This window comes from Zingiber officinale, chromosome 9A (assembly GCF_018446385.1).
Source record: "Zingiber officinale cultivar Zhangliang chromosome 9A, Zo_v1.1, whole genome shotgun sequence".
In the NCBI taxonomy this organism is placed as follows: Eukaryota; Viridiplantae; Streptophyta; class Magnoliopsida; order Zingiberales; family Zingiberaceae; genus Zingiber; species Zingiber officinale.
Genome location: NC_056002.1, coordinates 113,485,669 through 113,557,034, shown reverse-complemented (window position 1 = coordinate 113,557,034; position 71,366 = coordinate 113,485,669). Strand labels below are relative to the sequence as shown.

At 40.9% G+C, this 71,366-nt stretch overlaps 4 protein-coding genes across 9 annotated transcripts; 2 read left to right on the top strand and 2 right to left on the bottom strand.

Annotated features, from left to right (window-relative positions):
- Positions 1-25,646: 25,646 nt before the first annotated feature.
- On the bottom strand, positions 25,647-34,069 carry LOC122021880. Of its 3 annotated transcripts, XM_042580053.1 has the most exons (9): positions 33,612-34,069; positions 31,694-31,723; positions 31,561-31,609; positions 31,055-31,255; positions 30,348-30,590; positions 29,931-30,081; positions 29,693-29,761; positions 26,146-26,314; positions 25,647-26,071 (listed from the first exon to the last, which is right to left on the bottom strand). In XM_042580053.1, the coding sequence occupies exons 1-9, from the start codon at positions 33,976-33,978 to the stop codon at positions 25,731-25,733; spliced, it is 1,620 nt and encodes a 539-aa protein (XP_042435987.1). In that variant the 5' UTR covers positions 33,979-34,069; the 3' UTR covers positions 25,647-25,730. The 3 variants fall into 3 exon arrangements, with proteins under 3 accessions (XP_042435987.1, XP_042435985.1, XP_042435988.1); XM_042580051.1 differs by having other exon boundaries at positions 31,561-31,723; positions 33,612-34,067; XM_042580054.1 differs by having other exon boundaries at positions 25,802-25,997; positions 31,561-31,723; positions 33,612-34,067.
- Positions 34,070-34,188: 119 nt separating this feature from the next.
- Positions 34,189-38,003, top strand: LOC122021882 (pentatricopeptide repeat-containing protein At1g80550, mitochondrial-like). Its single transcript, XM_042580055.1, has 2 exons — positions 34,189-35,784; positions 37,760-38,003. Exon 1 carries the CDS (start codon positions 34,232-34,234, stop codon positions 35,561-35,563), a length of 1,332 nt encoding a protein of 443 aa, XP_042435989.1. The 5' UTR covers positions 34,189-34,231; the 3' UTR covers positions 35,564-35,784; positions 37,760-38,003.
- A 1,579-nt stretch (positions 38,004-39,582) lies between these two features.
- Positions 39,583-54,748, top strand: LOC122020585 (ABC transporter G family member 42-like). 3 transcript variants are annotated; one of them, XM_042578565.1, is made up of 23 exons: positions 39,585-40,204; positions 41,514-41,723; positions 41,850-41,934; positions 42,022-42,181; positions 42,250-42,326; positions 42,416-42,469; positions 42,890-42,980; positions 44,113-44,414; positions 44,503-44,784; positions 44,866-45,182; positions 45,627-45,787; positions 45,910-46,019; positions 46,098-46,248; positions 46,429-46,524; positions 46,655-46,821; positions 48,940-49,272; positions 50,661-50,951; positions 51,044-51,127; positions 51,340-51,473; positions 51,570-51,797; positions 53,598-53,769; positions 53,920-54,174; positions 54,275-54,748. In XM_042578565.1, the coding sequence occupies exons 1-23, from the start codon at positions 39,912-39,914 to the stop codon at positions 54,542-54,544; spliced, it is 4,323 nt and encodes a 1,440-aa protein (XP_042434499.1). In that variant the 5' UTR covers positions 39,585-39,911; the 3' UTR covers positions 54,545-54,748. The 3 variants fall into 3 exon arrangements, with proteins under 3 accessions (XP_042434500.1, XP_042434499.1, XP_042434501.1); XM_042578566.1 differs by lacking the exon at positions 48,940-49,272 and having other exon boundaries at positions 39,583-40,204; XM_042578567.1 differs by lacking the exon at positions 39,585-40,204 and having other exon boundaries at positions 41,588-41,723; positions 41,867-41,934.
- A 185-nt stretch (positions 54,749-54,933) lies between these two features.
- Positions 54,934-61,220, bottom strand: LOC122019853 (zinc finger BED domain-containing protein RICESLEEPER 2-like). 2 transcript variants are annotated; one of them, XM_042577426.1, is made up of 4 exons: positions 60,999-61,220; positions 60,687-60,750; positions 55,712-57,206; positions 55,472-55,638 (listed from the first exon to the last, which is right to left on the bottom strand). In XM_042577426.1, exons 2-4 carry the CDS (start codon positions 60,689-60,691, stop codon positions 55,615-55,617), a joined length of 1,524 nt encoding a protein of 507 aa, XP_042433360.1. In that variant the 5' UTR covers positions 60,692-60,750; positions 60,999-61,220; the 3' UTR covers positions 55,472-55,614. The 2 variants fall into 2 exon arrangements, with proteins under 2 accessions (XP_042433359.1, XP_042433360.1); XM_042577425.1 differs by having other exon boundaries at positions 54,934-57,206.
- Positions 61,221-71,366: the final 10,146 nt, after the last annotated feature.

Below are 71,366 nucleotides of genomic sequence, written 5' to 3'. Positions count from 1 at the left end.
TGGCAAGTTTCATCTATATCTACGCAGAGGTCGGCAGCTCGGAGAGGCTTAATGAGTATATCATCAACATATACTTCCATGTTTCGTTCGATCTGCTGCCGGAACACCTTATTCATGAGCCTTTGGTAAGTAGCCCAGCATTCTTTAGTTCGAACGACATTACGTTGTAGCAATAGGTGTCATCCGCCGTGATGAAGCTCACCTTATCCTGATCTTCTCGGGCGAGCGACACCTGATGGTATCCCTGGTATGCATCCAGCATGCTTATTAGCTCGCACCCAGCGGTCGAGTCCACCATCTGATCGATTCTGGGTAGGGGATAGAAGTCCTTCGAGCATGCTTTGTTCAGGTCCCGAAAGTCGATGCAGACCCTCCACTTGTTGTTCGGCTTGGAGATGAGTACTACGTTTGCTAGCCAGCTCGAGAACTAGACCTCCCGTATGTGGCCGGCTTCCAACAGCTTCTTGACCTCCACCCGGATAATTTGATTCTGCTCGGCGTTGAAATCTCTCTTTCTTTTCTTTACTAGCCGGGCATTTGATCGGACATGAAGCTCATGCTGTGCGACGCTAAGGGAGATGTCGGGTAGCTTGTGTGTTGACCACACGAAGACATCATGGTTCTGCTGGAGGTAGCTGATCAACTCGACTTTTTGATCGGCTCCCAGATCAGATGCTATGAAAGTCGTCGCCTCTGGTCGGCAAGGATGTATCTGCACTTCCTCCTTTTCTTCATAAACTAAGGTAGGAGGTTTCTCGGTGATCCTGTCCGAATCAAGAGTCAGTGGACGCTGGGCACGCGACGCTCTCTGCTGGATCCTCAAGTGCTCCGGCGAACCTGCAACAAAACCGAGCCGGGAGGGGTGTCCCGGCGACGGTCCTCCGACGCTCAAGTCAGGTAAGTGGTGGAGAAAGTGGCTGCCAAATTCGTATTCTGCGTACCTTCGGCGAAGTAATAGCCTCTTTATATAAGACGGAGAAGGAACCGAGGCGCGTACGTGTCGGCAACCCATACCATGGTATGCACTTGTCGAGAGCTTACGGACACCATGCTGCACAGTCCGAGCATGTTCTTTGATGGGACGGCGAGACCACCCGTTGTCGAGACTAAGTATGGCACCCATACGACTTGTGTCGAGAAGATGTCCCGTCTTTTACCCACCGTTTGGTAGGGTGCAGGCCCGGCGGGCGATGAACGTCGTCCGGGACGGCCTTGATTCTTCGCCGTCAGGCGGCACCTCCTTCGCTCGGTTATTACGCCTTGCTTTATTTGAGCGTCGGACCCGGTCCCTACCAGGGTGCCTTTTACTACCAGATTTCCCTTTCTTCTGAGTCCGGTCGGCTCGCCCTTTTCCGGCGAGCCACTGGACCCTTTGACCTCCCCTCAGCGTTGACTCCTTATGGGGTTCCGGATTTTTACCGCCGGATCACTTGCCTTCCTCTCGAGTCTAGTCGAAGGAGGCAAAGTCCGACTAACTGAACTGCCGATCTGTCGAACAATGATCATTGCCTTAGGCCGCTCGGCCAGGCATAAAGATGCTCCTCCGTGCGGCGATATCTGTCTGTCCGGCGACACTTTGTCCATGCCTTGTATTTTCTGGGAATCGATGTCCGTTGTTCTCCCACACTACCCATCACGTGCTCTGCGCACGGTAAGGGGAGCTCATTAAATGCGGCTAGTAACCGGCAAACACGTGGCGACCGTGCATTTGTCAGAGTATGGCGGTTACGTCACTTCCGATGGGACAGCCGCCGTTTGAAACGGACGATCCGATGACAACCTCGATATCGACGACTTGGATCGGACGGTGGAGGTTGCTTCCGGGCGGCAATATAAAGCCTGCGGCTCCGCTTCCGCCGCCGCCTCGCTGCTTCATTCTCCTCCGGCACTCTCGCCCCTCAACTCTTCGGCAAACCTCGGCCCTTCGTCGATCATCTTCTTTGTTTGTAAGGCCTTTTCTCTTGTTCCCAGCGCTTTCTTCTTTTTGTTACCTGTTTCCTTCAATCGGCTTCTGCACCATTCTTTGCTCACCCCTTCCCTCGGCATCCTATATTCTCGTCCCTTGACCATGACTAGCACTTCTCAGTCGACTGGCGACGCTCCAGGTCTGTGGTACACGACCATGGAGAGCCGTTTTGATGAGGAAGACGCCTTGCGCCTCGTCCGGACTTATGACCTGCCGACCGACCACCAAATAGTGTTAGCCACACCAGCCGCTCGGCCTCATGAACCGCCGTCCGGCACAGTGCTTTTCTTCCGAGACCAATTTCTGGCCGGACTGCGTTTTCCACCTCACAAATTTTTCTTAGAAGTCTGCAACTATTTCCGCATTCCGCTCGGCCAAGTAGTTCCCAACTCTATTAGGCTGCTGAGCGGAGTGATAGTTTTGTTTAAGCTGAACAACATCCCCTTGGACCCAAAAATATTCCACTACTTTTACTATCCCAAGCAAGCCGAGTGGGGTACCTTTGTTTTCCAGTCTAGGATAGGCTTCGTGCTTTTTGATCATATGCCGAGCTCCAACAAACATTGGAAGGAGCATTTTTTCTATATACGTTTTCCCGAGCGACCGACTTTTCGCACCAAGTCGCGGTGCCGACCCAGCCGGAGCTCGGCAAGTTTAGAGGTGACGCGACTATCTCCATGCAGTCGAGCGGCTAGTCGGTCAGTGCTATCATATTGACGAGATGCTCCTTCCGGGAGTAATGCATATATTCGGCTTGTCTTCTATCCCCGCCGATCTGCCCTACAACATGAGTAAGTTTCCTTGTCTTCTCATTTGTTTTGTTCTAACTGATTTATTTTTTGTTTCTGCAGCGGAAGTCATGTGGCGTGCCAAGGCTACCGAGAAGCTCAAACTGAAAGCTGCTCAGATTGAGGAGGTGACGAACAAGGAGGCCGCCGAGCGGGGCCTTGCTCCATCCGATCCGACCGGTGGAGAAAGTGAGGGGGCACCAACTGTCCCCGAAGCCTCAGATGTCCCTGCCTTTCACAATGAGGCCGCGGGTGACCTGGAACCTCCTCCCGAGGCTGAGGTAGGGGGCCGTTCGGCCGATGATGTGCCGCTACGCACTCGGAAGCGCCGAAGACCAGAATCTGCCCCTGCCTCTAACCTTGATGAGCCACTGCCCGGCGGAGCGCTAACCTTGATGAGCCACTGCCCGAGCGGAGCGCGGGCGCAGTGCTATCGGGATTTCGCTCGAGTACCCCAACTCCTCGGGGCTCTCAGGGCCGGCTCGGAGGTGCCGCCGTCGACCCTTCGAACTTTCGCCGTGTCGGTATGGGTGACTTCCTCCTCTTACGCGGTGGGCGTCCGATAAGGTCGCTGCTTCTCGGAGCGAGCCGGGCCAAAACTTGATAAAGACCGTTCTGCGCCTCCTCGAGGCGTACATGGCTGCCGCTGATCCGTGGTCCCCGAGCAGCAGATTACTTGGCGGGCCCTCTTGCCCAAGCTTGGATAGATGCTCGGCGTCGCATAGCCTGACCCGATGGCGCAGCTCGGCGATAGCAACCTTCAACAGCCACAGGGGTATGCTCTCCTTTTCTTTATTTGCATATTGAATTAGGTTTCGACTGTGGACATTTGTTGGTAGGCGGGTGGGCGGATCGCTATTAGCAATCGATTGGCGGTGGAGGCGAGTTGAAAAACAAAAACCGTTGGGGGTAGCAGGCGATCGGTGCAGCTCTGGCTGAGCCAAAAATCGTTGGGCCCGAGCGGAAAAGGGCTAACGATTTGGCGAGCAAAGTCGTTCGGCTCGAAACGATGATCAAGCAACGAGAGAAGGAGCTCAAAACGGCGACCACTCGGAAGCAACAGGCCATCAATGATATGGACCGTATGAAGGTGGAGATCAGGGGGTTGGAACAACGCATCAAAGACTTGGACGCCCTGTTGGCCGCCGAGAAGGAGGGCCGCTCGGCGGATCTCCAAAGATTCGACGGGGATTTGGCCGTGCTCCAAGCCACCAGCGATGCCGCCCATGCCGCGCTCAAGGAGTACCAGGAGGGGGAGTCGGCCCGCTCTGACGAGGTGAGGAAAGCGTTCCTTTGTTCGGAGGACTTCGGAGAGAAGTTCACTGACAAGATATCCCTCACGTTCGAGGAGGCGATCAAGGCGGCGGTGGGATATCTGAAGAACAAAGGTCACCTGTCTGCCGAGTTGACCATCCCCCCCGAAGATATAGCGAGCGTGATGGACACCATCCCCGACGCTCTCTTTGATTTTGATGTCTGAGGAGCGTTTTTATAAACTTTTTTGTATTCCAGCCGTTCGGCCCGGACTATCTCTGTAATGACTTTTTTAGCTTGTGTAGTAGATGATCTTCTGTTCCTTTCACCTTTTATTGTGGCAAGAACTTACTAAGTATTCTTTATAACCATTCCGCTCGGCACCTCGCTATGCCAGACAAGCGAATTATCTTTAATGTCTCATTACGCGCTTGATCAGCCGCTCAGCGCGCAAACTTGTTTGCCTCTTTAATTCCGATTAACCATCCTTTGCTCGTCTCTTGATATTTATCGTCGGTGGTCGACGGCGCGGTTATTTATAGCCGATCGGCGCAGCTCTCGATCTTTAACGACGGTGCTCGTCGGTCTTCCGCTCGGAGGGTTTATAGACGCCGGCTCGTCTCTACGGTTTAACATCTGGGCTAGACGGCGCGGATATTTATAGCCGATCGGCGCGGCTCTCGATCTTTAACGTCTGGGCTAGACGGCGCGGATATTTATAGCCGATCGGCGCGGCTCTCGATCTTTAACGACGGTGCTCGTCGGCGCGGATATTTATAGCCGATCGGCGCGGCTCTCGATCTTTAACGACGGTGCTCGTCGGTCTTCCGCTCGGAGGGTTTATAGACGCCGGCTCGTCTCTACGGTTTAACGTCTGGGCTAGACGACGCGGATATTTATAGCTGATCGGCGCGGCTCTCGATCTTTAACGTCTGGGCTCGTCGGCGCGGATATTTATAGCCGATCGGCGCGGCTCTCGATCTTTAACGACGGTGCTCGTCGGCGCGGATATTTATAGCCGATCGGCGCGGCTCTCGATCTTTAACGACGGTGCTCGTCGGTCTTCCGCTCGGAGGGTTTATAGACGCCGACCCGTCTCTACGGTTTAACGTCTGGGCTAGACGGCCTTCGAGGCTAACTCCTTACCAGGTCGAGCGACCTTGGCCTTCATATCCCGCGCTTGAACAATATTTATGCCCGGCCGAACAGCACGGGTCATTCGCTTGCGAACCTGATCGGCAGGGAGGCTTTCACTATTCGGGTGCTTGGTTCGGATAATCCATATGCCCCTTTTACCCAAGAACGTACTCCTGGCCGAACGGCTCAGGGTCTGCTTCGAGCATTTTGGCTCGGATAATTTATATCCGTCCGAATGGTACGGGGGAGCGGTTCGGAGCCTTCGTTGTCGAGCACTTGGCTCGGAAAACCATATACCTGGCCGACCGGCTCAGGCCTTCGCTCCAGGCAATAACCTCCCTCTATCATCCTGAACAGCGCAGGGCTTTGGTTTCCTTCCTGCCACACTAGTATGCAGCCCGGCCGAACTGCTCGGGGTCTTCGATTTCGAACGCTGCTTATATTCTATACGCAGCCCGGCCGAACGGCCTGGGGTCTTCGGGTTCGAGCTCCCGGCTTGGATACAAACCTCCCGGCCGATCGGCTCGGGGGCCTTCGGTTTCGAGCTCCCGGCTCGGATACAAACCTCCCGGCCGATCGGCTCGGGGGCCTTCGGTTTCGAGCTCCCGGCTCGGATACAAACCTCCTGGCCGATCGGCTCGGGGGCCTTCGATTTCGAGCTCCCGGCTCGGATACAAACCTCCCGGCCGATCGGCTCGGGGGCCTTCGGTTTCGAGCTCCCGGCTCGGATACAAACCTCCCGGCCGATCGGCTCGGGGGCCTTCGGTTTACGATGATAATGCCTTATATTCGCTCTTTTGACTTTTCATCTCTGCATTTCAAGTATTTAGTCGAAAAATGAAATACACAGGGTGATTTACAGTGATACACCTTTCACCCCGCCCGGTAAGGCTGGAGGTGGTTCGCGCTCCACGGCCTATCTAGCTGCCGTCCGTCCTCATAATACGCGCCCGAGCGGAGCTTTCGATGATTTTGAAAGGGCCCGCCCATGGAGCTTCAAGCTTGGCGACGTCGGCTTGACTTTCTTCCAGACAAGATCGCCGACTTGGAACGATCTGGGAATTACGCGCCGGTTGTAGTTTTGCTTCATCCGTGACGGTATGCCATCAGCCGGACGGACGCCTTTGCCCTCTCCTCTTCTACCAAGTCCAGCTCCATGTTTCTTCGTTCGGCGTTGTCATCGTCATAGCTCCGGATCCTGGCTGACGCCGATTTCGACCGGTATGACAGCCTCACCGCCATATACCAAATGGAACGGTGTGACTCCGTCCCTTCTTTTGGCGTCGTTCGGATGGCCCACAGGCGCTCGGCACTTCATCCGGCCAACTCCCTCCCAAATGGTCGGTAGCCGAGAATCTGAAGAATTTCCGGTTGGCGACTTGACAGCCGTTGCCACGAGGATAGGCCACGGACGTGAAATGTTGCTCAATCGTAGCTTTGCACCAATCCTCTAACATCTTCCATGTGTGCCCGTTGTCGGACACTAGTCGGCGAGGAATGCCGAACCAAATGATGTGTTGCGGATGAATTTTTAACCATTTGTTCGGTGATCTTTGCGGTGCTCGGCCTCCACCCACTTGGAGAAATAGTCTACCGCCACTAGTAAAATTTCCTCTGCCCGGTCGCCATCGGAAGCGGACCCACAATATCCATTCCCCATTGATCGAACGGACATGAGATGGTTGATGCCTTCATCTCCTCTGCCGGTCGGTGGGAGAAGTTGTGATACTGGCATGAAAGGCATGTAGATACTGTCCAAGCGGCATCTGTTTGTAAAGTTGGCCAAAAGTATCCGGCCAAGAGGATCTTCTTGCGCCCGCCCGGATGACCCCGCATGATCCTTGATGTACTTCACGGAGGATGTGCTGAGTCCTCCGAGCTTACACATTTCAGCAAAGGGCGCGAGAAAGCTTTCTTGTATGTGAACCGACCGGCTCTTCTTCGAGGAGCCGGGCTGCATATTCATCGGATGGTGTGATGCCCGAACGGAGGAATTCTATAATAGGTGTCCTCCAGTCACTTGGAAATGCGAGGCCTTGCATCCGGTCGACATGCGCCACCAGCAGTTTTTTAATTGGTTGCTGAATGGCGGCCGGCGTTATTGAGCTCGCGAGTTTGGCTAACTCATCGGCGGCCTGGTTCTCCGTTCGGGGATCTTCCGAATAAGCACCTCTCGGAAAGTAGCTTTGAGTTTTCAAGGCCTCGGTAGAGTTTGAGCGAACAGTTGATTTCAAAGGTCTTGGGAAAGTTCTTTGGCGACCAGCTGTGAATCGAGAATAGAGTGTCACCGACTGCTCCCACATGCTTGTCTTGCTGCAATCCGGCTATGAGGGCCTCATACTACGCTTCATTGTTAGTAGCTTTGTAATCTAGCCGGACGGATAGGTGCATCTTTTCTTCTGAGGTGAGAGTAGTAATATTCGATCCACTTCTCCGGCGGAGGATCCATCCATATATTCTCCACATAGCTTCGGCTCTGGCCTTTGCACTTGGTCACAAAATCAGCCAAGGATTGGGCTTTAATCGCCGGGCGGGGCTGATATTGGATGTCAAATTCACTTAATGCAGCGTCCACTTGATAAGCGTCCGGACGCCTCTGGATTCATGACACTCTTCCAGTGGATGTTAGTCCGGACAATAATGGTATGAGCCAAGAAATACGGTCGCAGGTGAGCGGCTAGAACTAAAGCAAAGGCCAACTTCTCGAGCCCAGTGTAACGAGATTCAGCATCTTTTAAAATGTGGCTTAGAAAATACACCGGCTGTTCTTCGCCGTTCGCCCTCACAAGTGCTGAGCCTACAGTATGCTCAGTTGACGACAGATACATATAAAGTGACTCACCCCCGACCGGCTTGGCTAACACTGGTAGAGAATTAAGATATGCCTTCAACTCTTCAAATGCTCGGTCACATTCTTCATCCCACTGGAATTTAGTAGCCTTGCGCAGGATCTTGAAGAATGGCAGGCTCCGGTCGACGGTTCTGGAGATGAATCTCGATAGGGCGGTTATCCGACCGGTCAACCTTTGCACTTCTCTTGTATTTCTTGGGGGCGGCATGTCTTGTAGTGCTTTAATCTTGCTGGGATTTGCTTCAATTCCCCGCTCGGTCACTATATACCCCAGGAAACGCCCTCCTTTGGCTCCGAACAGGCACTTTTGGGGATTTAGTTTGACTCCATATTTGCGCAGCGTTCGGAAGGTTTCTTCCATATCCTTGAAAAGATCGGCCGCTCGGACGGATTTGATAAGAATGTCGTCCACATAAACTTCCAGATTCCGCCCGATCTGCTCCTTGAACACCTTGTTCATCAAGCGTTGATAGGTGGCTCCGGCATTCTTCAATCCGAACGGCATCACATTGTAACAATATGTGCCGTCAGCCGTTACGAAGCTTACTTTTTCTTGGTCTTCTCGGGCGAGCGGTACTTGATGATATCCTTGGTAAGCGTCAAGCATGCAAATTAGTTCGCAGCCGGCCGTGGAGTCCACCAACTGATCTATCCGGGGCAGAGGATAAAAATCCTTGGGGCATGCCTTGTTTAAATCTCGAAAGTCGATGCAGACCCTCCACTTGCCGCCCGGCTTGGAGACCAAGACTACGTTGGCCAGCCAGCTCGGGAACTGCACCTCGCGTATGTGGCCGGCCTTCAGAAGTTTTTCCACCTCCGCCCGGATAATGGCATTCTGCTCGGCGCTGAAGTCCCTTTTTCTCTGCTTCACTGGCCGAGCGTCCGGTCGGACATGCAATTCATGCTGCGCTAGGCTCGGCGAAATTCCAGGTAACTCATGTGTCGACCAGACGAAGACATCATGATTTCGTTGGAGGCATTGAATCAGCTCCTCCTTCTGCTCTTTCCCCAGATCAGGGGCGATAAAAGTCGTGGCCTCCGATCGGGTCGGATGGATCTGGACTTCCTCCTTCTCATCATAAATTAAAGCAGGAGGTTTCTCGGTTATGGCGTGTACCTCAATTCGGGGCGCCTTCCGAGCGGAACAAGCTTCTGCTCGGATCATCTCTATATAGCACCGCCGAGCTGCTAGCTGCACTTCACCTACTTTGTCCTCCACGGGAAACTTTATCTTCCGGTGGAAGGTTGAGACAACCGCTCGGAATTCGCCGCGCGTCGTCCCAAAATGACGTTGTAGGATGAGGAGAGTCGACCACCACGAAGTTTATTGTCTGGTCCTCTGACGGCTCTTCTCCCGGTAGTCGCCCGGTAGGATTGTCCAGCCGGTGAACCGTTGCCGTAAACCCGTGGGCGGGGTCGTCATGGCGACTCGGCTCGATCAATTTGCGGTGATCGAGCGCCTTCTTGAATATGATGTTGACCGAGCTCCTGTGTCAACAAATATCGATGAATGGTGTAATTTGCTATTACCGCTTTAATGAGCAGCGCGTCGTCGTGGGGCACTTCAACTCCTTCTAAGTCCCCGGGTCCGAAAGTGATTTCCGGCCCACTTGCCCGCTCTTGGCTGCAGCCGACCGCGTGGATCTGCAGCTGACGGACGCCCGCCTTTCTGGCTCGGTTGGAATCTCCTCCGGTCGGCCCACCAGCAATAACATTGATCTCGCCTCGGGAAGTATTGCTCCTATTTTCCTCCTCCCGAGCGGACGGTCGTGACCGTTCTCTGGACGCCCGGCGATTCTCCTGCCTCGGGGATCGGTGCCGATCGGGTGTCTGCTGGTGTCGCCCTTCGGTGCGGGTCCGGTCAGCTTCATGAGTCCTACGTCTCCTGTCGATGGGAGGTGACCGTCGTTCGGCTTTCCTGGGAATAGGATTGGACACAAAGGGAAGGCTTCGGCAATCCCTCGTGTTGTGCGTATCCGTCTGGTGGAATTTGCAGAACATAGGGGTCCACCTCTTCTTTGGCTTGGGCCGAGCGGCAGCCACTTCTTGTACGTGCGATCTGACGTGAGGGGATCGAATTGCTTCGGCCCTCGGTCCTCTGGGTGGCTGCTGAGCGGTGTGCTGTTTCCGCTCGGCATGAACAGGTGCGCGCTCGGCTGGAGTTTCCTTTTTCCGAGCGGCTTGCGCTTCTTCCACATTTATATATTCGTTGGCCCGATGTAGCATGTGATCATAATCTCGGGGCGGCTTTCGGATGAGCGACCGGAAGAAGTCCCCATCCACAAGGCCTTGCGTGAAGGCATTCATCATCGTCTCCGATGTGGCCGTTGGGATATCCATCGCCACTTGGTTGAATCGCTGAATATAGCCTCGAAGCGATTCTCTCGGCTCTTGCTTGATGGCGAATAAGCTGACACTTGTCTTTTGATAACGCCGACTACTGGCGAAGTGGTGGAGGAAGGCCGTTCGGAATTCCTTGAAGCTCGTGATGGATCCGTCCGGCAACCTTCTAAACTACCGTTGAGCCGATCCCGAGAGGGTGGTAAGGAAAACTCTACACTTTACTCCATCTGTGTACTGATGGAGCGTGGCTGTATTATCGAACTTACCCAGATGATCATCCGGGTCCGTTGTTCCATTGTATTCGCCGATCGTCGGAGGCACGTAGTGCTTGGGCAGAGGGTCTCGTAGGATAACCTCCGAAAATTGGCGATTGATCCGCTCGGGGGAGGAGTCCGCTCGGGGAGCTTTCCCTTTCTGTCATCCCGCCTTGGCATTTCATCCGAGGAAGATCCTCTATCTCTTGGGCTGGTATGGCTTGAGGGGTGCGAAATAAGGCCCGATGGAATGCGACGGTGGTTGGAGGTGCTTCCGCTCGGCCACCAGACGCAGATGTTGCTTGTTGCTCCGCCCGCTCGGCGGATGCTTTTGTTTTTGCTCCATGAGTTTGGCGGCCCTTATCTCGACCAGAGCCTCGAGTTCTTCTGTTGAAAGCGTCACCGTGTGTTGTCGTCCGGCCTCGTCCATTGTCTCCGTTCGGATGCGGGAGCGTTCCCACGACGGCGCCAATTTGATCTGTCGAATCAAGAGTCGATGGGCCTGAGCGCGCGCTCTCTGGATCCTCAAGTGCTCGGCGAACACGCAACAAAACCGAGCGGGAGGGTGTCCGGCGACGGTCCTCCGACGCTCAAGTCGGTAAGTGGTGGAGAAAGTGGCTGCCAAATTCGTATTTGCGTACCTTGGCGAAGTAATAGCCTCTTTATATAAACTGATGCACGCCCACCGAGGCGCGTACGTGTCAGCAACCCATACCATGGTATGCACTTGTCAGAGAGCTTACCTGACACCATGCTGCCACAGTCCGAGCATGTTATTTGATGGGACGGCAGGACCACCCGTTGTCAGACTAGAAGTATGGCACAGCCATACGACTTGACAGCTGTCAGAAGATGTCCCCGTCTTTTACCCACCGTCTGACTGGGGTGCCTGGCCCGCTGAGCGGGCGATGAACGTCGTCCGGACGGCCTTGATTCTTTGCGCCGTCCGGGCGGCACCTCCTTCCGCTCGGTTATTACGCACTGCTTTATTTGAGCGTCGGACCCCTGGTCCCTACCAGGGTGCCTTTTACTACCAGATTTCCCTTTCTTCTGAGTCCGGTCGGCTCGCCCTTTTCCGGCGAGCAACTGGACCCTTTGACCTCCCCTCAGCGATGACTCCTTATGGGGTTCCGGATTTTTACCGCCGGATCACTCGGTTATGGTATTTACCTCGATCCGAGGGGTCTTTCGGGCGGACTTAGCCTCCGCCTTTACCATCTCGACGTAGCAGCGCCGAGCAGCTAGTTAATCCCCTTTGACTTCTCCGACCCGATCTTCAACCGGGAATTTAATTTTCTAGCAAAATGTTGAGACAACTGCTCAGAATTCATTAAGGGTTGGTCGACCCAATATGACGTTGTAAGAGGACGGGGCGTCTACAACGATGAAGGTAGTCGTCCTTGTTCTCCGGAGCGGCTCTTCTCCGAGGGATATGTTCAGCTTTATCTGGCCTATCGGTTGGACCTCATTACCGGTAAACCCGTACAGCGGAGTCGTCATCGGCAGCAGCTCGATCCGGTCTATCTGGAGTTGGTCGAACGCTTTCTTGAAGATGATGCTGACCGAACTCACTGTATCAATAAATATGCGATGGATTGTGTAGTTAGCAATTACCGCTCGGATAATGAGGGTGTTGTCATGTGGTACTTCAATTCCCTCTAAATCTCTGGGACCGAAGCTGATCTCTGGTCCGCTCGCCCTTTCTTGACTGCAGCCTACTGCGTGGATTTCCAGACGCTGCGCGTACGTCTTGCGGGCTCGGTTGGAGTCACCGTTGGTTGGGCCACCAGCGATGATGTTGATCTCTCCCCGAGCGACATTGTTTCTATTCTCCTCCTCCCAAGCGGAGTGCCTGACTTGTCCGCGCGAAGCTGGGGCGCGGTCGTCTTGACGCTGATGCCGCCGCTCGGGTGACTGTCATATCTCCCCTCGTCGTTCAGTGCTCGACCACCTATATCGCAGTTCGGAGGAAGGCGATCGACGACGATAACTCCTGGGAGTCGGCTGAGCGACTGTGGGGACTCCGTGGCAGTCTCGTGTGTTATGGATGGCGGATTGATGGAAGGTACAGAACATAGGAGTTCATACCTTTCCCTTGGGCCTTGGTCGTTCGGCCGCCACGTGCTGGACGGCGTGTAACAACCCAAATTTCCTCATTTCGAGTTCTAATAGTGGTTAAAAATATTTAGAAATACTTTATAAATATTCTAGAGATTTTTAGGAATTTTTAGAGTATTTTTATGTAATTTTTGGAGTTCGTTTGGTATTTTTACCAAAAGGAGGAAGTTTCAAAAATAAATAGGTTCGGCCGAGGTTCGAACCTGCGACCTCCGGTCCGAACCAAGTCTTAAGCGAATCCGGCTGACCAAGTGCCCAAGCGAGCGATGCTGATCAGATAGGTAGCGAAATATAATTAAGGGATATCATAGAATAAAAACCCTAGGTATAATAAAGGGAGAACTTAAGTGATTTTTGGGAAAATCTTTTCTCTTCTCTCTCGCGGCGCGTCGGTGTTCCTCTTCTCGGGCGAAAACGCAGCAGGGAGCTAGGGTATCTCGGGCGACCGACCAAAGGGGATTCCGCGAGCTCTTCTCGGATCCGAGCTTCTCTCGTCAAGAAGGATCCGTAGGCACGAAGAGAAGGTTGGATTTGCAAGCTATCCGAAACCCTAGAGGCTGATTTCGAGTGTAGATTCAAGAACGAAGGGTAAGTTGCTACTCACCTGCAGTAGGATAGCTCCGAGGTTTATTCCTTATTCCTCTCCTTGTTTCCGAAGCTTTGCATGAAACCTTAGAGCTTGCTTGTAGGTGAATGGATAAGGTGATGTTGTCTCACAGCATGCCTCAAGAGTTGTACTTCCTTTTTATTTCACAGCACACCCTATAGAGTTGTATTTCTTTTGTTGCTATTCTTTTTGTCAAGCTAGAATAACCATTATATTTAGCATACAATTTTGGATTTCTTGTTACTGCCGTGAGCATGAAATAGTCTTCACCTATAGTAGCATGCAGATTTAGGTTCTTACCTTGCCACGGTACTGAGCATGAATGACTTATTGTTGGGGTTGCAAGGTTGCAAACATAGTCCCATATTGAAAACACATGGAAAAGATCATGGGTTTATAAGAGAAAGATATCTCCATTGGCATGAGACCTTTTGGGGAGAGCCCAAGAGCAAAACCATGAGGGCTTAGGCCCAGAGTGGACAATATCATGTTATTGTGGAGATATCTAAATTCTTTTCGATCCTACAATTGGTATCAGAGCCCGGACTGCCAGAAGGTTTAGCCGCCGACTGTGCACAAGAGCTATGGTCTGATTGAACCATGTGAGTACAATATTGATCTCGAACAAAGAAAGTGGGGGCTCCTATGTTCGGATCAAGAGGACCAGACACCAGGCAGGAAGTCCTAGTAGGTCGGGTGGACCGAGGGGCAGGAAGTCCTAGTTGCGGCTAGGCAAGGAAGTCCTAGTAGGTCGGGTGGACCGAGGGGCAGGAAGTCCTAGTAGGTCGGGTAGACTGAGGGGCAGAAAGACCTGGTGGATCAAGGATCAGACGTGGAAAGCCCATGGTCCTTTGTTTGAGGGGAGGATTGTTGGGGTTGCAAGGTTGCAAACATAGTCCCATATTGAAAACACATGGAAAAGATCATGGGTTTATAAGAGAAAGATATCTCCATTGGCATGAGGCCTTTTGGGGAGAGCCCAAGAGCAAAACCATGAGGGCTTAGGCCCAAAGTGGACAATATCATGTTATTGTGGAGATATCTAAATTCTTTTCGATCCTACAATGTTTAGCCTCGCAGTTTGCTGTTTATGGTTCCTTGTGGCTTTAGTGAGCTTGAACAACCCTACCATGAACGTGCAGATTTAATTAATTCCAAGCTATCCAATGAGTATGAGCAGTTGTATTTTAGAGTATGCAATTACAGAATTTATGCTACTTTCATGAACCTGAACAGTTTCTCATTTTGTGCATGAAGTCCTAGATTTTCTGTGCCTTTTAATAAGAATGAATAACCATGAATTTTGGTGGAGTGTTTATGTGTTCCATTAAACCCTTTTTGAGGATTATGAGTAGCTATAAGTAAGAAAAGACCAAGGTCTTGATAGGATTCCTAAATTTTAAGGATTGGGATCAGCAGCACACCAAGTGCCCAAAGGAATGCCAAGGCATTTTATTGTAAGAATAATAAAAGATAACAAGTATTTTATTTTAAAAATGCTAGTACCCGACTTCCAAGGTTGTCGTTAAACAAATCCAGGTGACCAATTCCAAGGTCTTGGCCCTGGTAAGACCAAAGTCTTTACTCTCGTAGGACTGGTGACTAGCTACCACCATCCCTATTAGGGAGAGCGCATTGGTACTAAGCCTGAGCCCCAGAGAAGCTTTATTATTATTTTGAAGTATTAAAGTATAAGTTTTTAAACAAGTAAAACAAGTTTCACTTAAGTTTAAAATTCAGCAAGTTAGTTTCTTTTAATTCGAAGCATGCAGTATTAGTTTTATTTGTTTCCTGATTAGTTTATTGAGGATGATTAGCCTTGTATTCCAGCATGCAGTTTTATTCTTGTATATCATGAGTATGTAAGTTTTCGTGTTTTTCTATTAGATGAGCATGAATAATTTTCCTCTTACAGATTCAGGTTTTTTAGCATTGCCGTATTTATATGCACATTCGAGTTTTTGTGAGTTAGACAACGCTTACTAAGCATTCGCTTATAGTTTGCATTTCCTCTTACTGCAAATAAAGGAAAGGAAAAACTATAGCAAAGGAAGGCGACAAGGAGGTGTTCGATGATGTGTGTGATGTCAGGACTATGGGAGAGACTTGGGACATTATTAAGTTTCTGTGTTTTAGTGGATAAGAAATATTTGAGATTGTACTTTATATTCCATGTTATTTGAGATTGTACTTTATATTTCATGTCATTTGAGATTATTCTTGCTTTAGATTGCATGCTAAGATGAGTTCAGTTTAGTAAGTAGGTACTTTTGTGTTTGCATTGATATATAGTTTCATATGTTTTCTGCTATTAAGAGTTATATGTGCATGTCAGTATTGTATTGTTTTTTAGTCCTGCTGAACTGCATATACTCTGTCAAAATTTTAAGTTTTCTGAAAAAATTTTAATGTACAGTTTGCTATACTAGTTAAAAAAGAATCTATAGTAGTTATGTAACGATTACATTTAGAGAGTAGTGAGAAGAGTGATTGTTACAGTTGGTATCAGAGCAGTTTTTATTCTCCAGCATCACACATCAGCACCAACCTTGTCGTCTTCAAGTAAGAAAGTATTTAAGTTTTCTTTTATGCTTTTCCTTATTATTTGCAGTATAGAGTATTTGCTTAGATATGCTTAAGTAAGATGAAAGTTCTTGTTTTCTTTTGTTTACATATATATATATGTCTAGAAAGCGTAGGGACAATTTTAAGTTTTTCTCTGCATAACTAGATGTCAAGAAGAGGACGTCCCCGTACCGCTCGTACTGAGGACCGAGCTCAGGAGAACGAAGAGCCCAGAATAACTGAGCTTAATCTTTCTGAAGTTGTTGCCCAACTCCAGAGACAAGTGGCAGAGCAGTAACAAGTGATTGTCAATCTGATGCCAATCGGCAGCCAGTCCCTCCCACTCCTCCAACTATCAATGTGGAGACTCCAGTGGTGACTGAGGTTCCACCAGCCATCCTGGAAGTCACCACAACACCTAGAAGACAAGAAGCATACCTGATACAGTGGCTGAAGCTGAAGCTAGAAAGTTTCTCAGGCACGACTAAGCCTTGGGATGCCCAGACTTGGTTTAAGACACTAGAGAGCACCATGGAGCTTCTTGACTGGCCAGAAGTCGAGAAGGTCGAGTGTGTCTCTTTCTATTTATTTGGAGATGCTCATATGTGGTGGGAGAGAGTTAAAAGCAAGAGAGCAGTCAATCAGATGAGATGGGCTGACTTTGAGGCAGAGTTTTATGAAGAATTCTTCCGCCAGCGGGTCACCAATAAACACTATGAGGAGTTTATAGAATTTAGACAAGGTGACCTGCCCGTGGAAGAAGCAGTTAAAAGATTCAATAGGCTAGCTCGTCTCTGCCCAGAGCTAGTAAGCATGGAGAAGGAACGAGCCAGACTGATGCTCAGGATGCTGAGGCCAGTGATAACACTTAATGTGAGTAGTGGAACTCACCAGCCCCAGGCTGGCGAAGAGCTGGTCAGTAGAGCATTAGTCGCGGAGCACTATCTGGACAGCAACAAGGCACAACGAGCGCAACACAAGCCAGCCAAGATCGAAGACAAGACAACAGAGAGTCAGAAACCTCAGGCAAATAAGCAACACTGGAAGGGCAAAGATAACAAGAGAAAGCAGTGGAACTCAGGAGGTAACCAGAAAGGAGGACCAACAAACAAGCAGACCAAGTTCCCTCCCTGTCCTAAATGTGGGAGAATACATCCAGGAACCTGTCTTTTGGGTAAGACGGGATGTTATTTGTGTGGGCAGGAAAGACACATGGCTAAAGAATGCCCTAGCCAGCTCAAAGCACCTCAGCCACAGCCAATACAATATGGAGACAAGCCTCAATTAAATTATATGCCTGCAACTCTGGAAGGACCTCAGCTCAGTCAAGGAAGGTTGGAAGCCCCACCAGTTCCAGCCAGTGCCAGGGTATTCTCCCTCACTAAAGAGGAAGCTGCTAGTGCCTCCATGGTCGTAACAGGTCAAATAGTTATTTTTCAGCATTTAGCTACTGCACTATTTGATACTGGGGCGACCCATTCTTTTGTATCAGTGCCCTTTGCCAAAGAATTACAGGTACCTACAGAAAGCATGAACTCCAAGTTCCTGACGACCCTACCTTCTGGGGAAGTCATGGAATCCAACCAGTGGCTTCGGGTTGTACCAGTTAGAATTGCAGACCGAGAGCTATATGTTAATCTGGTATTCCTCGCCATGCAGGATTTCGATATCATTTTGGGTATGAATTTCCTCAGCAAGTACAGTGCTTTAGTGGACTGCCGCAGAAGGAAAGTGATCTTTAGTTCAGAGGATGAACCAACCTTTGAATTCACAGGAGTGCCAAGGAGGAGTTCTACAGCCTCTCCCAATACTAGAGTGGAAGTGGGAAGAAATATCCATGGACTTTATAACAGGTCTTCCAAGAACTACAAATGGATATGATGCGATATGGGTAATAGTGGACAGATTGACCAACTCTGCCCATTTTCTAGCCATCAAGGTGTCCCATTCTATAGAGCAGTTGGCACAACTGTATGTTAAGGAAGTGATCAGACTTCACGGAGTTCCTAAAATCTATTGTGTCTGATAGAGATGGGCGCTTCACCTCTCACTTTTGGGAGTGTCTTCAGGATGCACTAGGCATCAAACTCAAGTTCAGCACAGCCTTCCATCCTCAGACTGATGGACAGACAGAGCGAGTAAATCGGATTTTAGAAGATATGCTTAGAGCTTGTGCACTAGATTTCAAGGGAAGTTGGTGCAAGTATCTATGCTTAGCTGAGTTTGCCTACAACAATAGCTATCAGGCCACCATCAAGATGACACCTTATGAGGCGTTGTATGGCAGGAAGTGCAGATCACCCATTTACTGGCAAGAAGCAGGTGAAAGAAAAGAAATAGAAGTAGAGCTGGGCATTCAGACTGAGATGATAGATGAGACCACTCAGGCTATCCAGAAGATCAGACAGAAGATTGAGACTGCCCAGAGTAGATAGAAAAGTTATGCTGACACACGTCGTAGGCCACTTGAGTTTCAAGTAGGGGATTCAGTTTTTCTCAAAGTCGCTCCTATGAAGGGAGTGATGAGATTTGGCAAGAAGGGCAAATTAAGTCCTCGCTATGTAGGACCTTACCTGATTACGGAGAGGATTGGGAAGGTAGCTTACAAGCTGGACTTACCACAGGACATGTCAGCAATACACAATGTATTTCATGTATCTATGCTAAAAAAGTATCTCCACGACCCTAGCCAAGTGATTCAGCCTCAGTCAGTACAGATCCAGGAGGATCTTAGCTATGAGAGCAGACCTACACAGATAGTGGGCAGAAAAGTTAAGAGACTAAGGAACAAAGAAATGCCACTAGTGAAGGTCATCTGGCAGAATCAGAAGCACGAGGAAGTTATTTGGGAGCGTGAGGACAGCATGAGACAGAAATATCCAAAGTTATTCTAAGTTCGAGGACGAACTTTTTATAAGGTATGGAGAATTGTAACAACCCAAATTTCTTCATTTCAAGTTCTAATAGTGGTTAAAAATATTTAGAAATGCTTTAGAAATATTCTAGAGATTTTTAGGAATTTTTAGAATATTTTTATGCAATTTTTGGAGTTCGTTTGGTATTTTTACCAAAAGGAGGAAGTTTCAAAAATAAATAGGTTCGGCCGAGGTTCGAACCCGCGACCTCCGGCCCGAACCAAGTCTTAAGCGAATCCGGCTGACCAAGTGCCCAAGCGGGCGATGCTGATCAGATAGGTAGCGAAATATAATTAAGGGATAGCATAGAATAAAAACCCTAGGTATAATAAAGGGAGAACTTAAGTGATTTTCGGGAAAATCTTTTCTCTTCTCTCTCGCGGCGCGTCGACGTTCCTCTTCTTGGGCGAAAACGTAGCAGGGAGCTAGGGTTTCTCCAGCGGCCGACCAAAGGGGATTCCGCGAGCTCTTCTCGGATCCGAACTTCTCTCGTCAAGAAGGATCCGTAGGCACGAAGAGAAGGTTGGATTTGCAAGCTATCTGAAACCCTAGAGGTTGATTTTGGGTGTAGATTCAAGAACAAAGGGTAAGTTGCTACTCACCTGCAGTAGGATAGCTCCGAGGTTTATTCCTTATTCCTCTCCTTGTTTCCGAAGCTTTGCATGAAACCTTAGAGCTTGCTTGTAGGTGAATGGATAGGGTGATATTGTCTCACAGCATGCCTCAAGAGTTGTACTTCCTTTTATTTCACAGCACAACCTCAAGACTTGTATTTCTTTTGTTGCTATTCTTTTTGTCAAGCCAGAATAGCCATTATATTTAGCATACAATTTTGGATTTCTTATTACTGCCATTAGCATGAAATAGTCTTCACCTATAGTAGCATGCAGATTTAGGTTCTTACCTTGCCACGGTACTGAGCATGAATGGCTTATGTTTAGCCTCGCAGTTTGTTGTTTATGGTTCCTTGTGGATTTAGTGAGCATGAACAACCCTACCATGAACGTGCAGATTTAATTAATTCCAAGCTATCCAATGAGTATGAGCAGTTTTATTTTAGAGCATGCAATTACAGAATTTATGCTACTTTTATGAACCTGAACAGTTTATCATTTTGTGCATGAAGTCCTAGATTTTCTGTGCCATTTAATAAGCATGAATAGCCATGAATTTTGGTGGAGTGTTTATGTGTTCCATTAAACCCTTTTTGAGGATTATGAGTAGCTATAAGTAAGAAAAGACCAAGGTCTTGATAGGATTCCTAAATTTTAAGGATTGGGATCAGCAACACACCAAGTGCCCAAAGGAATGCCAAGGCATTTTATTGTAAGAATAATAAAAGATAACAAGTATTTTATTTTAAAAAGGCTAGTACCTGACTTCCAAGGTTGTCGTTAAACAAATCCAGGTGACCAATTCCAAGGTCTTGGCCCTGGTAAGACCAAGGTCTTTACCCTCGTAGGACTGGTGACTAGCTACCACCGTCCCTATTAGGGAGCGCGCATTGGTACTAAGCCTGGGCCCCAGAGAAACTTTATTATTATTTTGAAGTATTAAAGTATAAGTTTTTAAACAACTAAAACAAGTTTCACTTAAGTTTAAAATTCAGCAAGTTAGTTTCTTTTAATTCGAAGCATGCAGTATTAGTTTTATTTGTTTCCTGATTAGTTTATTGAGCATGATTAGCCTTGTTTTCCAGCATGCAGTTTTATTCTGGTATATCATGAGTATGCAAATTTTAGTGTTTTGCTATTAGATGAGCATGAATAGTTTTCCTCTTACAGATTCAGTTTTTTTAGCATTGCCGTATTTATATGCACATTCGAGTTTTTGTGAGTTAGACAGCGCTTACTAAGCATTCGCTTATAGTTTGCATTTCTCTTACTGCAGATAAAGGAAAGGAAAAGTTATAGCAAACGAAGGCGACAAGGAGGTGTTCGATGATGTGTGTGATGCCAGGACTATGAGAGAGACTTGGGACATTATTAAGTTTCCATGTTTTTAGTGGATAAGAAATATTTGAGATTGTACTTTATATTCCATGTCATTTGAGATTGTACTTTATATTCCATGTCATTTGAGATTATTCTTGCTTTAGATTGCATGCAAAGATGAGTTCAGTTTAGTAAGTAGGTACTTTTGTGTTTGCATTGAGATATAATTTCATATGTTTTCTGCTATTAAGAGTTATATGTGCATGTCAGTATTGTATTGTATGTTAGTCCTGCTGAACTGCATATACTCTGTCGAAATTTTAAGTTTTCTGGAAAAATTTTAATGTACAGTTTGCTATACTAGTTAAAAAAGAATCTATAGTAGTTATGTAACGGTCGCCTTTAGAGAGTAGTGAGAAGGGTGGTTGTTACACGGCGTGTGACCTTGCCTCTTGCTGTGGGCATACCATATCGGCTCGGGGCCATGTTGGAGACTGATGGCTGATTGGTGGGCTCTGTTCGACGTGCACAGCTGGTTCTGTTAGCGTTTCTTTCCTTCAGGCCGCCTGAGCTTCCTCCACATTGATAAATATCGCCGGCCTTTTTTAGCATATGGTCGTAATCGCGGGGCAGCTTCCTGATGAGCGAGCGGAAGAAGTCCCTGTCGATGAGCCCTTGGGTGAAGGCGTGCATCATTGTTTCGGACGAGACCGTGGGGATGTCCATAGCTGTCTGGTTAAAGCGTTGAATGTAGATCCGAAGAGTCTCTCTCGACCCTTGCTTCATAGAGAACAAATTGACGCTGGTCTTCTGATAGCGCCTGCTGCTCGCGAAGTGGTGGAGGAAGGTCGTCCTGAAGTCCTTGAAGCTATCCGGCAACCTTCGAAACCAACGTTGTGCTGAGCCGGACAAAGTAGTGAGGAAGACTCGGCACTTAACTCCATCCGTGTACTGATGAAGGATTGCCGCGTTGTCGAACTTGCCGAGGTGGTCGTCTGGTGCTGACGATCCGCTGTACTCGCCGATCGCCAAGGGTGCGTAGTACCTTGGCAGGGGGTCCTGCAGAATTTCTTCGGAGAATTGACGGTTGATCCGCTCAGGTGATGAGTCAGCTCGGGGCGCTCTTCCCTTTCTTATATCTCGAGCAGGAGCTTCGTCTGAGGAAGACCGGTCTCGATTCACTTGCGCGATCTCAAAGGGCGTCTGGAACAAGGCCCGGTGGAATGGGATCGACGCGGGTGGCGCCTCTACTTGCGTACCGGTCGGACCTTTGTTTTGACCCCATATAGAGAGCTGTTCCGGATGGTCCTCGTGCGCCGCTCGGCCTCCAGATGCTGAAGTTGCTTGTTGCGCCAGCCACTCAGCTAGCGCCTTCTGTTGCTGCTCTATCATCTTGGCCGCTCGCGCCTGCACGAGCGCGTCAAGTTCCTCTTGAGAGAGCGTCATAGTGTGTTGGCGTCCAACTTCTTCCATCTTCTTGACTCGGATTCAGGTGCGTTCTCACTGACGGCGCCAATTTGATCCTATCCGAGTGCTGAGTTGATGGACGTTGGGGATGTGGTGCTCCTGTTGACTAGCCGAAGACTCCCAAGACGTAGCTCCTTTGTCGTTGTGAATATGCAAACACAACGCCGAGCCGGGGAGGGGTTCCCGACGACGACCCTCCGACACTCAAGTCAAATCTCCGGCAGAAAAATATAGAACAAAGAAGCGAGAACTGTAGCTACAGTAATGAAATGTGCATACCTCCGTCGAAGTCTAGGGATCCTTATATAGGGCTCCCCAGAGGCGCATGCACGCTCCCCAAGGCATGCACGCTCCTCCAAGCATACTCGGAATGGATGTGTCAGGAAAGCACGCCCGACACCCTACCTTAATAGCACGAGCATATCTCTGACGTAACAGTGGAAGTTTCCACCGTACGATTCTCTGTCCGACCAGACTGCTGGCCATGCTTCTTGTCGGCGACATTGGTTCCTAGGAAGATCTCGCCACTTGCTCCCTCTGTCTTTTACCAGGCCGAGCGGAGGAACCACTCGGCTAGCGCCTTTTCCGGACCGAGCGGAGGAATCGCTTGGCTAGTACCTTTCCCGGGCTGAGCGGGGGCCCGCCGGCTGAATGTCGTGTCTACCGTTAGCCGAGCGGGATGACCGCTCAGCTTTTGTTTCTCCCCGTTTTGCCTTGTGAGCGTCGGAAACTCGGCGTTAGGCCGAACTGTCGAAATGCCGGGTCGACCATTCCTCCTGCTGATCAGGAAGGTAATCCACCCGGTCGAACTGCCGGGTGTTGACCACTTTGACTTCCTGCCTGGCGGGCCCCCCCCACCTTACCATCGGAATAGAATCCATATTACTTCAAGAATCATAAGTATAAAAGATTATCATTTGATGACCATATGATTATTTGTATTGAAAAGTTCTTTCCCAAGCTCAAATGCAACATCATGTTATAAATATTGAATTACAAAAGTACATTCACAAAGTACTTTTGGGAAGAAACTAGCAACAAATGGATGTCATATTAATGATCAAAATTACAATCCAGGTATGTTGGCATTATTCTTGATTTCCATTATTGTTATCATTGTCTCTTTTTCAATATTTTCCAATAAGTTGGTGAGATTTCTATGGCAATGATACATCAAATTAAAAGTGATGGCAAAGAAGATCCTCGGCTTAACTACTAGTTCATCCGACTGTGAAAGGAATTGGATTGTCTTTGAAGAGGTAAAATATTGTTAATTGTCTTGTTATATTTTAATTTGATAGTTGTATAATAATTTATAAATTACTCTTAACTTTTTTTATTTTTTTCTTATCTAGATGCACACCAACAAAAGGAATAGACTAGATGCTACAAAAATGAATAATCTAGTTTATATTCAATTTAATGCAAGATTGATGAATAAGAAGAAGAGGAAGGATAAATTAAAGACTTTACTTGCACGTGATGGTAGCAAGGTACAATCTTGGATAATTGAGGGTATGATGAAATTGAGGTGGAAATTGACACTTTACCGCCAACAAGAGACACTTAATACTAATATTATAGGAGAGCCTGATGAAAACAAGTTTGTATCGGATAATACAGAAGATGAAATGAGTGAAGATGAGGAGATCGAATTAGAATCAAACAAGCAATTAGATAATATCTAGATTTTTATATTCTTTTATTGTGAAAACTACTAGATATTATAAACTATGACTTCTGCCTTTCTAAAAATATGAGAAATTTATGCATATATCTTAAATTTATCATGTTTAAATATTATTTGATCTATTTATTTGTTTAAGATAATTAAATTTTATTTAAAAATAGAAAATACTTTTTATGCTTAAAATCGTCCTAAGCTCCCTTAAATAAAGCTTGAAGCTTGGACTCGGTCTTTATCGCACTTCGTGCTTTTTAGAACATTGCTCTTTGCCATCAGAGTTTAGAGCAGCAGGAGAAAACTAGAAGTTGGTTAAAGGCAATTCGTCCCTCAAGTTATTCAGTGAAAATTTTACTTAATTTTTTAATGAACATGAAGTTTACTTTTAATCTACTGTCAACGTAATTATAGTATTCATCAATTAAAATAATATGCATTTGCCCCTTGTTTTAAAATTTTAAAAAATGTTAGAAATTGTAAAATAGCTCGCTAAAGTCTAACTCTTTTTTTCTTTTTTTTTTTTGCCCCTAACTAGTAATGTTTATACTTTGCTATTAAAAATTTATAACAACAACGTTTATCTGTTTTTTTTTTTGAGTAATAGTAAATTTTAATATATGAATTTATCATTTTTAGGAGAAAACTTTACTCTGCTCCTGAAGTAATATAATTTTTAGTTTGCATTTCAAGTTCATAAATTTTATATGTTGTCATAAATTTATAAGATAATATTATTGGATCCTCACATAACTAAGAACAATTAATATGAGAGAACAATCAATAAACCTATCTACAGGTGGATTACCTCGAGCAAGTTATAATTTCATATGAACATCTGAACATGAAAATCTAAAACATTGTGATAACGATTAGCAGCCAAGGGTCGGCTAATATGCTTAGCTATGATATTATAAACTGCATGGTTAACCTGATTATAACATTTTATAAATTGCACAATGTGAATATTACAATGATTCTAAATATGTTTTTTTTGGGTCGATGCCATTGCAATAGATCTATTATCTAGGATGATATCGCGGCAAATTGCTTTGACAGGCAATAGTGCAGCTTCTGATGATAACACTAGCACTGCTATGATTTTCAGAAAGCTTATGCTCCAAACTGGAAATGTGTTCGTTCATGCACTCTATGTCTGGTTAGCTTTGTATAGGTGCAATGCATGATGTATGAGAAAAAACAGAGGCAAAATTCTCAAAACCGACTCGAAACTTCACAAGAAGCAAAGCATCAATCCAGGTTATTCATGTGGGTTTAAACCATGACAAGAAATGACCACTTAATATTATCATAACCCTCAATCTCTTTGATTGCATCAATCGCCTTTCCCATTCTAAAAAATGCACCTACCCAAACGAGGCAACTCAGAAAAGAATCCCACAACCATTCACATAGTCGGTCGACAGCGAACATATAGTTTTTTTTGGCTCCTTATCGCTTGAAATTATAAGTTCATCCAATCTTAGTTGGAAATTGTCCCTAACATTAGTGAAACTAGAGATTCTTCTGTTGAGTGACTGATGTTTCTTTTACCAACACATCCAGCATGCTGAAAGTTATCTTCGTAAGGTTACAAATGCAAATGTGCAAAGCATATGTGGTTAATATGATGTAGTATAATATATTTATATTGATATCTAAAGTATTTATCAATTATAAACTAATTATTTAAGTAACACTACACTTTCCAAGTTATTAAATAGAGCAGCTTAGGGTTTTAAATTAATTTAATTTAGTTAAGCTAATGGATCAAATAAAGTTTTTTTACCTAAGTGTCATAATCGGCATATGGAAATCCTGTTCTTCACCACATGCTACAGAACTCATCCTCACTGTTCAAAGACTCTTAGAGTTTTGACATAATCTTTTCTTGATTGGCAGAAGGAATGTAGTTGAGTTTGAACAATTTTACCACTTTCCGAAAGACCAACGCCAAATTCTTTTAGTCTCTGAATATCTCGAGCAATGGGGCTTTGCCACTCACCGTCCCACCATGCTGGTGGAAGGAGCGGTGACAAAGCACATTGGTGAGCTTGGTGGGGGCAGCTAAGAGGACCACCAAATCTGTTCCAGATGTGACCCCACCCGATCTGGTTCTTAAGACCATCAACCAACAGGTTACTGTGAAAGCTGCTAAAGAATGAGAAGTTGGAGGCTGAGTGATGTTTACCTGTAATCCCAGAAAGTAGATCAGTACTTGCCGGTTGCTAAGGGATCATGATGCGACCATGAGTGAGGGTATACCATTTTGATTTGCTGCTGCGAGTGCTGCAACCAGTTGGGCAAAAGTTGTGCCAACGCGACGGTGTGCTCCGGATACCACAGCATGTTTGGCACGTGAAGCTAGGAAGAAGTCGACAAATGCCACCCATCTTGGTGCAGGACCCCAATCCTTTGCTCTAAAATCAGAAGACTGGAGGATGAAGGAAAGCCAAGTCAGTCAACGTTGTAATTGCTTCTTCATGGATGCATCAGCAGAGTAAACACACATTTGTTACAATTTGTGCAGGGTAAACACACATTTGTTATCTCAGATAACATGACTATAAAAAGAAGATAATTTGGAAGTCTTCAACATCATCGTCATCAAACAGAGTGTCTCACATCTATTTGGGGTTGGCTATGTGAACCTTATCACTCAATAGTGTCATAATACAACAGTTTCAATTTTAAAAAACTTAAAAATACTAAATCACGAAAACAAAAGGAACCTAGATCATGAAAACAACACAAGGAATGCACAAACCCTCCCATAAATTTAAAACCAAATTCACAAAAATCTCTTTACCACCAGAAGCACAACAAGTATGAACAAGCTTCAGCTATCAGCTATGGGTGACAATAGCATTATATTATGCTCTAACTTCAGCAATCGGTGGCAATAGCATTACATTATGCCCTCCAGCCAGAGAAAGGTCAATGACTGCAACCAGAAAATATCAGCACATATCTATTTGTTAAGAGAACATGAAGATGGTGGAGGTGAATTACTGTTGCTAAATTGGTTAGTTCAGCATTCAATTTAGCATCAAAAAATTTGTTAATAAAGCAATCCACGATTCGAGGGAAAACATAGCCAACTAATAGTCTCCATGTTTTTATTCTTTTTTGCCATTTTACCATTTCATGCACTCAAGTTTGTTATTTCAAAAAATGCAATGGAATTTAGAATTTACCAAAGAGCACACTTTCTCAAAGTGAAATAATGAAATTTCCCTCCCACACGAAAAATTAGCCCATCGCCTAAACCATCCTTGAACTATCACCCAAATTTATTATGAAAGTGTTTTGGCCAAACACTATGATGGCCATAAAATGATCAAGTTTAACATCTAAGAAAATGGTTGGATTGCTGAAGCATCCAGAACTCATCGGAAAGCTTCATATAGTCAAATTGGATTGTTCTTAACTGTTAAGGTATTTGGCTAAAGCACCTATATAGCTATGAAATATCCAAAAATTGACATCTTGAGGACATGATTGAACTCTTTGAAGCATTTTGGACTCAAAACACTGTTTCATATGGCCAAATTGGTGGCCACGATCATCCAATTTTATTATCTGAAGTCATGGATGAATTTCTTAGAGAATCATGGACTTAACAAGAGACTTTAGATGCTCAAATTTGACAGTTCTTAGTTGTCGAGGTATATAATTGTCTCATTGGGTCACCTAAGGACATAGATTTCTTGAAAAATCTTAGACTTAGTGAGAGGCTTAAGACCAAATTATACATATATATATTTGACAATTAAGGTACTTTGACCAAAACACCTTGATAGTCATAAAGTATTCATAAATTTCTTGGAGCATTCTTTAATAGGAAACTTCAGGTGCCCAAATTGGATACATTATGGCCATCAATGTGTTTTAACCAAAACAACTTAATGGGTCTAAAACATTGTGCAAAATCTTGATTCTAAGCCTTAACACATTCATGTTACTTCTAGGAATAAAATGATGAGCACATTTGATCCCTACGAATAACATGAATATATTAAGACCTTGTAAGCTTGATTTCAACTCATTAGAAAACTATCAAGGTATTTAGCCAAAACACTCTGACAGTCCAAAAAAATCATCCTATACAAGCACCATTTTATTTTTATCCCTAGGATGAACATGAATGTGTTAAAACCATTGTAAAGCCATCAAGATTTTTTGGCCAAAAAAGCTTGATTGCCTGATCAAAACTGTTCTCGTACAAGCATAATTTCATCCCTATCAGTAGAGTTGTCAGAGGGGTTAACCCATGGCGGGGTGGGGCGGGTCGATCCGTCAACTTGACGGGTTGGAAAATTTCCAACCCAACCCAATCCAAGGCGGGTTGCGGGTTTAGCGGGTCAACCCGCGGGCTCATCAAATTTTTTTTAAAAAAATTAAAAAAATATTTTATATCTTCAACGTTTTACTTCGAAAAGGTTTATCAATCAAATGTATCCATAAACATGTATTTTAAATATAAATGGACATAAACTAGTACTTATGTTGGATGAAAAGTACTATTTTTATTTCAAAATTATAATAAAGAAAGATAATAAATTGGCATAAAACTTATCTTACATGTGTTTCTCAACCCGCGGGCCAACCCAAACCCGTTGCGGGCCGACCCGCGCGGGTCACGGGCCTAACCCAAATTGATAGCTCTATCTATCAGTAATATGAATGTGTTAAGGCCCTATAAGCTTGATCTTTCCCCTTAGAAGGTCATTAAAGTGTTTTGGCCGAAACATTTTGATTGCATTGTAACTTTGATAAATTTTAATGGATTTAAACAATCCAATTTGGTTATCCAATACCTCCTACAGAGTAGGAGTGTAGGGAGTTCTAAGAAATCCATTCATGGTCCCTAACTCACAAGTTTGGTCATTTATTGTCTTCGAGGTGCTTTAGCCTAAACACCTTGATGTTCAAAAGTTGTTCAATTTGGTCATCTGAAGCCTCCCCCCATGAGTCCAAATTGCTCTAAGTAATCTACAAATGACCTCAGATGATCAATATAGAAAGTTCAATGATCATTAAGGTACTCTGGCCAATAAAAATAATGTTCAATTTGGTCATCTAAAGCCTCCCACTAAGCTTAGGATGCTCTAGAAAATTCATTCATTACGTTAGATGACCAAATTAGATAAACTTGGATATTTTTTAGCCATTAAGGTCTTTTGGTCAAAACACCTTGATGACCAAAAAGTATCAAATTTGGACATCTAAAGTCTCCCATTAAGTTAAGTTCATGATGCTGGAAGAAATCTATCCATAACCTCAAATGACAAAATTGAGTTGTTTAACTTGGCTAATGTGGCATAGAATGAAGCTTTCCATTGAATTCATGATTCTTCAAGGAATCAAACCATATACATGTGTCAACTCTGAACATTTTATGGCCATTAAGTTATTGCAATCAAAATACCTTGACAATGACAAATGTGAGTGATGGTTCAATGAAGGTTTAAGCGACGGGCTAATTTTCTATGCGGTTTGGATGTCTAGTGGATGTGTCTTGTTATTTCACTTTGAACAAGTGTGCCCTTTGATAAGTTACAAAATACAGTGTACATTTTAGGTAATATTAAATTTTGAGTGCATGAAAGGGTAAAATGTTGATTCTTTTGTTAGGTTTACATGCCTTCTTGAGCCCTTAATATGAGGAATCACATCCAAATGGCCAATTACTTGAGATAATGAGTTGGTACAGTGTTCATGTAGATTATTAGCAAAATAAAGGAGGTCTAGGTTGTCTTTTTAATTACTTATCAACACAATCTTATACAACTAATAAAGTTGAGTATACCTGCAACCGTGCTGTCATGCTTCCAATAGAACTATTCCATTGAAAAACACTGTAATCAAAATGAACTACCTGTTCCAACAGAAAAAGAAAGTGAAAATGCTACTTCCCCCGATGCAGAGAACTAGAAGAAGTTACATTTTATTTATTTCTTGCTCTAAGTTACTAAACTAGTAGTTGAAATGCATGAGATGAGTATTAATGCATTAATCCTTAAAAACACAAGGGGCAGAATATTTACTTCTGCAAATTCCAGCAAGAAGGGAGTAATATCCTTGACAAATGAGGGAGTATCTGAAACCAAAGCCACCCTAGGTTTTCCAAACTGGAACCGAAAGCTGCTTAATGCTTTCTTAATGCATTGTACTGCAGCCTGTATTGCTCTTATAGGCCTTGCAAACAACCAAAAGAAATTCATTGTACTTCAAAAATTTATCTTTGTACATTAAATTAATGAATAATTGAGATTTTTGTGTCATTGCCAAATATTCCAAGATATGCAACAAGCATTAAAGTATATTGATAGGTCAATGATTTGAAACCTTGCTAAAAACTGGGTAAAGTTTATAGACTGAAACCATTAAATAGAAACTATCCAAATGTTGATCAGACAGTCAAAACTAGTATATTAGTTTCCTGTAGTGTCTTCTACTGGTACCTGTTACTCATCATGCGCATGTGCAGCACAATGTCAGGATCTATTCCTTGCAAAACCTGATTAACAGCTTCTTCAATTGCTGATGAAGGAGATATAATAACACGTAACAGTTCGCCGAATACATTAGGCCTTGAGCGAAGTGATTCTTCTGGTCCAAAAAGAAGTAAAGCAGCATTTCTCATTTCTGGATGTACGTTCTTCAGAAAAAATTGAATGGCCACTGCATCAGTTGTACCTTGGAACCTGTTGGTAGCAATTTATCAAGTTTATTCTTGTTTATAACTTTGGAAGAAATGTTTTAATGCAGAGATAAACAAAAACAGAACAAAGAAAATTAGTTAGAGGAAACAGATTCAATACTCAGGTGAGAGAAATGTTAATTCAGGGGGGAGCAGCATGACAATAGGGGTATCATAGAGAATAGACACTAGTCAGGAATGTCTTGCCTGGCATACCTACTAGGGAAGTCAGGTTTGTGAAGATGAAGATCTAAGAAAGTAATATGCCATTGTTAAAGAGTTCGTGCTATAATCTAGATGATAGGTTTATAAGTTTGTGTTTCCTTTATTGAACATTACCAGAGTTTCTAGCTAATTTCTTCCTTTTTTTTGTAGAAAATCTGACAGTAGAATTGCATATTGATAGAAATGGAGAATGGAGAGATTTATTACAAATATTGCTACAAAATGCAGGAGAGCTGCACCTACCATATAATAGGATGCTTCCAGCCTTTCCAGTTACTACAAAGAACATTTGTGTCCATTGGATGTGCAAAATTATCAATCCTCATTACTAACTTCCTTCCATATTTCCCAGCACAATCATGCTTTCTCCATAAATGCTTGACTTCTTTCAGGGTAAATGAATGGTTGGTAAAAGAAATGTAATCCCCAAAAGGATATTGCTGCCTGTGAAACAAAAGTAAAACTTTCTTTTGAAACACGACTTAAAATACAAGACTATTGAATCCATCTTCATAATCATAGAAACTGCAAAAAAATTTACAACAATGAGACTTCAAACAACCAAGGATAAGGTATACCATATACACAAATCAGTAGCAAGTGATAAGAGGTCATAAATTCGCAAATAAGTGCAGTTGACTAAGCAAGCATACACACAAAATCTAAGACAAAAATGTAAATAGTTCAAATCTAATGTCTTCAGAAATTCATTTGCAGAGATGAACAAAGCTAGAGGAAGATATATATACCTGGTTTGTCCAATGATCAGGGACCGGTTTAGCATAACACTTAATGCTGCTGCAGTTAAAATTTTGTACATTTCATTTCCAAACCCTGCTTCAGATGCTTTGCCTATCACAAAACCATGTCTGCAAAACTCACCTGGAGGTCGATCACGAACTGTTGCAGCTCCTGCAAGTTAATCAAACTAGTAAAAGATTTCTCATTGTACCAGTTTCTCCACTTGCAACTTGAAAATTAGAGAAGACATTGCATTCTAATAGGATATAATTGAAAACTGTTGAATCCTTACCAACATTCCAATTGAACACCTGATATTTCCATTGATCACAAGTAATTTTTTTAAAAATATCAATGTCAGACACTACGATCCATACTCATATCAGATACTCATACCATAGTCAAAGTAACATAGATGGGGAATCATCGGAAATGTTTCAACTTATCGATAGATTTGTGAACCATATTGTTATTTTATTTATGGTGATGATATCACCATTGTTGATGATGGTTTTGCAGGAATTACAAAACATGCTTTCATGAGCTTCCACACTAAGGATCTAGTTGACTTGACATATATCCGATTTCCTGATCTATTACAAATGCTCCATGAAAAAGTCTCTTGTATCGCCATGGCCATCTTCGCTTTATGTATATGTTAATGTAGATTGGCAAGTTCTCCCATGAATCCGAGATCTACATATGGTTACTATGTTCATTTGAAAGGTAATTTGCAGTCTTAGAAGAGCAAGAAGTGAACAACTATTTTGCTAAGTCATGTGCAAAGATATAATGCAGGGCTATGGCAGAAAATATATGTGAGCTAATTTGGTTCAAGCAGTAGATGACAAATTGAAAAATACTCCATTTTAGCACCTGAAACTATATGTGAGCTAATCAAGCTGTCTTGTGCAATTGTGCGTTTAATTTTTCATGGGATGACAAAACATATAGAGGTTGATTATCACTGTATCAGGTAAAAGGTCATCTAAGGACATCATGATTACTTTTGTTAGTTCCAACAATTTAGCAAATTTGCTGTCTTTAAGAAAATTAAGTATATCTGCAACAAATTGAATTACAATATTTTGAACTTGCTTGAAAGGGAGTGTTAAGGACCTATTTGTAAATATAGAAAATTAAAGGGATGTAATTATGAAGAGACAATAAATAAGAAAATTAGAGGGATATTTGTGAATAACTTCAACAATTTCCTCCGAATCTTATAGACAAAAGGAAGCTTTTATGTAACAACAAAACCAATGATAACCTCGAAAGTCATGCTTGGTGAACCGTGCACATGAAAAATGTATCAGCTGTCCATGTATGACTGAGAATCAGAAAACATCTAAACAAAGGCAGCCCAATGCATGGAGTTGATGATGGAAGATCAATTCTTCAAGCTTAAATCACAGTTTGTATCAAAGATCTTAATGGTAATGATAAGTATGAATCAACAATTAACTTTCAAAATTTTGACAAAAGTTCACAAACTTACAAAGTAGATAATGCAATTGATCAGTGTGGAATCTTATTTCACAAATTTCACTGCTCTAAACTGCATTCCCTATCATCACCTTTTTAAACCCCACTACTATTTAGATGGCTATTTAAGGCACAATATTCCATCTAGTTCTAGTTCTGAATAACCATCTTGGAAGGGTATAATCTAAAAAACAGAAAGCCAAACTCATATGCAAAAGTTTCCTAAAAACGTTCAGATATTACCTTGTGATTAACTCATAATACTCGGAATAATAACGTTCATTACCATAAACATTGAGAATGAAACTCTAAAATCTTCTAAACTGTTAGACTGATTTCATAACCCCTCAGCCTTTTCTCCTTAGTCCATCTTCTATGTTCATACCGACTGCAATTCACGGAAAATTAAAAGACTTGAATCGAAAAATCATGAAATCAACCTAAGAGACCCGGAGAAGCCACAAACACTACCAGAAAAAATAAGAAGAAGGGAGTTCAAGGCAAATTTACGATCGTCACACAAGTACTCTCTCAAGAGAATAACTCCGTACTCGAGCTTCGATTTGTGAAGTACCATGAATATTGAAGTGTCTTTCAATCAGTTCTCTCACCCTCAAGCTCTCCCTTTCAGAACTCGCCGCGAAGGCCTCCCCCATTTTCTCCACCGTGGCGCACGACGCACCGCCATCTGCTCTCTCCATCACCACTACACCCTCCTCCGATTCCGGATCGTCCTCATTCACCTCCTCCGCACCCCCTGTATCATTCTCCACGTCGTTCGGATCTCCGACGTGAGAAAAGAAAGTGAGGGCGTCGGAGGGCTCGACGGGGCGGGAGGAAATCAGGAGAAGGAAGAAGGCGGTGGAGGCGACAGCGAATAGGAGGATGATAAAGCGACGGTGCTTCCGGCGGAAGAACGGTAGACCTAGAGGATGCCGCATCTCCGATCGGTGGCGATCGGAGCTAGCAGGCGACCGGAAGCAGTCTCTCAGATCAGATGGCGAGAAAAAATCTCTTTTCTTTTAAATAAGTTCAGTTCTCGCATTAATTATTAATGACACTATGCGTGGCCTAACAAACTCGTTCATTTTGCCGTAACGGGTAAACCCTTTTTAAACCGGACCCGGGTTATACGTCCGACCTGATTCAAATAGGAGAGACCGCAATTCCTCGTCGCACACGCTGCGTGACGTCATGCGTTTGCCGTCTTCCCCAAATCTCCACCGCCTCTTTTCTTCCTCTCCATCATCCGCCGCCGCCACCTCCGCCTCCTCCACTAATCTCGATCTGGATGCTATTTTAGAAACCCTATCAAGTTATGCGAACGACTGGCAGCGGGCACTCGATTTCTTCCACTGGTCTGCCCCGGCCGCTGCTGCGGGCGGCCTATCGAACTCAGCCGAAGCCCTCGCCCGCACCGTCGACATTCTGGGTAAGCACTTCGAGTTTCCACTAGCTTGGTCCCTTATCTCTTCCCAATCCCGCATCCTCTCCCCTCCCGACCTCCTCCGCCCCTCCTTCCGTGTCCTCTTCAACCGCCTTGCTGCAGCCCATCTTGTCAATGAAGCTTTAGCCGCCCTCTATCGCGCCGCATCAGAATATGGCCTCCGGGATCGGGACACCTTCCACCAACTCGTAGACGCTCTCTGCGACCATCGCCATGCAGTTGAGGCTGAAGAACTCTGCCTGCGTTCTAAGTCGCCGCCTTTTCCCCCCAACACCAAGACTTATAACCTCCTGCTTCGGGGATGGCTCAAGTTGGAGTGGTGGAGGAAGTGCCGAGAGTTCTGGGAGGAGATGGATCAGAAAGGTGTTGAGAAGGACCTGCATTCTTACTCCATCTACATGGATATTTGCTACAAGTCTGGGAAGCCCTGGAAAACTGTCAAAGTATACAAAGAGTTGAAGAAAAAAGGGTTTCCATTGGACGTTGTTGTTTATAATACAGTAATCCAGGCAATTGGAGTGCCACAAGGTGCTGATTTGGGCATTAGAATGTACAGGGAGATGCTAGACTCTTCTTGCAAGCCCAACGTTGTGACGTTTAACATTATCATAAAGTTATTGTGTCGTGAGGGGAGGTTCAGGGAAGGATATGCATTTGTTGATCAGATGAATAAAGTGGGTTGTGCACCGAATGCGGTTACATACCACAGCTTTTTTCAGAACATGAGTCAGCCAAAGGAGATTCTTGGGCTCTATGAGAGGATGTTAAGGAACGGCACCCGACCGAGGATGGATACTTATGTGATGCTGATTAAAAAGTTTGGCAGGTGGGGGTTTCTCAGGCCTGTGCTCATGATTTGGGAGTCAATGAAGGAGCAGGGTCATAGTCCAAATTCATTTGCTTATCATGCACTGATTGATGCCTTGATGGAGAGAGGGTTGGTTGACATGGCTCGCAAGTACGATGAGGAGATGGTTGCTCTGGGATTATCACCAAAACCAAGAAAATTTTTTAGGGCCGAAGGTACTGGGAAAATGGGCAATGACAACGATGATGACATTTTACATGACGTCTTTTGATGACACAAACAAAAGGGTTCCAGCAAGATGTTGCATGCTATACCGTTTTGTGACTGACCTGCCATTTGACATGAGTTGTGTTCCTTTATGATATATTGAATGTTCCTTGGTTTTCCGAAAATTCAGAGGTGTTTGCAGAGTAAACCCACTTGCACATAGGATATATTACTGGTTTCAGAAAGACAAGGTGATAATTAGTGTGCCTCATAGAGGGATGCTAAGTAAGTTCACAAGCCTTTTTCTTTATTATTATTTTCAATATTCAGTATTAGTTTTTATTTTTTTTCAAAGAGTATTTGATTATCCTTCTTTGTACAAATATATTTCTTTCAGAATGTATAAGATGGAAGTTTATGCTAGCTAATAGTTTTATGTTTATTTATATTAATGCATAATATTCTATATTTTACCATATTATATGGTTATCTAAAAGGATGTCAACCTATTTTAATTCCTCTAGCTCGGGATAGTTTTTTTACCATAGTATATGGATTTGCTTGTGATAAGTGATGATAATTAAAGTAGATTTACTAGTGATAAATTAGAGGTGAATACAAATACATGAATAATCATTGATAAGTGATAGACATAGAGACGAATTTTTACATTAAAATAAAAGTCCATCTGGAACTTTAGTGTGACAGTGAGAATTGAGACTCATCGGAATTCTTGGACTCTTAATTAAGATTAAGATTTATGCATATTCTTTTTGTACACGCTTAGCAATTTGTACTTTGTGTTTTCCTTGATGTCTAATTTTGTAGGCAAAGATCTGTTTTAAAGTCTTTGTTGGTTTTAGCCTGTGTATAGAGTTGCTCAAAGATTTTTTGAAATGTTAAAAATTATATTTTCTTTACATGCTTTACTTTTTGTTCCTCTCATTTAACATTTTGCTAGGTAATTCTTGTTGTACTTTCGTTTAACAAAAGAAATAAATTCATATTTTTGCTGAACACTTCCAGGTTATCTTGAATTATTTATTATCTTTATAGTTCTTGGTTATCTTGTATTATATTCTCACTAAGTAGGATACCTCCATGTATGTGAAAGCACAACCCCGAGCTGTGAAAATGTTTCTCTTTTTTCTGAGAAAAAAACATGTTCTAGAATCTTTTGTAGGAAAGTTCTTGGTAATCTACTTGGTAACATCATAATACACAACAAAATACATGACTCCCACAATACATTCCATTAGTTCTTGAATAGTTATATTTCAATCTGAAGTGTGTGTTCATTTTCTATGATCTCAAGTATATGGTTTTTTATAGATCGATTAGCTGAATTGATATTGGCTTGAGACTAAGACCATTCAAGAGGTTTGAAGCTTTTATACCTCTATAAGCTTTTACAAATGTTTCATTAGGAACTTTAGCACCATTATGACTTTTGTTACAAATTGCCTTGAGGAAGGGATTCTATTGTATGTGAATGGTGAATCACGGAACATAGCAGCGATAAACAGTGGGCATTTAGTCGATTTTTTATGGATGACCTTCACTTGAGGTGGGATCCTTCTTGTTGTTGTGTGGATCATTCTCCATCAAGTAAAGGATATCTAGGAGCGAATGACGTTAACTAATCTTGTTAGAAATCCAACATGATGGAAGCGGCTACTTTGACTTTATTATTGCTAATTGTTGTTTCTATCACCCTTGAACTCCATGATAGTTTCTTGTACATGGTAGGCATAAGCTAATTCTCATTTATTACTTCTTAACACTAATATCATATGCTATCTTCTTAATCTGCATTGTGATACACTTGCAATTTGCTTTTGTTGCTATCATTACTTTTAGTTCATGATCATACATAAGCATCATGCATAATTAAACAATAACACATACTTGTTGCTTATTGTTCTCTTGCGAGCCCGTTGACTTAGTAACGGGTACTCACTTTTACCGGTATCTCACACTTGATTTGGTATCGAAGAGTGTGTGTTGTTTGGCAGGAGCAATCATACTTGTGGTAAGTATACACAAAGTGTCTCTCCATTAGAGAGTAGGGGGAAACTCAAAAAAGTTATAGAAATACTAATATGCTATACGGTGTTTCATGATGCTGTACCTTGCAAGCTATATCATTTATTTCTAGCTTATCATGCTATTTTTTATCTTCCATTACACAAGACATATTGTTGCATTTCTAATTGTTATTTCCTCAGCTGACATCTCTTATTGACCTACCTACCTCTAGATTTACTCAAGGCAAATATCGGGAGTATCAATGTAAGTCGTCAGAGTGCTTCCAGAATGGCTGGACAACTAGACTTTGTTAAAGATTGTTGCTTTTTCGCAGACTCATCGTTCGTTTTATCTGCTGCTTAGCTATGTACGAGTTTTTTTCATGTGGATGCCAGTTTAAAAAGTTTGTTTTATTAGTTCTATCACCTAAGTACTTGTAAACCTTTTTGGAATGAATGAAAATCCTATTTTTCTAAGTGTAATTTGTGCACTCATGTTTAACATACCTACTTTTATATGCATAATAGTTAACATTTAGGTTTTGGTCTTATCGTTTGAAAACATTTTATAGTGACGTATCACTACGGTCGAGGTTCAACACAATAGATGTTGATAGAATTATTATGACGGCAGATGAATTCCAATCACATTTTAGCATATATGTGGTGTCTTGATTTGTTGGTATGGTGTTTGATACTTGTAGATTCATCATTGGAGGCGACGAGAAACAAAAATTTACTAGAACAGGTTTGATAACCTTCTCAATCTCATCTTCCAGAACAGGCCTTGAAGCAATTTCAGATTGAGTGAACATTTGTAATCTTTTCAAGATGGGGCTAGGGTGATCTCGATTTTATAATTTTAAAATTTATTTGATAAGATAATTGAGTCAAATAAATTTAAAATAAAATAAGCTGTTGACATGGTTATTTAAATTTAATTTAGTTTCTTTTTACTAGTTTAAGGTTGATTCGGGTTAGGTTATTTAAGATGATATCGGGTTTTTAATTAAGTTTGTTTAACTATTTGTGAAAAATTATTTTTAATTGTATTTGATTGATTATTGAATTTAATAATATTAATTTCATTTTAAAATTTTTAAATTTATTTATTATATTAATAAAGTTTTATTGATGAATAAATTTTATTTATGAATATTATTCATGAATCGTCCATCATCTCAATATTAAAGGAGGCAAATAGTAAGGAGTAGGAATCTTTTGATCCATAAAAAAGTGGATCAGGGATTCATCATTTTTAATTGTGGTCGTATCATAATTGTGATCCGATTGTAATGGGTTGTGATCCTTTTCTAAGTTCATGTCTTCATCAAATTATAGTTTGAATTGGAGTAGGAGGGCGGAGGTTGTCCGGACGTCGCCCCTACTCAGCGTCCGATAATCTGGACACTTGTCCACTTCCGGCGATCTCCGACCGTTTGCTTCAATCCAAATTATAATTTGATGTGGACGATAAATCTAGAAAGAAATCGTAATCAATTATAATTAGATCGTGACTAAAATCTGATTGTAATTAAAAATGGACCATCTCCGGATCTATTTTTTTCATGGACCACGATATCTAGTCTCAACGGTAAGGGCTTCGTGTACGGAGAAAAGGGATGAGACACACTAACAAGCCTATGTGTATTGAAACGCCAAAGTGGCGTAACCCACCCAACCCTGCTGGATTTTACCATAGCCTTTGATATCAGTCAGTGCGGCTTCAATAGAAGCAACATCAGGCACATCTATGGCTTGATCCAGCGAGTTCGGATCCTTTGGATTGCTTTTTACGATTTAGGGGATGATCCCTAGACATATATGGGTGGGATGAACAATCTCCACCTATTTTATAAGTATTTTATAAGTAGAGACTATGTATTCTATCATTACAGGCTTAGGGATCCCTGAATTATAAAAAACGTCCAGAAGATCTGCCCTATGATCCGGCAGGATTGCCACTAGAATTTTGTTGAAGTTTCTACCAGATTTACCGGAGTCAATGGTCTGAGTTAAATCGACGGTTGAAAGTCATCATTGATCATAAATTAATCGGCCGGCTCCCTCTCTGTATGCATAATTCAAATTGCAGTGCTGCAACCGCCCCAACCCATCCTGCTCCGCTCCAGTGCCAGCGATTTCCAACTCCTCCTCCACCGGATCCACTGGCCGTGATGTCCAACTCCTCCTCTACTCCACTGTCCGCCAGTTGTGATCCATCTCCGCGCAATAGATCGGACAACATTAGGGCCGATATAAAAGGATTGGCTGGTTTGAGGTTTGGAGAGGACAGTGACGGTGGTGGATTTGGGGCAGCGGGTGAGCCGGAGTCGAAGCCTCAGCCGCACCATCAACCCTTGGACGAAGATCGCGAATTGGGGGATGGAGCAAGTGGTCACGCGCGGGAACCTCGGTGGCGTTGAAGACGACGAGGACGCGCTGCGGCGGGCCGCGCTGGAGAAGCTTCCCACCTACCACCGGCTCCGCACTGGGATCCTCCGCTCCGTGGTGGCGGCTGGGGAAGCTGGCGGGGGCCGGCGGCAGTACCAACACGAGGAGGTCGACGTGCGCAAGCTCGGCGTCAACCAGAGACGAGAGTTCATCGAGCGCGTCTTCAAGGTTGCCGAGGAGGACAACGAGAGATTTCTCAGCAAGCTCCGCAGCCGTATCGACAAGTATGAATTCCTTAGTTGCCGTCCGTCCCAAGTTTTCAATAACATCCTAGTATTACTTTACCCGTAAAAGCAATACTTCTTAGCATAAAATTTGAACAGTTCGCTATTTTACATTCAAGCTTACCATGCTTGCTTACTTCTAGAAAATTTATATTTGAAGAAACTGTTTTGCATCACAAGTTAATCATATTTGTTTCTACTTTCAGTGTGAAACACAAACTTTAGAGAGCCCTCTTCCATAAGTGATATTATGGAGGCTAGCCCCATCAATAAAACATGAATGTTAAAGCAAGTTAATTGTACTCAGCTTTAGCACTGCTCCCCTTGCAATAGTACCATTAGGAACTACTAAATACTACAGTTTAGAAGGTCATACATTTTGAAACATATTCACATTGGAAATTTCTAAATGCTATGCTTTGGAAGATCATATACTACCTTTGTGAATTTACAGAATCTATGTATTAAGGATGCAAATACCTAGCAGTTTAGTTTACTGATATACTGCTATTACACAGGCCATGTACTTTGGTTTCAATGATTCTATACTGGACTATTTCAGCAAAACTTATGTTATGGTTTAGTTTACCCTATCTGTATACTATTATTTAGTTTACCCATATACTATGGTTTCAAAGGCCATATAGTACAATTCAGTGTTATCTTGTTACTTTAAGATCGGTGTACTCTAATTCTTTAAGATCACTCATGGTCATGGAGAGGGATTCATAGAATTTGTGTCCTATCATGTGTATCTTAGTTCTGTCCTTGTGTTTACTAACTTTGGCTTTAATTGTTTGCATTTCATAATTAGAAACAATGATAATGGCACATCCTTTCATGTGTATCTTATTTTTGTCCTTGTGTTTACTAACTTTGGCTTTAATTGTACGCATTTCATGATTAGAAACAATGGTAATGGCACAAAAACAAATCTAAGAGAAATAACTCTATTCCATCTGATTGATTTGTCTTTTCTCTCTGTCTTTCATTTGCTAATTACATTAGAGTTGCATCCTAACTGGTAGGCTAGTGAGGTTATCGCTTGCTGATGCAGAATCTCTCAAGGTTTATTAGGAAAATATTAGCGAAATCAATTAGGCTCCAGGTTTATTTTTATTAGCCATCGGTGGACAAGTTGCAAGAAACTTTCTTATTCTAAGAATCAGTAATGACATCAATGTAGCAATAATATATAAATCATTAACTATGTACATGTTTTAAGCTTGCTAGGCAGGGATAGCTAAGCAGAATATCTCTTGGTTGGTTCAACAAGGTAATTTAAATTAACATGAGAATCTTGATGCAGAGTCAACATCCAATTACCAACAGTAGAAGTAAGATTTGAGCACCTAAATGTAGAGGCCAAGTGTCATGTGGGAAACAGAGCTCTACCAACACTTACCAACACAATAAGAGACATTGCAGAGTTGGCCCTTGGTCTCTTGGGTATAAATCTCACCAGAAAAACCACCCTCACTGTCTTGAAAGATATCTCAGGAATCATAAAACCGTCAAGGTGAACAAAGCATTATATATATCCTAATTCAACTCATCAAGTACTCCATGAGAACTAGTGTTATCTCGATTTGAAGAGGCTTTGTAACCATATTGCTAGTATCTTTGTTTATGAATTTAATTTCAGGATGGTACTTTTATTAGGCCCTCCATCATCAGGGAAGACCACTCTTTTGCGAGCTTTATCTGGGAGGCTTGACCCAATTTTAAAGGTCGATGTCAGATAACTAATTCGCTTCTGCAATTGATGATTAGTTGTGATTATCAAATTGAACTGAAACCAAAACTTTGACTTGCAGACAACAGGAGAGATAACATACAATGGATATAGATTAGACGAGTTCGTGCCTCAGAAAACTGCAGCATACATTAGTCAGGATGATGTCCATGTTGGGGAAATGACTGTTAAAGAGACGCTTGATTTCTCGGCAAGGTGTCAAGGAGTAGGAGCAAGATATGGTACTCGTTAGTTGATCAATTGCTTCTCTTTTGAGGTTACAATAGTTGAGAATTAATTTTTCTGTTAGATCTTCTTCTGGAGCTGTTGAGAAGGGAGAAAGATGCAGGAATATTCCCAGAAGCTGATGTAGATCTATTCATGAAGGTCATCAATTTATGGATTAAGAGGACCATATAGGAAACAAATTGTTCTTATGCATGGTGGATTGATCTTAATTTCCTTGAAAACTTCAGGCCACATCAATTGAAGGAGTGAAGGGCAATCTTCAAACGGACTACATCCTCAAGGTATGTGAATGCGATCATTACTTAATGGGACATGCTCTTAAATAAGAAGTCAAAGTCGTATATACTTGATTGAAGTATGTTTCAATGGACCAAACCCGTTTGTCCAAAATAATGTCACAGAAACTTGTAATCTTTCTTCTTTTTTTGTTAAAACTATTAATCTTTCTTGTGTCACACAATTGACACATCATGAACAGACCAAGAATATTCTATTTGTAGATAATTGACCCAGTCAACAAGTTAAAGTGTTAACTGTGGTCTATCTAACTAATAGTTTTGAGGTGCAGTAAGCATTTTGGAAGTTATTGCTAAGTCCTAAAGGTTTAAATTTGAATCTGCTTTCTTCAAAATTATGCTTGCTTCTATATTATTTTATTAAAAGAAATCTAATGAATAGTTTTGAACAATGGGATTATGTAGATATTAGGTTTGGATGTTTGTGCTGAGACCATAGTAGGAGATGATATGCAAAGGGGTATTTCTGGAGGTCAAAAGAAGCGTCTCACAACAGGTATGTTTTTTTTCTACATTTAGGGATTCATGCAACCTTTTCTTTGTCTTTTTTTTGTGCTTGTGTGTGCGCGCATTTTGGATGAAGAAGGATACAAAGGTTGTGATCATTGATTAGGAGTAATTCATTTTATACAATCTCCAATTGAACTTATCCAAAAAATAATAATTTATTTCTTATCAGATTTTAAAATTTGAAAAACAATCCAAAAGTCATAAATTCATTTCTAAATCCTACATAGCACAGGATAGGATAGAACAAATGAAGTATATAATTGCTATTTATAAGAATAGAAAATAAAGAAATACAATAAGAATAACTATCCTTTAATGTTGTTTATAATATAAAATAAATATGGGATAATTATTCTTATGTTTGGTTCGTGAAAATTTTATAATAAATAAAGATTAAGTGTCATAGTGATAGGATTATTGTATGACAATTTTATTTGATTCATCTAACTCAACCAACACATGCAATGTGTTGGGCCCCTTGTTCACACGCACATTCAAACTGCCAAGCCTGTCTAAACCATCTAACTCACCTGATTAATCGACCTGCTCAATTTAATTAGGCTTGAAGAACATGTTTGACTCAATTGGCCAAATTCTCCCATTTAACTCAATTGGCCTTATCAATCGATTGGCCAGCAAACCTATCAAGCTAGTCCAATATGTACGACTTGGCCAACTTGAATGACCCTCCCACTCCATCTCGATCAACAAGACCGACTGATTGGCTTGACCAGGACCCTTGTGTAATCCAACAAACTTGATTGTTCTTCCTAGTCAGTCCAATTGGCCCCTTCAACCCTATTGGTCCCGTGCATGACTTATCCATCTTGACTCGTTCAACCTACTAGGTAAGTCTACTTGAACTTATTGTCTAACCGTATCAACTTGCTTAATTCATCCAACATGCTTATATAATACTTAAATAGACTAGAATAGCTTACTTAGTCCACATTAAATAGTAAGGAAGTATTCCTTAGGGAACAATTTCATGATAATCTATATTCCAAAATCACTTATGCAACCAAATTATAGGTGTAATTGTTTTAGAAATTAATAAAGATAAAAAAATAACTATTCCTAATTTCTCACATTTATTCATGGCATGATGATGACACTAGGTGAGATGATCGTTGGGCCAACAAAAGTCTTCTTCATGGATGAAATTTCAACTGGCCTTGATAGCTCCACCACCTTCCAAATCATCAAATGCCTGCAACAGATCGTCCATCTTGGTGAGGCCACCATCCTCATGTCTCTCCTCCAACCTGCTCCTGAGATATTTGAGCTCTTTGATGACATTATCCTACTCTGCGACGGTCAAATTGTCTACCAAGGCCCCTGCAACCATGTACTCAACTTCTTTGTGTCTTGTGGCTTTCATTGTCCCAAGCGTAAAGGCACCGCTGATTTCTTGCAAGAGGTATATTCTAAAGTTCCAGTTCCACTTGCAAATCAGGAGGTACACATTACTAAGTGGCAAACTATTCTGACTCTCCATACAAGAGTAGGTGACGTCGAGGAAGGACCAAGCACAATATTGGATGGACAAACATAAGCCATACCGCTATGTTACAATTCCCGAATTTGTCCAGCGGTTCCAGAGATTCCATGTTGGTCTACACCTCGCAAACGAGCTATCTATCCCCTTTGATAAGGCCTGCAACCACAAGGTTGCTCTCGTCTTCTCTAATAAGTCAGTCTCGTGCTTACATCTTCTCAAGGCCTCCTTCTACAAGGAGTGGCTCCTTATTAAACGCAACTCCGTTGTCTATATCTCTAAGACCGTTATGGTATCATTTTGCTTTACAAATCAAGTTGACCTCTTTGTTAATGTTGTTGTGTATTAACATCTTATTTTTCTCTAATCGAAGATTGTCATAATGGGTCTCATAGCCTCGACTGTGTGGGTGAAGCCGCGGATGCACTTCAGAAATGAAGATGATGGTGTCATTTACATCGGAGCTCTTCTTTTTGGGTTGATTGTGAACATATTTAATGGCTATGCAGAGTTGTCAATCTCCATTGAGCGTCTGCCAGTGTATTATAAGCATAAGGACCTGCTCTTCTACCCAGCATGGGTGTTCACTTTACCAAATTTTCTCCTGCGGATACCAATATCCATCTTGGAAACCATTGTATGGACTAGTATAACTTATTACACCATAGGATATTCCCCAGCTGCAAGCAGGTAGAGTTGGATTTCTCCAAAGAGTATTATTAACTCCAAAATTGCATAGTCATGGATTGTACACAACAATACAAATTTTATAGAGAAGCAATATTTTGTGTCCATACGGTTTTGTAGCATTTCCCCTAGCTGCTGGTTTGCATTTCCACCAATTTGGAAGCAACAGTTAGGATTATACTCGGTCAAATCAAGTGTCTGTCAAAGTAGCTCCATATAATGTGTTCACAAGTTTGTTAAAAATTAGGTAAACTGAGTGGAACTTGAACTTTCGTCAGCTAGGATTAGTTGAATGTGTTGGACCATTTTAAGTGATGAACTGCCTATACAAGTTCATTGATTGTCCAATGTCACCACCTATGTACTGAAATTATGAAACCAATTAGGTTATTTTTTATGGTAAGATATTTTGGAAACTTATATTTATGTTGGTAATTCTCATCACAGGTTCTTCAAGCAACTACTGGTGATATTCTTGATCCAACAGATGGCAGCTGGGCTTTTTAAAAGCATTGCTGGGCTTTGCAGGTCTATGATGATTGCCAACACTGGTGGGGCACTTACAGTGCTTATCATGTTTGTTCTTGGAGGCTTCATTCTACCAAAAAGTATTCATCTATAACTCCGCTCCTGCATGTACTAAGGATTTGACGGAATGTACTGGAAATACAAGTGACACTTTATGTTTCAATGATTTGTATAATTTATTTCTTATCTTTATCTTCTCCAGATACAATTCCTAAGTGGTGGATATGGGGATATTGGGTTTCACCACTTACCTATGCATATAATGCTTTAGCAGTGAATGAGTTTTTGGCTCCCAGGTGGATGGACAAACTGGTAATCTGGATTTGCAAAAACATTTCCATGTATTTCAAGTTCTTTAATATATGACTGAAAGTTATTATTTCATGCTAGGCATCAAATGGAAAACCACTAGGAATTAGTATCCTTGAGAATGCCAATGTGTTTGCAGAGGACAGGTGGTACTGGATTGGAGTTGCTGGACTCCTAGGCTTCATCATCCTCTTCAATGTGCTATCCACACTCTGCCTCATGTTTTTGAACCGTATGTAATCAACCTGTTATATTCAACAAAGGGTATAAAAGATATGACCAATCTAACTAGAAATGTTATAAATTTTCTTGTGGGCCGAGTTATGTTACACTTTCAAAATAAAATTTTAAAAGGGATGCATCCAGAGAAAGGCTAATTGTATACCAAGCTAACTTTCCTAATCTAAAACAGCTATTGGAAAGCCACGAGCTATTATATCTGAAGAGAGAGTAAGGGACCAAGATAAAATTCAGGATTTACCAAGAATTAAAAGGATGGACTATAAGAGTGAGTCTCTATCTTGTGCCTTACCAAAAAATATGAAAATAACACAAGTGCTCACTTATTTTCAAACTAAAATTCTAAGAGTTGTATAACAATCTTACTGTTTTGGTCGGAAATGATCATTTTTTTTCAGGTGAAGTACTGATGATGCGAATGGACCCTAGTGCCATCAATGAGTTTAATCATGAGATGTGCATCAATTCAGCGACTGGAGTTGCTCCTATGAGAGGAATGATTCTTCCATTCACACCTCTTTCTATGTCCTTTGACGAAGTCTCTTATTTTGTAGACATGCCTCCAGTAAGTTTAATTTATGTGGGTTATGCATACTTTATTGTTTGACACTTCACATTTTCTCCATATCAAGAAGCTCTTTGAAACTTGGGTATTTGCAAATAAAAGTTCAACAAAAAATATACCTTCCTAAATGACTAAATATTGTAAACTACTATATATATAACAATCCATCCAATTTGCTCGAGCTGATCACATAATTAACTGCCACTTTGCATTTATTATGAATGATATTACAAGTTGTCAAAGTGCTTCATCCATCCTACATTCTCCTTTTTGTTGATGTAAAAGACATTAGATCCTGTCAAATTAAAAATTTGTCATGTCATTGATATGACATTGCAACAATTGTGCAAGTCATTAGCCTACTCAGAAAAAACTTGGGTGAAGATGATATCATCCACCATATACTTAAGGGTGCCTTCACATGATACTTACCCTGCAGAATTTTTCAAGTAAATTTAATAAAAGATATAGGTGTTTCAGTAGATTAATTTGTCATGTCATTTCTATGAGATTGCGATAGTTGTGCAAGTCATAAACCTACTCATAAAAAAACAATTGGGTGAAGATGATATCATCCACGATATAGTTAAGGGTACCTTCACATGATACTTACCCTGCAGAATTTTACAAGTAAATATACTAAACGATACAGGTGTTTCAATAGATTGTTGGTGTATCAGTTATGTATTCTAAGGTGCATCAATTAGTATACTCAGGTGCATTAGTTTAGTAGATATAGGTGCATCAACTTTGTAGCGTATATATAATATACTAGTCTGATAATAAGAAAATGGAAGTTTCACAAAGTTACAAATTTCAAGGTCCACCAACTTAGTAGATTTAGGTGCACAAATTTAGTAAAAATATGGGTACCAATTTTTTAGACATATATACCATATGCAAGTATATAAAGCACATGGTGTTTTAACATATTGTAGGTGCACTAGTTCTATATTCTAAGGAGCACTAGTTTTAGTATACAAAGGTGAACCAATTTAGCATACGTCATTGCACTATTTTAGTATATTTGTATACAATGTGATAGTGTGTTTTAAGATTCGTGTGAGACATATTTCATGTGATGAAAGCATCCTTGTTCTATCGTGGGTGACGGGGCCTTTACCTAAGTTTTATCACTACTCTCTCTCCCTAAAGTAAAAGTTTCATCAATCAATAATGGCAATTCTAATGGAGGTTGGGCATTAATATACTATAGTTTTGTACATCATAGAATACAATTTTATAACATGTGCCATAGTTTTTAATATCATATATTACAATTAGAAATTTGGTTACTTTTTTAAAGCTAGTATGATGGACTTAATGCTTACAATGAACTTAGATACAACAACAACAACCAAGTCTTATCTCACCAGGTGGGGTCGTTTAGATGAATTTTTTTACGTCTGGGCTTTATCCCCTATTATATCATCATTTATACTTAAATAAATTTTATCTTATTTTATTATTGTTAACCAAGTCTTTTTTTTTGTCTTTCTCGTTTGATATGTGTATTTGTCAGTTCACATCGCCTAACCGAAGCATTTATTGACCGTTTAAGTACATATCCGTACCATCTTAAACGTGTCACTAGGAGTTTTCTCTCAATAGATATAACTCCGACTTTATCTCTAATGCTCTCATTTCTTCTCTTGTCCATCCTCATATACCCATACATTCACCTTAACATCCTCATCTATGCAACTCTCATCTTTTGCTCATGTGTTCGAGACATAGTCCAACATATAGCGTCATATAACATAGCAGGTCTAACCGTCATTTTGTAGAACTTCCCTTTAAGTTTTAGAGGTACTTTACCATCACATAAAACATCTCATGACACCCTCCTCTATTTTAACCATCCTGCTTGTATTCTATGTAAGACATCTCTCTTAATCCCTTCATTATTTTGTAAAAATGATCCTAAATACCTAAAGCTTTCATCAAGACAACTCATAATCTCATATCTTAACAATTGTCTCATTACGTTTAATATTGCTAAACTTAAATTTGCTAATAAACTTAGATACAATGATAAAAAAAACACCCTCCGTATAAATCTTTATTGAGAGTGCTTCAACAAATTTGTCAAGGATTATGTATTTCATTGTTCCTCAGGAAATGAAAGATCAAGGAATTACTGAAGATAGGCTCCAATTACTAAGGAATGTGACGGGTTTTTTCATACCGGGAGTCTTAACAGCCCTTATGGGAGTCAGTGGTGCAGGAAAAACCACTCTAATGGATGTTTTGGCTGGCCGAAAGACTAGTGGATATGTCCAAGGAGACATTAGAATTTCTGGTTATCCTAAGAAGCAAGAGACCTTTACAAGGATTTCAGGATACTGTGAGCAAAATGATATCCACTCACCACAGTTGACAGTCCAAGAATCCTTGATATTCTCTGCTTTTCTCCGACTTCCACAGGAAATCAGTGATGAACAAAAAATGGTGAGATTAATACTTCATGTTCTAAAGTTCTTTTTCTGTATGAAATTTTAATGTTGACTAGGTAATCATAACAAAAATCTTGATCCTTGTATTATATGGTAAAATTTGGAGTTACTGGTCATTCAATCAGACCATTAGCATAGTTTCCATGAGCCATCGAGTTCTTTGTTTCTCCATTCTTAATCTTTATTACAATCCTTTTGTTGTCATAACTTATTTGCAAGTAAGCATGGATGATAATAGAATAAATTTATGGTGCACGGGATTTGCATGAGCAATTATGTTATCATTGTGAATTCTCTTAAAATAATAATTTTTTATTTAATTTAAAAAAAATATATTAGTTCTACTACACTTACTATTCCTTTATTATCTTTCGTAGCTATTCCTCATACCAATTCAAAAAATGGCTATTTCTACTATATTCAATTCTCAATTCTATACATATTCCTATCGGCTAGATGTGTCAAATGGGTTGAGTAAATTAAGAGAGATGGATGAGTTTGGCTAGTCGAGCCATGTCAACTAAGAGGACCTTGTGGGCCGGGAGGGCTAGTAAACCTGGTGACAAAGAGAATCAAGTCAATCTGCCAAGTAATGTGGACTGGATGGGGGGCCAAGCTGTTGAGTGATTTGGACAAGCCTAGGAAATTAGACAATCTGGATGAGTAGGTCAGACCATGCGGGGTACCTAGATTAGACAAGTAGAGTATCCTAGGTTGGTTTAATAAGCAAAATATTCTATGGTCTTGAGGTGGTTGAGATCGGGCAAATTTGGCAATGGGACTGAGTGAACTACATTTGTTGAGTGGATAATATCATCTAGACAAGATGGGTAAACTGAACAAGTGTAATAAGTCAAATTGATCTTGTTGACTGAATTGATCAACAGACATTTCGGGAGGCCAAGTAAATTGGTGACCGAGCAATTCTGGTGGGATATGTGAACTAGGCAAATCTACTGGATGGGGATAAGGTGACACTATTGGTTAGATAGGCCCAGAGAATTAAGTGAGGTTGGTGAGTTGGGTGATTTGAACCATCAGGCAGGCCAAACTATAATGGTAATCTGGGCTGGTCATGGTGTGTGGTTGACAATGAGGTGAATTTATGCTGGCTGAGCAAATGGATGGTTGAACTAGACAAATGAAATGCTATTAGTAGGGATATTTTTGTATTATGGTTCATTTATTCCTTGTCTATCACTTCCAATACTTTTGCAAGTTGAATATACAAAAAAAATAAATCATCTATAGTGTATTCCATGATCCAAACTACAAAATATACTTTCTTTTGTATTCTTGGTCTAATACCATTTCTTAGAAATAATTATTCCATTTCTTATCCTATTAAGCCAAAGGCATCATTAAGGCCCTTTTGTTTGGCAGAAATTTGTGGATGAAGTCATGGACCTAGTAGAGCTTGGCAACCTGAAAGATGCCATTGTAGGCCTTCCAGGAGTCACCGGACTGTCTAGAGAACAAAGGAAGAGGCTGACAATAGCAGTAGAGCTTGTTGCTAATCCTTCTATCATCTTCATGGACGAACCAACATCAGGTCTTGATGCAAGAGCAGCAGCTATTGTCATGAGAACTGTCAGGAACACAGTTGACACTGGAAGAACTGTTGTTTGCACAATCCACCAACCAAGTATCAATATATTTGAGACCTTTGATGAGGTCCCTATACTCTAGCTAATGCTAGGTGAAAATCTTTCAGATAATTGGTGTTTATCTAGAAGCTAATAACATATATTTTGTTGCTGCAACAGCTTCTACTAATGAAAAGAGGAGGCCAATTGATATATGCTGGGCCCTTGGGGAGAAACTCTCACAAAATAATTGAATACTTTGAGGTACACACTCTTGTCAATAAAAACACGCCACTAAAATTCACTTTCTTTCTTACAGCCTTCTATTAATCAATCAAATTTTTGTTAGTATTTTTTGTTTATCATTACAAGCTAACAGGAATGAACAAATTTCAATTAAAAATTCTTTCTTCCTTAACTCTCAGTTAAAGGTTGAACTTTGTACCAATAACAAAACACTAATTTGAGTATGTTAGGCAATTCCTGGAATACCAAAGATGCAGGAGAAATATAACCCTGCAACATGGATGCTAGAAGTAAGTTCAGTTGCCTCTGAAGAACGTTTAGGGATGGACCTTGCAGAGTATTACAGATCATCAGATCTATTCCGGTAAGTGAAATACAATGCTTATAGTATAGCATAGCTGCATAGGTACTAAGTGAGGATGGTTGGATTTAATTTTTTTGCTTGAAAACCTATGGTTAGGCGCAACAAAGCATTGGTGAGTGAGCTGAGTAAACCAGCAGCAGGAACAAGTGATCTCTTCTTCCCTACCCAGCATTCCCAGTCTACCTGGGGACAGTTCAGAGCCTGCCTCTGGAAGCAGTGGTTGACTTACTGGAGAAGCCCTGATTACAACCTTGTCAGATTTTTCTTCACCCTAATCACTGCTTTACTTTTAGGTTCCATTTTCTGGAGAATTGGCCTGAAGAGGTAATTACGTCGAGAACATGTTACTCTCATCTTCAAGATTAGCCTTTTTTCTTGTAATCCAATCTTTTAGAAAATTGGTTACCTAGTCAAATTTTTTATATATACTAGGTCAGGTTACGAGCAGAATCATGTTTCATGGCCATACCCTAGTACTTATGTTGCTCATCCCTCTTCAGGAGCACAAAATCTATGGTAGCTCCTCCATAGAGAACCTTACCTATTCTATGATTCTTCATTATAGTTTTAGATATCATTGCTATGAAATGTAGGTGTCTGAGATTCCTAAGTACCAAGGGCTTTGAAGGGTTCTGTGAGCTAAATAAAAAATTTAGGTCTGTACAATGCATGCATTCTTTGGTATTGGCTGAACAAAAGGATAAATAACATAGGAGCAACGGTCCTTGGAACTAAAGAGAAAACAAAACTTAGGTTTGGTTAATCTGTTCATGATCTCATCAATAGCAATATGCATCATGGAGGAATAATATTAGGTCATTGCGTGAATGTTAGATGTTGAAATTTATTGAACTTCACATTATATTAAGTTACAAGATTAATTGAGATAGATGATGATATAGTAAGAGATAGAGCTCAATGGAGGAAAAGGATCCATATAGCCGACCCCACCTAATGGGATAAGACTTGGTTGTTATATTAATTGAGACAAAAGCTAACATCCATGCATATATCTGTATTATGGTATCACAATAATTAACTGAGCTAAATGCGTTCAGAAGTTCAAGGACTTGAGGTGATAAATCTAAAAGGAGAAATAGCATTTTAGCTCTTACAGTTGGGCAGCTAATTGCCATCCTGTTAACAGAAAGCAGAGCCACTGTAAGTGACATGAACTAACTCAAACCTAAAGGGACTTAATTCTCATGGGAATTGGCTGGTTGTACTTTGAGAAGAAGTTGAGATGTCCTACAAGTTGAAAGGAGAGGTCCATGGTTGTTAACTAGACAAGATCGCAGATGTAAGATGGACAATCAGTGTTTTTTTGAGCTTGATGCCAGAGTGGAGAGTAAGGGGATGGGGATAGATTATAAGCACTCTGACGAGAGGTACTATGAGAGTCGAAGACAGAACTGATTATGATTTTTTTTCTTTTGAAATGATGTCCTTTTCTTATAAATACTACAAAGTGCCTTATAATTTCTAAAAACCATAGTAGAACATTTCCCCTACTATGCTTCATTCTACCAATATCTCATATATAATTTTTATAATTTTATGTACTATTTTTTTTTAAAAAAATCATGCATTACGATTTTTAAACATGCATACAATATCATATCAGAGCTTCTGATGAATTTGAATAATGAACCTGGCAAAAAAGGCATTTTCTTTGAACTCTGTAGAAGCGCTTCCATATAATTTGTGTTCCTTCGTCAGATGGTCGTTTAAAATCAGTTTTGATGTATATCTTCAGCTCACACTATTTATTGGATCCACTTGTACACGAATCCTCACTTGCACATTGCTAAGAGTTAAGATCATAAATATCTTGATTCTATAGTATATTAAATGCTGTTCTATAGTATATTGCTTTTAAGCGAATTATTTAGAATTAATAATGTACGAATATGTAATAATAAAAGAATAATTGGAATTTATTTAATCTTTTTGTAAAACAAATAAATACATAACATACTATACACACTAGTTTGAGGGCTAGCTAAGCTAGTTGTAAGGACTTTGGAAGTTGTTGTCAAGGTCTTAGGTTCAAAATCAGCCTTCACCTGAAAAAGTTACCATATAATTTATACTACACATGTTCATAATTTTCTGATGGTGCAGGGGGAGTTCAAACAATCTTAGGATTGTCATTGGAGCCATGTATGCAGCAGTTATGTTTGTTGGTGTCAATAACAGTGGGACAGTGCAACCACTTGTTGCAACAGAGAGGACGGTCTTTTATCGAGAAAGATCTGCCGGAATCTACTCAGCCTTACCATATGCTCTCTCTCAGGTAAGAGCCCCATGTATGATAATCTTCCACAATGGAAATTTCCTGCAGGTGAACTGATGGGCTCATCCATTGTTTCACAAACAAAAATTGATATAGAACAATTTGTTGAACAAATAGCAAACTTTAGCTTCATGATATGCTTTATTGCAGGTGCTTGTGGAAATACCATACGTGCTGGTTCAGGCGCTGTACTATTCTATTATTATATACTCGATGATGAGCTTCCAATGGACAGTAGCCAAGTTCTTCTGGTTCTACTTCATCTCCTTCTTCTCCTTTCTATACTTCACTTACTACGGAATGATGGCTGTCTCGCTCTCACCAAATCAACAAGTTGCTGCAGTCCTTGCTGCCACATTCTACTCACTCTTTAACCTCTTCTCCGGCTTTTTGATTCCTAGACCTGTAAGTTCTCATTCTCAAATGTTTGGCCCAATCAAAGAATATTTTCAAGAATGTCTCTGTCTCTAATACATTCATGTATGGGTTTGTAATTGAATTTCAGAGAATTCCCAAGTGGTGGCTGTGGTACTACTGGATTTGCCCATTGCAATGGACAGTTTACGGGCTAATTGTGACACAGTATGGCGACGTCGAACGATACATCACAGTGCCTGACCAACCAGATCAGAGAACCAAAAACTACGTCAAGGTCTATTATGGATACGATGCAGACTTCATGCCTGTTGTGGCTGTTGTGCTCGTCGGCTTCGCACTCTTCTTTGCTTTCATGTTTGCTTTCTGTATCAAGATGTTGAACTTCCAACAGAGGTAGGAAAGTTGGACAGGAAACCTGACAAAACAAAAGGAACTAGCAAGAATTGAATGATAAAGATATTTAATTTTTTCCTTTTTTTTCCGTATTTCATGAGTGTTTGATCTCACAAGGTCCTGTAGGTTTTTCTTTTTCTATCGCTGCAGATATACATGTAATTATGTATACTATGGAAGTATTTTTAGGTATCAAAGTTGCCATTCTCCTCGCAAGCCTTTCCTCCATGCCAATCATCCACACCTCTACTGACAAGCTTTTTTATCATTGATTACCAGTCGACTAGAGGCAAGAAAAATAAAGCCATTGAGGCAACATGTATAAAAAATCTAGAGAGTTTTACAAGAGCTTGCCCAAAAACATTATAAACGACCAGGCATTCATGGAAGAAATTATAATCGTAGTGGACGATAACATGAAACATCGAATTCACTAAGGATTTATCATACAATCAAGCCGTACAGAAAAAGTAAAAATACCAGTACAAATAATTTAAGTTCTCACTATCACTAAAACCTGCATTGGAAAACTAATATATATATAAATATACTTCGTCCTGAAATTAAAATGCTAACTAATGCTGACAAGCCATAGAATACAAATTCCATGCGTACATAATGATACAGACAGATTGCATCCATATGGATCTCACATTTCCATTTTAACAATTTCAGTGGAAGGGTGCTCCGACAAGGTGGGCAAGTACTGGAGCCAGTCTTTTGTGCAAAAAAGTGCCTCAACTGTCTCCGGGCGCAAAGAACTTCTATATTCGTCGAGTGCACGGCTTCCGGTTCTAACGCTGAATATAGAGCCGCCAGTGCCAACCATAGATACGGGAATAGCTAAGATGTCCCTGGCCATCTTTGAGAGTGTAGGGTATTTGAGATAATTGAGCTTCCACCAGTTCAAGATATCAAACTCCTGGATTCGTGGTACGAGTGACTCTTCTAAATACTGATCTAACTCCGGCTTAGATGGCTGATTTACAGCTAACTCAGACAGATACATATCGAAATCTTGGAGACTGTCTGGAGCAGGCAGTGTTGTGGCGGTGACATTGTTATCGTTGCCATTTACGTGGTTGGCTTCTCCTTGATCTGCATAAGTTGGAGTTAAAGGAAGTGGCATGGTAGCATACTCATGATAGAGATCATGAATACTGTCATTTACCAGTTTAACATATCTGGCAGATTCAGCACCGTATATCTTTGAGAAACTGAACTCGATGAGTTTTATCTTAAAACGAGGGTCCATAACAACAGCAAGAGCCAGAACAAGGCTACAATCTTTCCAGTACTTGTCGAACTTGTCATGTATTACTTTTGCCATGCTGCTAACCACACTAACCTCACTTTGAGTTGCATTGGTCAGCTCCAATTGAATTTTCCATGCTTCGTGAAAAAATATATTTGCAGTTGGATCAACCGTTCCCATCACAACATTTGCTGAGTCGTAAAGAAGTTTAAGGAATGTGCAAACAACCTCCACCTTCTTCCAGTCATCATCAGATGGTGCCTCATTGTAATTGTCATCACATGTTTCCAAGAAAGCAAACACTTGTTTATATTCTAATGCTGCTAGTAACATGAGGTAAGTTGTGTTCCATTGTGTTGTGACATCAAGAGCTAGGTCTTTTGCACTGAGAATTTCAAGTTGTAAGGCAATCTCAGCAAATTTTTCATCACGCGCTCGAGAAGCTTTCACAAATTTTATACTTTCCCGGATGTTGTAGATAATGCCATGAATAGAAGCAATCACGTCCTCTGCAATGACATTCAGGATATTGGCATAGCAACGCACCACAAACAATTGTCCCTTCAGCATGAGCATGTTCTTATTGGAGAGATGATCCCTGAGATTTGCACTGTAAATATCATGTGATGAACAATCGTTGTCTAAGGTTATGGTGAACAATTTATTCTTGATAATCCAATCTGAAAGACTAACACCAATGGCTTCACTGAGAGCATTTTCTGAATGAGGAGATGATACCATCATGAAGTTTAGCATTCTTCGATGCAACTTCCAGTCATTATCAATAAACTGTCCGCTAATGCATATGTAACCAAGGGTTTGACTAGTTGTCCACAAACCTATTGTTAGGCTTACCCTTCCAGGCATATTTCCAACTACTTGCATGAGGTTTTGCTTTTCCTTCTGATACATCGCTAATATTTCACCCTCAATGGTGCTGATATCAATCATTTTGAAACGTGGTTGAAGAGTTTGAACAAATGCAACGAAGGCAGGGTGTTCAACCATGTCAAGTGGGTATTCATGCACAATAATCATTTTTGCGAGATTTACATAGCTTTGGTCTTGGTCAAAAACACCTGAAAAGAAAGATGACCTATAACGTCTTTTGGGTGGATCAGCAGTCTCTCCATCAGATTTTGTAGCTGATGCAAGAGCCAGTTTGTTCTGATATTTTATTTTAGGACAGGAACCCAAGGCAATATGTCTCTTGAGGTGGCTAGTGCCAGCTATCTTTGAACCACTACTGTAAGCAAAAGTTTGTTTGCACAGTTTGCAACAAGCTCGTGTGCATCCTCCAGACACTTCTTCAATAGTAAAGTGCTCCCAAACTGATGACTTTTTTCTCCTACGTCTTGAAGTTGTTGTTGGTTCCGTGTTGATAGGTTCAATTTCATTGCCTTCTGGTAAGCTGCATGAAGCATATCTGGGGTCTATCAAAATGCACTACATAATATAGTCTCATCAACCCTGATTACATAAACCACTCAAAAGCTTGGTTTTCATCATATAAAATCTAAAGAAAATTGCAATAACACTATATCACTGCTTGTAAAATTTTCAGTAAGCATCCACACCAGTCCAAAATACATTATAATGCAATAGATGAGCAACTCCAAGACAAAACTAAGAGGTTCACTGCCTTAATCAAAATTTAGATTCCAAATGAAAGTCTAATAGACAATGTATACTTATGAGTTTCTATGAGGGCTATCACTGTCAACTATGTTTGATGCTAAATGGGACCATATGCACCAACAATGAAAGAGCATGCATGACCTGTGAAAAAAATCAAAAAAGTGGAAAGCTCGAACACCCCTCATCTGATAGCAAATATTTTATATTGAAAATCGAAGTATGTTTAATTCAATTAGTAAGTCAAGATAGCATAAGCAGTCATTCTACCTTTTTTATAATACCAAAAGATCTATTAGAGTAGGTGTGAAATTTTTTAAATAATTTTATAAAGAAACATTCAGGGCAAATGTGTATAAAGCACATAATCTTCGATATGGTAATCCTTATGTTTTATGATGTTGAATCCAATTTAACAAAACTTTGTGGACTTAGATAGATAAATGCAAAGAGACATAAATAGGCTGACGAGCTTTAGGTGCATAAAAATTTTGTAGGTAATTTTCAAAATGCCCCCCACATTTAACAACTTTTAAAAATGTCCCCACACAATATTTCATTAATGTCAAATCACCCTCTAAGGTTTCCATTTGTACTGTCAAAATGCCTCCATCTAAAAGACTCCACCTAAGACCAAGATACTAATGGACGGGTATTTGACTACAGAATGAAAATTGTAAGGGGCAATGAAACCTTGTGTGCCATTTTTAAAAAGTTAGTAACTATTGGAGAGCATTTTGAAAATTACTCAACAAAATTTAAAAAGGATATAATATTTGTTATATTTATAAAATTATTATAAGCAAATATGACAATTCATAAACTTAAATCCCAATTCCTTGATTACATTCAAGTAACTTTTCAAAGTTACAATTAATAACATCAGTTTAACCATTAGCCAATGAATGAATTTCGATGAAAATTTAAATTGTGTCAAGCAATTTCCAACCAATTAGACATTTTAGATATTAGTAAATCATCAACATAATAATTTCCTTAAACGACAAACTAACTGTATACAAGCATTGATTTTACTACATGGAATGAAATGTATCATCTGGTTAAACTTGCCCACAAATCACCAAAATGGAAACATGATCTCAATTGGTAATAGGTAGTCCTAAAACAAGATTCATACTTAGGACATTGCATATCTCGTAAAGTAAAAGTAGCAGCATGTAAGGTCACGTGTATTGTTTGGTTGCTTTGGTTGTTTGGCATATTCAACATTAGGGAAAAAACTTCAAAACATCTTTCCTTAAGGATGGCAAGAAGAACATATTGCTTACTTATGGTTATAGCCTTGTATTTTCTAAAATAACCTAACAAGGCCATCTACACATAATTCTCACACTAAGAAATTCCTAATTGATGTCTGACAAATACATATGTTTATCATCAAAAAGTTAGTTGTCCCTAATAGCATAGCCAACAAAATTGATGATTTTCTACTCATATTCTTGAAAGATGATATGAAAGTGAGGACAAATAGGGTATTTATCCTTAAAGTGCTTAAATCCTATGACTCTTGTGCATACTTCTGTGTAGGTTGGGCACACCCTTATTTAGTGTATCTATGGGTTTACTCATATTCTTGAAAGATGATATGAAAGTGAGGACAAATAGGGTATTTATCCTTAAGGTGCTTAAATCCTATGACTCTTGTACATACTTCTGTGTAGGTTGGGCACACCCTTATTTAGTGTATCTATGGGTTTATTGTCTTCTACAAGATGATGCATTAAGACAAAAGTGTATCACAAAAATATATTGTCGACCAGTCTAGACCAGAGAGAGAGTTACAGATGAGACAAAATCCTATTGACGCCTACAGTTCTAATGGGAGGAAGAATAAAGAAAAAAATATATTTCAAACTCTTAACCGAGGTGAGAATATTCACATTAACTTCCAAAGCCATTCTTGGAAATACTGGTAACAACCTCGTGTAAACAAATATGAAAGCCATGGTAAAGAAGGCAGGAACTTTCCAACCTGTTCTACTTTTATGGTGACACAATCCATCAGGAAAACAAGTGGGTAATTACAAGAATTGGTGGAAAATTGACAAAGAACTTCATAAACAAAAAGGTGGAAAACAAAGATCAGTAATGAAGAACTGAAAACAAGATAAAACAAGACATGGGGGAACGACTATTTTTCCAGGCTCAGAGGATTCAAATGATATTCAGTGAGAATTAAATATGGATTGTCGGATTTCATCAAGCACAGGCACACAAAAGGTTGATAGATATAGAAAATATTTATTCCAAACCCAACAGTTGCAGCTGGAGTTAGGTGTGAAGGAAGAACAGAAAAACAAAGTAGACAAACAAACTATGATATTGTCGAATGAAGATTCTACAGGTGGCAAGAGCAATGAACAAGCTAAAGACCATACAAAGCAAAAGAAATTAGCGCTAATCTATGGAAAGAAAAGGAAGCTAAACTAAACTTTGGAGAAACAAATCAAACTATTTCAAAGAAAGTGGAGATAAAGCAGGGTGAAATTGTATCTAGTAAGTAAATACTTATATAGTAGGCAAAAAATCCTGCATATTGTGTGAAGTAATTACACGTCAAAACAACTGAGAATTGGTGCAAAACAATTGCTAGAAAGAGATTAATCTGATTATATGTTGATCTTTCATGTCTCTTTGAAAACCCAATACGAGGGAAATAACTGGCACCTGCATTAAATACCCTGTTTGTACACTCTAGTAGTAGGGTGCCCATATGGATATAGAAATAGCATCACCAAGCATTGAGTTTCACTCAACAGCAATAGAAGCATGAATTGGAGCTCAACAAATGGAGAAATAGCCCACAGTTATCGGTGAGGGTAACATAGCCAAAAGACCATTTAATTGCATTTGTCTCTAACTGGCAAAAGGTGACTATTTTTACACCAATTCAAAGTCCATAAATACTAATTCACACAGACAGGAAAAGAGTTAAGAGTTTGCAATTAGATATCCACAAACATTCATATATTTCTCTGCTTCTAGAGGCTATTAAAGCAGTTCGGCAAGAAATGACAGAAGATATTTCGAGACTAAAAATTTCCTACTCTCAATTCCCAGCTTGATCTTAGCTTCGTTTGGTTCGATCCCTTTTCTAGACTCTTCTCAATCTTTTGAGTAGGCCCAGTTAAAAGGAGGCACTTAAAAAGAATATCACATTGCAAGAGGGGAAATACCATTCAGCGAAAAGAAATACATCGACTTTATTATTTAAACTACGAGGCGACCAACATACCTCATATCTTATCAAGACGAAGTAGAGCTCTGCAGATCTCAGAGATCCCAAAAGAATAGGCACACTGCATAGAAGGTCATAAATCGACTTGTAACAGCTCTCAAAAAGGAATTCGTAGGTAAGATCACACGAGATGGAGACGAATCAGGCGGGAAAGTATACAAGTACCGAAAAACGATAAGGCAAATTCTGAGTTAAAAGCAACTAAACCAACGAGAAGAATCAAAAAAGGATACAAGTAAGATCCACAAGAGGCGGGAAAGCAGCTTGTAAAGAGCTGGAAGGAAAAATGCAAGGGAAAGGTGGACCTACCGAGGATGAGGAAATCGAGCCGTTGGGCTTCGATACGAGCGAAAGCAGGAGGCCGTCCGGCGATCGGACGACGCCGCCGCGTTACGGGGCCGGCGGAGCCGAATGGATTTGGGTCGGGACGGGCAATTAGGGTTAGGGTTGGGCCGTCGTGGGAAGGACCAGCGCAGTGCAGAGAGGAGGAGCACCGGGATCGAAAGCAGGGAGACAGCCACAGAACTTTGCCCATGGGCCGATTTATGGGCCTAAACTTATAGACATCCCAAGCCATGGTTGACTTGACTCCAACGCACCTCGCCTAAATCGAACTTGGATCTGACCGGAAGCGTCAAATGCAATAAAATCGTACTTATTTGCTATTTTTTTTTTGAAAAAAAACGTTTAAATAACTTTTTAAATCAGTAATTATTAGTTTCTTAAACGCACCGTCCAATAAAACTTTTCTAGATTTTCCATATAACTTCAAAACGTTTAAGTCATCGTAGCTTAAATTGTTTGTTAATTATATTAAAATAATCTAATTAAATTTGATTATTTGAGACAAAATTTTATATATATATACACACTACTCGATTTTCTCGTTGGAGTTATATAAGTTCAGTTTGATCATTTTTCTCTAATAAAAGAGTAATATTCAACTTCTTCTTTTCTTGGTTCCATTCTTCTGTAAGAATCTTAATATAGTCATGAGTTAGATAATGATTTATCGCTTGACTGAGAGACCTATTTAGATTAATTTATAAAATTTATAAATTCACAAGGTATAAAGATATAATATAAGAAAGATAAAGCATACCGAGAAGCAAAAGAATTTACTAATAGATATGATCTTTCAAAAACAGAAGATAGAGCTTCAATCCTCATCAATAGAGGGTTCTTTAATATCACCCTCAGTGGGTTTCGTTTTCGTGCTAAAGAAGGATATGATCCGGAGTTCAATTAAAACCACTATATAAGAGGAAGAAGGGTTACGCGACATGAAAGAGTTAGGTTGATAGATGATTTATAGGAAAAATGATTCTAATAACATTCACTCTTGATAAACACAATTCAAACTAAAACGTCTTTTCGAAACTATAAAATGGGTTATCAAAAGACTCGCTATGTTATGTTTAAACAACTCATTAAAACCTGTGAAAAGATAGGACAGAGAGTAAAGACAAGGATTAATAATTGTCGGGCCTTAACATAAGTTGCATAGATCATCATTGAGGTTGGATAAATAATTGTTAGGCCTTCTTCGGCTTAACTAATCTCTACTTCGATAGGAGCGGATAAAGCTTTTCTAGAAGCCATTAGAGGAACTAAAAAGAAAACTCACTAGAATATTAATAGTCAGAATGAACCAGTATAACTTTCTTATAGATAGGGGGATTCCGAAAAGATGAGCAATTAATAAACATCTAAAAGATGAGCAATTAATAACTGCTACACCGTATATCAATTACTGTGTACAATAATTTTAAAGTAATTTTAACTAATTTAAAATGATTTTAAATATGTTTTTACCAAGTTGGTAAAAATTTCATAAATATTTTCAGGGCTACTAGCTGTTGCAAAGTGTAGCTGCTACAAACAAATTATATAACAAAAAAATTTAAAATTTATCAAAAAAAGATTATTCACATTGTAAGAAAAGATTGTTTGGCTTGTACGGTATAACTATTTATGTTGTAGCAGCTAAATGAAGTAGCTGCTACATGTTGTAGCAACTAACTATCCAAGTAGCTGCTACACGTAGCAGTCATTGTGCGGTAGTTGCTATAAAGTGCAGTAGCTAGGGCTTGTACATTATAGTATAAATCTAATAAAAATATTGTACAAAGAGAAAAACAGACACTGGAGTGGAAGAACTTACGATCGAGAATGGAGGGGTGCGAGCGGCAACGTTAGGATTATTTGCGACGAAAATTTGGAGCTTCCAACCCATTTGAGAAGAAGCTTGCGGAGGACGAGAATAAGTTGTAGCATAAATTCTATTCAAAAATATTGAACAGAGAGAAAAATAGGCACTAAGTGGAAGGACTTAAGATGATAATAAAGGGGTGGGAGCGGTAACTGTAGGATTGTTACGCACGTGAGAGGGGAGTGAAATAAAACAGAGATTGAAAAAGCAAGAACACAATGACTCGAGAAGTTACTTGGTTTGGAGCCTTTGGTGACTCCTACTCCAAGACCTAGGTCCCACGGATCTATCAATGGTAATTCACTAATGACCTATTCCAGAACCGCCGGAAAGGAGAATCGAGTACAATAAAAAGGATAGGATAAGTGTAACAAGCTACATCTTCCTTTATGCAGTAATTGAGTACACAAAGAAACTTCATTACCCAACACTTGTAAATTTAATAGATCGAGCTCGGTGTTGGATAGCTTCTCAGCAGCAGTCGAATACAACAACATCATAACAGAGCAACAACACAAAGTTAGAGTAGTTGAATCTATTAAAATTTGAGGGATGTCTTAAGATTGCCTTGCGACTTTTTCTATTTATTTGATAAGCATAGATTCACTATTTGAGTACGCATTATATGTTTGATTATCCTAAACTCATTTACTGAATGCCCGTAATATAATTCATCGCATGAGAGAATTTATTATTGGATCGCAACTAGTGATTATCTCTACATATGTAATTATGAATATATTGAAATTTCTCTAGTCGTAAAATTGATGCATTCGAATATAATTAATTCTGTAAGCTAGCATGGGTTATACTCATTGGTTCGACCAAGCAGCTATTTTCTTACTGATTGGAGACATTGGGATGTCTAGAGTTAAACGTGAATATTGGTTATGGTAACTAGTTCATTAGAGTGACTTGCTGTAATACTTTATATGATTCTCTACATATATATATAAATATGTTTATGAAGTTCTTACTGCAGCACGAGTGCAAGTTTCCTTCATCTTGAGATATACAAGACTTATACTTTAACATCTTAAGCAAGCATCTCATTGAGGTGTGGACTCGGGCTGATTGGGTATAAGTTGAAGTGCCTGAAGGTGTTTGGATAACCCATAGAGGATTCACCGCTCTTTGCGAGGAGACGTATACCCTATGGCCACTTATTAGGATTGTTACTCAAAGTATTTGACCAAAACATCATATGTTAAGAGTGTGAGACTCTTATACACCTGTACGAGTAATTTAAATCCGTAGAACGAGGAAGTATTACTTGGGCTAGGTGTGACGTAGTCAACCTAGTGGGGACAAAACACATAGATCATGTCCTGAACCAATTAGGTATAAGACAAGTGAAAGGAACGAGGCATGACTCACTATAGCTGTTGAAGAGTTTAAAATTAATTCTAATATCAACTATGATTTTTCAGCTAATTGGGGATCATGATGTACTACTAGGTGCCACTCATGATCATTCTATAATTAAGCAGTTAATTATGAACGACCAAGATAAACGAGGAACCTATTGGGTCACACGTACTAACGAATCTCTAAAAAACGTAAAACAAGTTAAAGAATAAGATGTTAGGATCGTCGTACTCGGCTAGAGAGGGGGGTGTGAATAGCCGACCCCAAATCTTCGTTTCTTTCTACAAGTTGACGTTAGCGCAGCGGAAAATAAAACAAAGAAACAAAGACAAGAAGATCAAACCTCAACACGCAGCGATGTAACGAGGTTCGGAGATATACTCCTACTCCTCGGCGTGTCCGTAAGGTGGACGAAGCCTATCAATCCATCGGTGGATGAGACCCCGGAAACCCGGCTAATAATCACTCCTTCTGGGTGGAGAAACCTCGCCACAATAGCTTGCAACAACAATATGGAAATACAAAGAAGAGCAAGAACAAAATACACAATGAATGTACAAATACTCGCTTGCCTTCTCGTCGACTGAAGTCCCGGATGAAGCACCAACTTCACGGACGAATGCCAACAAGCAACTCAGTCAAAGAAGCTCACCCGAAGCTTCGGAGCTCAGCAAAGCTCAAGAGCACAGCTTTCAGAAGAACAGCAGCTCAGTTCAGAGGAGGAAGAAGAAGGAAGAAGTAGTCCCCGTCTGTAGAAGCCCTCAGCCTCTTTTATACCTGCATCCACCTGCGAAGAAGAAGCCAGAAGACAGCAGAAGACAGAAGACCGTTGTGAGCCAACGGATAGTTCTGGACCGATCAGGCTGAAGCCTGATCGGTCCAGGGCACCTCTGATCGGTCCTGGGGACCGATCAGGCCCCAGTCTGATCGGTCCCCGGACCGATCCCACCTCTCTGTAAGAGAGGTGGCTGCGTCTCTGATCGATCGTGGAGACCGATCAGTTCACTCACGTAAAGTTGGCTTCAACTCCTCTGATCGGTCTCCAGACCGATCAGATGACTTACGGAACCCTTCTGTTTGTTATCTGATCGGTCACCAGACCGATCAGATACTCAGGCGTATCGCTGGATCGGTCACCAGACCGATCCAGGTTTAGAGCTCCAGCCCTAAACCCTAAATGGTCCTGAGAACGAGCTACCGAGCCCTCTCTTGACCTAGTCCGGAGAACGAGCTACCGAGCCCTCTCCGACTTCGTCCGGTCCAGAGAACGAGCTACCGAGCCCTCTCTGACCACAGTCCGGAGAACGAGCTACCGAGCCCTCTCCGACTTCCGTCAAGTCTCCAACTTGGTCTTCTCGTGCCAAGTCTCCATACTTGGACTTTTCCCTGCCAAGCTCCCCTTGACTTTTCACCAGATGTCTGGTCAACCTTGACCCATCTGGATTTCCCTTGCCTGGCTTCACTCACCAGGACTTCCAAACTGCCTAGCTTCACTCACTAGGTCTTTCCCCTGCCTGGCTTCACTCACCAGGTCTTCCCAACTGCCTAGCTTCACTCACCAGGACTTTCTCCAACTGCCTGGCTTCACTCACCGGGACTTTCACTTTTACCTAGCTTCACTCACTAGGATTTTCACCTGGCTTCACTCACCAGGATTTCCCGACTGCCTGGCTTCACTCACCAGGACTTTCCGAACTGCCTGGCTTTACTCACCAGGACTTTCCGAACTGCCTGGTTTCACTCACCAGGACTTTCTGAACTGCCTGGCTTCACTCACCAGGACTTTCCGAACTGCCTGGTTTCACTCACCAGGACTTTCCGAACTGCCTAACATCCCAATTAGGACTTCCCAGTTAAGTATCCGGTCAACCTTGACCTACTTGACTCTTCTTCATCCAACCTGATCAGACCCTGATCAGTATCTCTCCGCATGGACAACTGCACCTGCATTGTCCATGTATACATGTCTTTCTGTATTGTCAAACATCGAAACCATGACCAAGGTTTACGCTTAGTCAACTAGGTCAACCTTGACCTACTGGAAATTGCACCAACATAAGATTCTTAAATTAAGAGATAAATATTTGATTGGACCATATATAAGATAGAAATATTTATCGCAATGGAAGCGCGGATGGGCCACATCTCTTATGAAAGAGTTGGACCATATTTGGTTCAATCATGAATTTGTTATGAACCAAGTTGGTTTAGTTGTGAACCAAACCAAGGGGTTAATGAGCTAATTTTTGATTAAGAAATAATGGGTTGAATTTGAGCTTTCTAATCCAACTCATTAATGAGGGCTATATATTGATATGGTTGAGAGAAAATTATAAACATGAGATCATTAATTTGCTTGTAAGGTTTTTGAAAAACCTTAACTCAATTTCTCTTCTCTTCTCCCTCTCCCCTCTCTTTTTGCCGCCGCCAACAAGGGGAAGCCCTTCCCCTTGTTGTCGTGACCACCACAAGGAAGAAATCTCTTACTTGTGCTTATCTTCCTCTCCTCTTCATCCCTCTTCTTCGCTCGTGGCTAGTAACTTCCGAAGGAGAGGCTTATACTCAAGGAGTTGTTTTGAGGAGCTCGGTGTGGATACAAGAGAGGCGAGGTTCGACAACATCGTTATGATTAATGTTCTTCTCGTTATATGTCATCCGTAAGATACACCTAGCGCAAATTTAATTTCTGTAAAAATTAAATTATGCGATCATGTGGCATGTTGTATCCTTGTATGTGTGTAGCATGTTGTATCTTTTTGCTGCACATATTTACAAAACGTGTTTTAGCACACACCGCATGAGGCATATCCCAACAGTGATATCAGAGCCTGATCATGCTTCGACATGATCGTAAAATTATTTTACGGTTCATAATTTATGTTGTAATTAATTTTGAAACTTTTCTAGAATTATTAAGATTTTTTTATTTTTAGAAAGTTTCCTAAATTGTTAGGAAATTCTATTTTTGGAAAGTTTCTGATATAATTAAAAAAAATTAAATTTAGAAATATTTTATTAATTTTGAAATTATCAATTCTAGAATTTTCTGAAATTTTAAGAAATATTCTATTTTGAAAATTTTCCTAATTTGTTAGGTAATACCAAATATGTATAGATTCTGAAATTTAAAAAAAAATCTAGATATGAGATATTCTAAATTAAATTATAGAATTAATCTTTTCTGAATTTTTTTGATTTATTAAAATATTTTATTTTTGGAAAGTTTCCTAAATTATTAGGAAATACCAAATTTAGAAAGATTTAAAAATTATAAAAAAATCTGGATTTGAGATATTCTAAATTAAATTATAGAATTAATATTTTCTGAAATTTTTGGATTTGTTAAAATATTTCATTTTTGAAAAGTTTCCTAAATTGTGAGGAAATACCAAATTTAGAAAGATTTGAAAAATCACAAAAAAATTTAGATTTAAATTATTCTATAATAAATTAAGAAATATTAATTATTTATTTCTTAAATGGTAGGAAATTAATTTAGCCATTTGTTTACAAAATAATTAAAGATTCTTGATTGATAGAAATATTCTAGATGAGATATGTTAATTGAAAATTTATTTACTAATTTGATTAGATAAATTTTGATTTATTAAAATCAGATTTATAATATATTTTTATTTCCAAAATAGAATTATAACATATATATGTAAATTTATGTCATGAACATACCATATTGTATGCCATGTAGATGCATTAAATATGACATGATTAGTTGTTGTCATATGTGTGATGTGATTAGATCTTACCATATGTATGATGTGTCATGCTATGTCATGTGTGTGATGTGTCATGTCATCATTTATGCCATGTGTGCGACATGCCATGCCATCATTTATGTCATACGTGTAATGTCATGTAGGTAAAATTTTGCATGATGTAGATGAGACCTAAATCCCTTACTCAATATTAAAACCTATACCTTCTGTTAATATGGTAAGAACTAGAGTTTAAAATCTTGTTTAAGTTGTTGTCCAAAGTCAAGCTCAACTTAAAATCAAACATGTTCAAACCATAGAGATGCAATCTCACGATTAACGGGTTGGTTTTAAACTTGAAACGTTGATTTGTTGTGCCAAACCCATGATCAATGTGGATAGAGGTGAAGTTGGGTGATGTGTTAACAACCCAATGTTTATGCGAAGATCAATTAGTTGCTAGCATAATGTGATAATTGCATATAAGTAATATACAATTGGTAAATATGTTATCTACCGCTATAAATAAGAATGACTTGTTGGCCAAAGTGAAAGTTATTCTTATCTATGGTGGATATCAACCCACTTGGAGAAAATCTACCATCTCCCAAATTCAAAATAAGGGTATTTGAATTTGATAAATAAGCTGGCTTTTATGTAAATTCTTTACATAAATAAAAGCATTTGATGTGATCCTTTGTGCTCTTCTTGGTAGTTGAGGTGGAGGGTTGAGCTTCCAAGATCTCCTCTTCCTTGGATTGCTCTTCTTCCTCTTCACTTGAAGATGTGGACGGTTCCACTTCTTCCTCCCTTGAAGATGTGGATGATACCTCCTCATCTTCCTTCTCCTCCTCGGATGTTGAGCTCGTGTCAACATTCGATTGATCCTTCTCTTCTTGGACCAATGAGTCCTTCTCCTTGGGTTCCTCCTCTTCTTGGATTTGTGTAGGACTCTCATGAAGCGTAATTACCTTTTTCCAAAGGTCACTTGCATTCTCGTATTCACCTACATTCAATATTGCATTAGGAGGTAATAAATTAATTAAAATTCTAGTTACCTCCTTGTCCATCTCCGATTGCTCCCTTTGCTCATCGGTCCAATATCGACGTCGGAGACGCTTTCCCTTCTTGTTCGTTAGAGCTTTAAACGGTTCATCCAATGCAATCCATTGGCTCCAATTCATTTGGAACCACATCTCCATACGCTTCCTCCAATAGTCGAAGTCCTCGCGCTCGTATGGAGGTGGGATTCGGATGTCCCATCCGAGAGGTCCCTCCGACTCCATCTTCTTCCTCTAGCCGCTCTCTTGGCGATTAGTCCAACAAGAGCTCACCTAGCTCTGATACCACTTGTTGGGACCGATGTATCCGCTAGAGGGGGGTGAATAGCGTCTCACCCAAATCGTCGTTTCCTACAATGGTTAGTGGCACAGCGGAAATACAAGATAAACACTAATAATAGAAAGCAAACCTAACACATTGATTTAACGTGGTTCGGAGATAAAGCTCCTACTCCACGGCTGTCCGTAAGGTGGACGATCCCGATCCGTCGGTGGATGATTCCCCGGAGAACTTCCGGCTAGCTCGCGTAGCTCCTTGTGGGTGGAGAAACCTCGCCACAACCTCGTACAAGCACGCTAAATCACTTGGGCACTTGGAGACTCTAATTAGGGTTAACCACCACTAATTTCATCAACTTCAACCAAGCTTCCAATGCTTGGTTATATAGGCCATGGGTTAGAAAACCCCGCCTACTAGTCGACTGCCAAAACATGCAGTCGACTGCCCTTCGTGGAAATTCGACCGTTGCAGCACAACGGCTCGATACCAACCCTCTGTTCGCTGCCAGTCGACTGCACCAGTCAACTGATGAAACCACCAGTCGACTGCTACAGTACTGCTACAGTAACGCTACAGTACTGCTACAGTAAATCCTAATTTTGGGATTTTACCCCGAGTACATTCACTCAGCACTCGTTCTCGCCCGACCAACCTAGACTAGCCTTCTAGCCTCCTCCTTCAGCCTTGCGTCCCTCGGATGCCTCCCCATCCTTCACATCTTGCCTTCTGGAGCTTCCATCGGCCTTGTCATTATTGTCGGGTCTTCTTTTGCTAAGAGGTCGCGCCTCCGGGACTTCATCCATTGCCAAGTCACACTTGGACTTACGTTGCCAAGACTATATGCTTGGACTTACACCTCCAAGACTCATCCTTGGACTTTCCTCCTTTGCCAAGATCACACTTGGACTTACGTTGCTAAGACTACATGCTTGGACTTACACCACCAAGACTCACCCTTGGACTTTCCTTGTTGTACTTGTATCCTGCACACTCACAATGCATATCAAATACAATAATAAACCTAACTTAAACCTTTGCCCAAACATCAAAACCTAGGGTACCCAGATTGCTCCAACACAATTTGATGCATTCTACTTTGTTTAATTCTTGCTTGTCTTGCTCTTCCAATTTCATTAAGTTCTAGTTCTTCATTTGAATGCAATTAGGATAGATTAGCTTATGTTTCATTTCATGCTTTATGTTTTGTTTTATGCTTTACTTCATGTTGTCTTTTATTTTCTAAAATTGTAGTTAGGTTAGGTTTAGCTTTATTACTTGCATTGTCTTTCATTTATTAGATTAAATTTCATTTAATGCTTTGCTATTTCCTTCCTTAGTTTAATTGTGTTGATGGTTAAACCATAACGTAGAGTGACAATGCATTGTGGATTAATTATTGACACTTAGTTAGATTTCATTCCAACACTAGATTAGTTTCCTACTTGCATTGATTTTCATTTGTTAGATTTATAATCAAAATCCAAAACCCCCATTTCTATATTAAAAATCCCAAAAATAGGAATAACATACAATCCTAGATTATCATCCTATTATTGCTTTCGTTGGGAGACAACCTGAGTCATTTCTATACTGCATTAGTGTAGTTAGAGGGGGTTCAGAACTTAAAATTCATTTAATATCATTTCACGGCATGAAAAAATATAGTTATCAAAATCAATGCCGTTGTCGGGGAAAAGTAGTGGTGTTTGGTGATCTAAGGATTATTTTCTATTTTCTCTCTTATTATATTTTCTTGCAAAAAATTTAAAAACATTGTTAGGGTTTAATTATTTCATCTCTTGTATGCATGTGTGCTATCTTGTATATTTTCCTATGTCTTTTGATTGTATTTGCATGAGTGTTTCAGGCAAGACCAGGAAATTTCTTATTTATCATTAGCAGTTTCAGAGTTTCAGGGTGATCAGAACCTCAGATTTGATAAGCATTATGGAGAACACTGAAAAGACTCTTAGAGAGCTTTGGGCATCAGATTTATCAGTTGATTCATTCTGCATTCATTATTCTAATTTAGAGGCAGAGTTT

Excerpts from the sequence above, each read along its gene's own strand:
- LOC122021880 (XM_042580051.1), bottom strand. The coding sequence starts at position 33,978 with ATGCGGCATCCTCTAGGTCTACCGTTCTTCCGCCGGAAGCACCGTCGC. Across the intron at positions 30,591-31,054 it reads TGGAAGCATCCTATTATATG|GTTCCAAGGTACAACTGATG; the intron begins GTAGGTGCAGCT and ends TGCTACCAACAG. Across the intron at positions 30,082-30,347 it reads ATGCGCATGATGAGTAACAG|GCCTATAAGAGCAATACAGG; the intron begins GTACCAGTAGAA and ends GTTGTTTGCAAG.
- LOC122021882 (XM_042580055.1), top strand. The coding sequence starts at position 34,232 with ATGCGTTTGCCGTCTTCCCCAAATCTCCACCGCCTCTTTTCTTCCTCT.
- LOC122020585 (XM_042578565.1), top strand. The coding sequence starts at position 39,912 with ATGGAGCAAGTGGTCACGCGCGGGAACCTCGGTGGCGTTGAAGACGAC. Across the intron at positions 44,785-44,865 it reads ATATCTCTAAGACCGTTATG|ATTGTCATAATGGGTCTCAT; the intron begins GTATCATTTTGC and ends CTCTAATCGAAG. Across the intron at positions 46,822-48,939 it reads ATTTTGTAGACATGCCTCCA|GAAATGAAAGATCAAGGAAT; the intron begins GTAAGTTTAATT and ends ATTGTTCCTCAG.